Source organism: Manacus candei, unplaced genomic scaffold (assembly GCF_025592945.1).
Source record: "Manacus candei isolate 608988 ecotype Guabito, Panama unplaced genomic scaffold, ASM2559294v1 h1tg000028l, whole genome shotgun sequence".
Taxonomy (NCBI): domain Eukaryota; kingdom Metazoa; phylum Chordata; class Aves; order Passeriformes; family Pipridae; genus Manacus; species Manacus candei.
In genome coordinates, this window is record NW_026138076.1 from 4593805 (window position 1) to 4665893 (window position 72089).

The following is a 72089-nucleotide window of genomic DNA, read 5'->3' on the forward strand; positions in this document are numbered from 1 at the left end:
TTCAACATGACTGATGTTTTGACACATTTATTTTCCACTTTATTTTAATTAATTAGCCCCAAACAAACAAAACAATAGACCAGTGATATATTCATTTAGTTAATCAAAACCCTACAAAGTATCTGCCATTTTCTTATCTCTCTTGAAAAAAAACTTTCCAGAAGCTCATTAAAGTCTAAAGACAACTTCAGTAACCAGACCTTGGAACGAAACACATTTTTACTGGGCCATAAGACCACATCTGCCTCTTCTGCACTACAACAGCAGAATGGTATAGTTTTAATGATGCTGCCTTTGCACTGAAGAGGTTAAGAGACAAATAGTGAAACATATGCTGAAATTAGGGTTCGTATTATTAGATCTGACATATATTCCCTCCTAAAACACATGCGAATGGTTGTTATGAACACCAGAAGATATTCACTACTGCGTGGAAAGAGATTATCTAACTAATTTGACTAATTACTTCCTGGCAGACTATTTGACATACACCTTCTGGTAGCAACCAAATTAGGTTAACAGGGAGCAGATTGACCGTAACAGCACATACAGATATGACATTACCTCTTCAGAATAAAGTTAATTTTTTTTTGTCAGAAAGTCCACAGAACTCATGAAGTTAACTTAAAACAACAGAATGACATGAATACATCCACTCAGCTTCCCTGAGTTGACATGGTTTGGATTCAGGGAAAGTATTCCCCGTCAGAGTTCAGTACTCTCTGACCAGGTCCTTCAAATATTCCACACGGAGAAGGTTTAATGCTTAATACCAAATTTACTCATTTGTAGACCTTGATGCCTGAAGGGATTTTGATTTAGCGGAGCAATACAGCAGCGTACTAAAATTAAAATACAACTACTCTTAACAGAATATAGAAGTTATTAATATATTCTATTGTATAAATTATATAAAAAGAATGTAGAAATTATGTAAATATAACTCTTTACAGATTTCCTCTCTCTTGTCAAACAGCAATGTCACTTTAGCAGGTTGGATGTCAAAGAACTCTATTTTCTTGTCTACCAATATAGCTGCTTCATTTAAAAGTTTGCTGGGCTGTATCATACCATCTGCTTTGGAGATAACCTCTTTCATCCAGGCAGTGTAAGGCTAGGGCTGCATAGCACAGAGAATGAACACTGGAAATCAGAAAGGGATTGCAGGCTGGCCACTACGACACAGCACACTGACATAGACAAACCCTATTTCAGTGTTTCTTGTATGCTCCTCTTTGACACTGCATATTTGAGGTAGAGAAGTTTCCCAGGGATCTACAGGGCCTATCATTAGACCATATTAATACAGCACAAATACATATGCATATGAATTTACTGTTATTTATAGGTAGAAAATATTCTATCCACACTACCTTTTGAAGGTGAGATGGACAATAAGTCAACATGCGCTACAGTTTTGATGAGCATTTGTTCGTAAAGTATGTGCCATATGAAATTCTGACCATTCAGAGCGATAGAAATGCATATGGACACACAGCAAATAAGATGGCTTAAAGTGCTAAGTGAAATTGAAAATAGTTATAGAACTCTGCAAGTACTCAGGATTTCACATTTTAGACTTCTTTTCTCCCATCTTCTGATGACATCCCTAAGGTTGAGTTCTATCTCTCTCTCTCTCAGGTGGAAGTACTCTAGAGCCAAAATAATATTTAAGAATCCTAAGGTTTTATAAAATTATTGTTGTGATTAAGGACATTCTTCAACACATGACCATGTTTGGGTTTTTTTTTTGATTTGATGTCATAAGCTGAAACTTCAGTATGGGCAGACACCCATTCTCCAGTGTCCTTCACAGCCTTGTCTCTAGCCTGCACCTTTTCTCTGCCCTCTTTCCAGAAGAAGGAACAGAGGGGTATGTCCCTTACTTCAAATTCTGAACCTACAGCACAGATATACACTTTGAGCTACAAATACATTACTTAAAAAACATGAAACACGGAGAACAAAAGGAACTAGGAAAGTCCATCAACATTTCAATGACAAAATTATTACAGTGTTGGGTACCTACTATAAAAAAGACAGCTACAGAAAACATATGCTACAGGGAACAGTTACAAGAAAGTTGCATGAGAAGGATATAGTGATTTACAATTTCCTTTCCCTCCTTCTGATTATTTAGTATCTGTTACTCCAGATATTGCACCCAAGAAGAACATAAGCTAGATCTTTCAATTACAGAATTGTAAAGTGAAGCTGTTTTGAAATAGAAGAATGGGAACAGTCATAACTTAGGTTGGCAAACACAGTTTAAGATCTTGACACCTTAAGACACTTTAAATTAAATTTGGAATAGGTCAGGGAGAAATTATTTGTTTCAGATAACTCAATGCTAAAAGGCTCACTAGCACTCAACCAATGGATGTTTCTCCTAACTTTTCTGTCGCTCCTCATTGAAGGATCATAGATGCATCCAACACATATACCAAGTTACTTCTGCATGTTTTTCCCAGAACCAAAGTGTAACAGAGGACGCTACAGAGTCCATCAAGGTGGCTAAACTTCTGCTAACTGAGATCTTGAATGACACTTAGCCCTGTTAGCCCAGGAACACATGCGAGAGCTGAATTCTGCCTGCTGATTAAGCTAGCCGATGTGATAATGTGGTACAGTTATGCTTCATTTAGACATCAGTATTGAAAACAAAGGGTGCTCTTTTCTGTTGATAAACCTAACTGGGGTTTCTCACTCAGATGTCTCTATAGCATATTTCAGTAGTTGGTTTGTTTCTGAAATAAGAAACCTTTAGGTTGTTCTATTATAAGTCCCTTTTATAATTTTAGTTAAGGTAGAAATGCAAAGAAATCTTCAAATTTGATAAACTCAGGCTGAAATATATAATACTGAAGAAAACTGTCTGAGTGAAGCCCTAACCTCCATTTTGTTTCAGAATGGAAGTGGAATAGTGGCTGGCTGGCTACCCCATCCCATCCTGTCCTTTCCCATCCTTGTTGCACCTGATGCATTGCAAGTACATCTAACGCAGCATGGCAGCACTGTAATCTGTACTGCTCTCCTTGTGGCATATGTTCCTTACTTCCCTTTCAAAGAAGTACATCAGTGTCATGGTTTCACTCACTACATGGCATCTTGTCAGAGCTCTGCTCAAACACAGCATGGATCTAATACCACTCCAGGAAGGAACTGGAAAGAGCTTTCCTTTGAGCAGTGAAATTCTTTCACTGTCCTTAAGCACAAAAGTAAATGAAATGTGTTACATGTTTGGGAAGGTTGCAAACTATTTCTTTCAGTGTGATTTTTCAGTTTACTCTCTGTTTTCAAATGCATGGTACTTTATCATTTTCTTCCTGAAAACATTTCACATTTTCACATCCTAGCCATCACAGGATCTAAAAAGAGATTCATGCCTTTCTTTTTTTTTTTTTTCTTTTGGTCTCTAAGGATTTTTAAGAGGTACACATGTGAATAAGAAAGCAAATATTGCTTCAGAATTTGGTTTATTTGTAATAAAATATTACTAGTTAAAAGAGAACAGTCTTGTAAACAATAAAAATTTTATTACAGTGGCTCCATATATCCTAGACATTGTTGTCATTTACTTTATTAATTAAATAATATAGCTTTAACCTTAGAAACCATGACAAGGAAGTTAATTTTCTGAGATTAGAAAGTTTTACTAAAAAAAATTTAAATGTTTGACCACATCACTCTTGTGAATGACTGAATTTTACCTTCATAGTATAAGTTTTCCTCTGTGCAAGGGGAATTTATTGAACACCACTAGCTTTACTTCAAAAGCACTGGTAACTCAAATAAACCTCAATGTTAACTGACAATGTCTTATTAAACTCAAACAGTGTTAATGCAAAGCTAAATTTCACTTATCAGCAAATCCTATCACCTTACTTTTTCACCTTCTGAACAATACTCCTCAAAGAATGTCAGTCTTTTTGCAGGCATCCTATACTAGAACTTTCTGTTCACAGCCAGAGGACACACCACAATCACTTGTACTAATTATAAGCCATAGAGAATCCAAAAAATCTGTTCAGTTAATCTGTCCTGGGCAGGGAGGAAGGTGGAGGAGAAATGTATGATTTAAAAAAAAATTGTTCATTTAAACCAAATTATTTTTAATATTGTAATTTCTGTCAAGATAAAATTACATATCTCCAAATAAATTTTCCTTTATAGAGGATTGTCATTATTTTTCTGCTTGCTCTTAATAAGGACAAAAGTAGATTGTGACATTTCCAGCCTAGTTGAGCCAGATATCTTCACTTTAATTTTCACTAAATTTAGCTCTAAAATCCCCTTAGTTGAACCTTTGGATACATGCTATCAAAAACATTGTCCAAAACATCTTTATCCAGCTATTGGAAAGCTATGTAAAGTATATTGTAAAGTCTAGAATACAAGTGGCAGAGATAGTCAGAGATTTGAAGAAATGTGGCTTGACAGAATCAGAAGCAACTCAGGACCAGATCCACCAAGACAAAGCCAACAGTATAATTTTCAGTGATAAAAAAGATTCAGGGTAGCAAGCAACATGGAAACAGAAAACAAAGCATTTTTCCCATGAAGAGGTAAAGTGGTAAAGCCACAGTACCAAGAGAAAAACAATGACTCCCAAGAAGTAAATGGGCATGTATATGCAAAGTGGAAGTTAGGTGCAAAAAAGATCTATTAAGAATATTACCTTTCAATTCTTGCACTAAATCACCTACAACTCTAGAAGGACTTGACCTTCTCTTTTACCTTTAAGTACTTCACATTATATGAGGGTCTCAGTTGCCTGTAGTTAAACTACTTGGTTAGATGCAGGGTAATGATGAAAACACAAACCATTAAAGGAAAAATCTTAAACTGTGCTACAGCACTCATTTTTAAAGTACACAAAATGTAAAATACGCAGAGAAAAGAACTGGTATTTCTTCAGTGACACCTCATACCTGCAGCTGATCAAAAGACAGAATATCCTCACAAAGATTTTTTCATCTCCTCAGTTATGTACAACTATGACCTGAGTATCCTGTCGTATTTTATTGCATTTAATTACTCACTGCTCTTTAGTAAATTAAACAGGCAGATTTCAGAAGTACTCAAAACTATCAAATTATTTTCAAGGGAGAATATCTAATTTTCTCAAAAATGTGTTATCAGGGATAGTAATTGGAAATTTCTGATATTCTTTCAACCCTCTTTTTTCCCTGTCAGAGTTCCTCGTTTAGTTTTGTCAAACACTGCTTAGCTGTTTTGGAAAGTGAAGTATTACCAAAAATGTTCAAAATTTATTTCTTTAGCAAATGAAAGAATTGCATAATATTTAAAGGCAAAATAACCAGTGGCACTCACTGTTAAAATATCCATAACTTACTTCTGAAAAAAAATACAAACTAATTAAGAAATTAATTAACTTACACATGGAAACAGAATTACATATATATATATATATATATATAATAATTTATATTATATACTTTATAGTGTATATATATGTATAATTGCTATATATTTCTGTATTGCATATTATTTTTTAAGGAAAATAACAACAAGAAAAGAAAAATATATATTATATTTTCCTGTTAAGACATGAAAATTATTATTTAATGGGGTAGTAAAGGAGAAAGGAATTTGAGAAAGAAAAAAATGTTTTCAAATTTCTGTTCAGGCAATGTTCTGTGATAATGAGTTATGGCATAAGAGCTACTTCTAATTAAACAAAAGGATATATTCAGATAAAATAAAAAGAACCTTCAAATCTGGCTAGATCATGGAATAACACAGCAAAGAGTGAAACTGTTATGGCTAATAATGTTATTGTAACAAGCTCCTGGAACAAGAATGAGCTAGAATTTGTAGCTACAGGAGAGTCTTACCCTTTGCTGCCCCTACTCTGATCTGCTTTCTCCTAGCACTGTGAATCTCTTTCTCTGAGTGCCACTGCCTGGTGTTTGCAAAGCTGCACAATGAACTGGAATAGCATAATAATACACATTGAGAAATAACCTCTTCAAAACAGTTTTAAGCCAAATCTGTTCCCAGGGTAGTGCATGGCTGAACCCGTGTCAGCACAAAGATGTTATCAGTGAAATGCATGGAGGGAACAGTGAGACATGCATTGGAAGAAATTTATGCCCATTTAGGCTACAGAACTATGATGCCATTAGTCACTAGCTCACTTAAGAGGGATGGTAAGAGCCTTATTTGATTGTCACTGAAGTCTACAAGACCTTCTACTTATCTGTCCCTGAGTAACTTATGTATTTAACACTGTGTATTCTATAAATCTGCACAAGAATTAAGATCTTGTCTATGGATATACCTATAACAAGGCTATTAAAAAACAGGTGTAGAGTGCAGATCACCTAAGTTCCCACCACACTTTTGAAAGGCTCATATTAATTATCTGTAGAACTTCGTACACCAGACAGCTGTAGTTTCAATGCAATTTTCCTAGATTAAACTGCTATTCTCTGCTCTGTTCCTCAGCTTTATTGTATTTCAGGAACTATGCCAAGTTCAGAGGAGTGTAAGTGAGTACAACTCCATTAACTCACAGGTTTCACCCCAGGTGATTGTGACCCTTGGTATTTGACTAAACTGACTGCTTTATCTTTTAAAAAATAAATTAAAAAATGATACAGCTTCTTTCAACATATAGAGAACAGTTATGATCTAGGTAGAGAAATAAATGTCTTCACAGATAAAATAGTAGAAGCATTCTCTGGGGAAAAAGAGTCCGTTTCAACTACTTGTAGCCCATTCAAAACAGCTGTCCAGATGAAAAGATTGTACAATTAAGTTACCAGCAATTGAGCACAATTTATGTACTTTCAGTAGTGCCACAATAAACTGCAGGTGTCTGGAAAAATTAAAACTATATAACTGAAAGCATCACTATTGCTTTTCTGCTGTACAAGACCTACTTTTCATATTATTCTTGATTACCTTTGTTAGACTTGGTGCACTTGACGCATGGTCATTTTAAATGCAAATATTAAGCACATTAAAAGGCACAGTCACAATCAGAATTTTGGATGCATGTCAGGAATTAAAGCATCTTGATAATAAGACAAAATCATATTAGTTACCCAAGCATAAATTTGCCTTGGCCATCCAAATATCAATATGTTTTTGGCAAAATAATATGAAACATGAAGGGGGACTTATGAGAAGAATTTTTGCTATTGTCCCTAGAGGAGGAAAGAGAATGAAAAAGAACTGACAAGTTATAAATGATAAATGGATTGATACAGCAAAACTACTAATGGCATGTGCTACTGATTACTTTTGAAAGTAAAAGGTAATAGAAATTATCCAAAAAGTTTCTCTGGTCATGAATAATGCAAATTCACTTGGCTCAATAAACCATATCACACTGCAACAGATCTGAAAGAAATGGAAAGAAAAGAAAGAAAACATGGCAAAGTTTTTTCTGTGGGATTTGATGAACCAAAAAAAAGAGTCTGACTGAATAAAAGGAAAGGTGGATGACAATAAAGAGTAACGGAACACAATTGTGGTCACTGAAATATAACTTAAAGAAAAAAAATCAGATAAAGATTAAAAATGCTAAGACTTAAAGTAAGGAAAAACAAATATGTGTGAGTGTGTGTGTGTGTGTGTGTGTGGTTTTGGTTTTTTGAGGGTTTTGTGGAGCCAGAAGGGACGATGAAATGTATGCACTTCAGACAAAGTTACAGGAGACTATGTCAGACCTCAAAGCAAAGACATCAGTCCATGAATCCCTAAAACAGCCAGACTGCTTGTTCATCTCAGATTGCCCTGGGGCTTGGGAAGAATTACCTACCTATATATGAGGTCCCGCTTCCAGCTCTGAGCTCTGAGCTTCCAGGTCCCCTACCTGGTGAGCATTCCCTGCCTGCACCCAAAGTTGATGCTGAAGTCCTTGGGGATGCATGAAGTCCCTCTCATATTAAGCCCCATTTTGTTCAGTAGCTGCCATGGGAAGAGGAGCAGTCCTTTTACCATTTAAACTGTAACAATTCTGCACAGCTAGAATTGTAGATAAAGAAGAATTTTAATTAATATCTTTCTGCACTGCTTTGTTCTACTTTTCTCTACATGTCTAAGTTTATATTTGTCTTTAAAAATAAATCTTTTCCTCTCTCATTATCATATTATACAATTATGTGTAATTGTATTACACATTTAAATATAGTTTCTGTAAATATAAAGTGACCATCAACTATAAACAAGTGAAAGGTTGATCCAGGTTTTGAAAAGCTTATGAGACTTCTTAAGTTCTGACTTTCTTAGTTTAGACTTATCTGAAAAAGTAATGTTATATAAATGAGGACATGATTACATTTTCTGCTCTGCTTTCCACACAACTTAGGTCTCATAGTCACACACATACTATAAATCAAAATAGGATTTTTAGTTATTACATTTCTGTTGAGCATTTTACTTGAATTATTTAAAATAAATTTATAGCAGATAGAAAAGCATTCCTTGAATGTAGGAAGACTGTTTCAACTCAAAATATTGTAAAACTAAACACATATTTTTTTAAAAGACATGTATTTGCATGTGTGTAAACTCATACATGAACAACATATGTATAAATAAATTAGGAAATTTAATTTGGACTCCTGAGGCATTCATGTTTCTAATATAATTACCTTTATCCTGTGCTTTCTGTGTCTTGAGCTTTTAAGATATATACAACTCATATTTTCACAGCTTTCTACCTACATAAACAGCACTTTCTATTCTTTATCAATCACAGGGGGGTTTTTTCAGGACTCTGAAACTTGAGAAAAACTTAAAACACTGACAAAATTGCTCTAGGATTTCAAGAATTAGCAGATTTTCAGAGAGAAATAGAAAAATGAGAATAAGACACATCTCACACCTTCACAAGATTTATGTACTCTGTGATAAGAAACTTGGAGACTGGGCATAGGTGGGGACTGGGTTATGCTCCAGCATCTTTTATTTTTTCTGTGACTCTAAACTTTTCTGATAGTTTCTGACATTCTCTTCCCTCTGACCTCCCCAGCCTATCAGGTTGGCTTAACTTTCTCACTCTTTGGCTGTCTTTAATGTAACAGCATAGTATGATGTAGACTAATTCTACATATTTGCTGTGATCTGAAATAGCCTGGCAATAAGCTATCCGGAATGTTTTTCAGCCTTTTGCAATGCCTGTCAATGAAGTTCAGTATGACCAGCATGCATGGACAGTTCTATCAGTTTCAGTAGTTCTGAATATATGTTTTGATTAGTACTTTTATTAGTGCATGATAAGCAGAATATGCTGTTCATTTGTAGATCCTTATTTGCCAATAGAAGTAGAATTTAAAGTCATTGAAGGGGTTCTCTTACCAGCCCATCATTAAAGGTATGTTTTTTCAGAGAGAACAATTTCAGGGGGACAAAGGAAGACACAGTGAATTTTAGAAGGGGCTCAGGAGAAGAGATAAAAGGCCACAGAGAGCAGAAAGAAGAATGGGTGAAAGCTAAGGGTTCAGGTGAAATAATACTGTTGCAGTCAAGAGTGACCAAGTGCCTGAACAAACCTAGTGGTCTCCCAGACTGCTGTGGTGAAGACATCAGCTCTTACTGGATGTTACTGGCTGTTACTCCTCACAAGGACTGAGGTGAGCTGTAATCTCTTTCTGTCACTGGTGATTCTACCACACTGACTAAGTGAGGTTGTCTGAAAGAAAGTGCAAAAGCAAACCAGAGGAATTCACCCTTCTACATCCACTACAGATATTTCATCCTCTTTCTCATTATTCTTCAAGTCCTCGTGGGTAGAGTGTCTCCTCTTGCTTTCCCAGCTTTTAAAGGTAGAGGTATTTTAAAGTATTGATCGTCTTCCCTGGAAACTGAATTAACTTGTATATTTGCATACTTCAGATAAGAATTGAGTCCAAAGTATTCAATGCTGGGAGCCAATTAAGGCTTTAATTAGGAATAAAACAGGAAAGGAATAAGGGATTCACATATTACTGGTAGTTTCAAAGCTCAAAATTACATTTGCAGGGAGGGAGGTTTTTGTTCCACATTAGAGAAAAAGAACTATGCTGAAACATTTTTCTCACAGTAGGAGCCTTTTGTCAATTTTCTGAAGAAATTATGCTAAAACTATACAAAAGCAAGTTTTTCTTACTCTTCCACTTGTCTGAAAACCAGAACTAGACAGAATTATATAAAATGAAAGGAAACTTTCACCTGAGAAAATCACTGCCTTCCATTAAGGACTTCATCAATGCACATTATAACAGATTAAAAAAATTCTGTTAGCCATGGGGACAAAGAGACTACATACTAATTATTCCTTTTGATCTTCACTTGCAGGAAGACATCTGACAACTGTCAGAGATAAAGCTTACAATTAGGCAGCTTTTTTAAATAATTAAGTACAGGAACTGGAGCTTTCCCTAGACTTACCTTCTCTTTTTTTTTTAATACTCCAGCTGTATTATTGCCAAGCCAGCTGAGAAGTCACATCCAGTTATTTTCTCCCTTTGCCTACACACAATCAAATTGAAAGTCTGTGAATGAATCTGCAGTCTACCTCAGTCACTAAGGTGACTGAGTTTCTATTCCATGCTAGGCAGTCATTTAGTAGAAATTAATAATCAGTGATCCTTCTAATAAGTCACTGAAGAAAAGTCACTTATTTTGTTTTCACTTCTAAAAGCTACACAGTCTGTCTGTTCAACCATTAAAATCTCTCCTGATGATATTTACAACTAAAAAAAATAACCAACCAGAAGAACAACAACAAAAACTGAAGGGGAAAAAAACAAAGAACTAAGATGACCTTGAGAAGGCGTTTTATTGCTCAGTTAATCCCAGCACATAGAAGCACAGTTCTGACCTACATTCAATCTGTTTTGCATACAATCTAATAAAACATTTAACTTTTATCTCGATAATAGAAATAAGTTAACAAGCACTTGAAGTTAAGTGATGCCTTTTTCAAGAGTTGTCTTAATGACATAAAGAGGACTTGGGGAGGAAAGCCTGGAGAGTGCTATGGCAGTGATTTGCTATACTGAAGAGCATATCCAACACTGACTTTGGCTTGTGTTCTCCAGATCTACTGATGTCAACAGAAATAAAAAATGGTTGGATATGTTCAAATCTCATTATCTTCCAAAATTTTTGACTTATCTGGAATAGTACTCTTACTTTAAAGGTGTAGATGTAAAGTAATGTATTATTTCTAGAAATAGATATATAAGTATACCTGCCTTAATTTTTGGTTTGGGCTATTTTCTCCTTTGGGAGAAGGAGTTGTTTGGTTGGTTGTCTGTGTTTTGAGAAGGAATCCTGACTTTTGTTAAAGTTACTTTAGCTCAGGTGCTTTATAAACCATTCTGTTGAGCGATACTTCCTCTTTGACTTTCATTGTTACAACAAAAGACTTGGAAACAAGAAATTGTTAATTGTTTCCAAGTACAAAACTACTTTTCTAGTAGTCATAATGAATTCTGAAAATGGTACAAGTCTCTTCTTCTGTAGTAAGGAAAGAGACTTGTATGTATTAGAGAAATAAGATTAAAAATGTCTAGTTAATTCCATGGTAGCAGACCCAATTGCCTACTTCAAAGGGAGCACTACTTTTCACTTACAAAGATCAGTCCTATTTGGATACCTAGTCTGTACTGTAACAAAATTATAATAACCGTTTTATGAGAAGGAGCCCCATCTGACTTCTTTCTTGAAGCTCAATTTCTCACAAAACATCCCAAAGTAGTGCTGATGTTGTACATCTCCAAAAATAATTTTTTATGACACTTTCTCTGTGCACAGGCATAAATGATACTGATCTCCTCATGACTCAGCTTTCCACTTCCCAAAACAGGAGAATAACAAGAATTAGGAATAATCCCTCGCTCACAACATATCACCCGAGAAAATGTTGTCACTGGCTGAAACCTTACTAGAAAGTAGGTCAACAGTCACACACCACTTTTCAAGTCTGTGCCATAGTCTGTAGTAAATGTATTAGTACAGACATGATCAAATCAGCTATATTTCAAGAACCGAGTTTTATAAATTGATTACATTAAATATACACAATGATTCATTACCCAATTGAATGCTCCAACCCTCTGATTCTTTCTTTTTTTGCCTTTTCTGATGATTTCAAATTTTCAGGGACCTCAAAAAATCCCAGACATCTTCTACAAGTTATTTTCTCCCAAGAAGAACCCCTAAGTGAAAAGAATCATGTGAACTGTGGTGCCTTCCCCACCGTGCCCTGTGCACTCTCCCTTGAAGGTTATATTTCAAAGTCAAATTTTTTTCAATACTCCTATTGTTCCTTGATTTATGCGAGAGAATACCAAATATATTAACACCACTACTATTCTCCTTCATGTTCTTGGAAGGTGGGAAGGAAAGAAAAGAAGTCAATCAGAGGCTTCTGTGCTTAAGCAGCTCACAGGCTTTAGTTCAATAACTTGAATCACTTGATACCTTTGAAGATCTTCCCTTTTTTTTTTGTCATGGGCTTTAAAGAGAAGATGTAGTCTCCTTGCAATTTTATCAAAAATAAAGTTTTCTTTTATAAGCTTAGCTTTATAAGTTTCATCATCCTTTGAAACAGCCACATTCTGTGCCCCAGGAACAAAACAAATTAAAAAAAAACAAAGAGACAAAGAAAAAGTTAAGTCATTCCACAACACAGGTAAAAGCTATTGGATATTGTTTAGATTGCAGTGATTTTTCTCCCAAGTACATCCTTAATTGCTTAAGAAGGATTATTAATTGCTATTACAGACTATTCAGCAATCCTAACAGCTTATTGATGAAATGTTACCTTCTTGCGGCTCTAGACTTTGTTTTCATTTACCATGTCATCTTTATGGCTCATTTATTATAATGTCAATATTAGCCCAATCTAATCAAATAATTTTTGCCTTTTTCAAATTACTCTCTTCCCCTGTACAAAAAAAAACATAGTAGAACCATCACTTTATGCTTTTTAAAACACTGCAACATCAGGTTTGTTCCTTTGTTCCTACCCCAGACTTAAAATTCATTAATACGGTGCAGTGCTTCTTTCAAGCTTTACTTTGCTTTGTACCTTTGTGCTAGGGAATGTTCAATTTGTCTACCCCTCCCCTGCCCCCAAGACTGCCCAGACTGCCTGTGTACCTTAACAACTTCACATGGTTCAGTATATGAGTGCTGGTTGTGTTCAGATATACAAAGTACTGTTGGTAGTAAAACTAGAATAGGACAAACAAAATGCTGTTCAGTTGAGCTGAAGGTAAAGCTGTATCTGTAATTGCTAAGCACAGCCACAGTACAAAAAGCTCATGCTAGAAATATTTCCACTAGCTTTAGCTCTCAGCCTTTAGAATGTTTTAATTGCAGCCAGAGGGTATGAAGTTCAGCTTGAATTACGCAAAGGACCATAAAAGAACATGACAAGAAAAGTACAGGAAATAATCAACCCCAAAATGTTTTAAGCAAAGTGAAGACTTGTCATTAAACCACAAAAATCTAAGATGCACAGATGAGTACTGTGTAAAGCAAATTTGTGACGGATTAGTATATTCACATCTCAGGGAAAAAACGAGATGATTATAATTTATATAAAGTACATATTTTAATAGTAAAAAGATGAACAGTGTGACAGTTAAAGGACAGAGTAAAACCCCTTTAGATTTAAGACAAGAAAAATTGAAGCTTGGAGACCAAAAGTTTATTTCAATTGTTTAAATTACATATATTATTAATGCTATTACTCTTGTTCAGCTCAGAGAGTTGAACAAGCTTCCTGGAAGCAGTCTGATCTAGGACCGATAAGAACAAATACTGATTTGTTAAAAGATTGGCATCAAAATTTTCATGCAAACTATTGTTTTTTCAAATTAAATCTGAATTTTTAAAAGTTGAGAGTATGAATAAAAAGGTAGGATTTAAGCCATAATGATTACTTCTGAATATTTGACACCTTGCAGTGGCACCTTCGAACCTCCAAAATTGCTAGCACATATAATTGATAAGCTTAACATAATGGGATAAACTTCTTTCCATGAAAAAATATGCACTTTTACTAGTTCCTCACTCACCACCAATCCAGTTCTTTTAGGGATGTTAAATATAAAAGAAGAATGGTAAAGGAACCTCTGAAGTTTTTAAAACTTCTTTGTATATGTTCAGCTAACAAAGGAAGTACTTGGCCAAAGACATACAAGCCAAAATAAAAACTTGAAGAATAAAGGAAATAAATATACTGTGCTATAATGTAACAGCTAAGCTATGGGGCTTTTTAACCTGTCCATCCTTTTGTCTTCACTTCTTTCAGCACATTCCACAAAAAATTTAAAATATAATGAAAGATGCATGTTTTATGCAGAAAGTTGCCAAACTTCATGGAGATTCAGAAGACACAACATATGTCTAGAAAGGATATCTACATCTTTTTTCTAAAACAAATATTTTTGCATTTGAGAGGTATTCATCCCTCATGTATTAAAAAGATAAGCATCTATTATCTGGTTAATAAAAAGCGAAGGCAAAAACATCAGGGGCTTTCAAAATAATTGTATGTGAATTTGATCAGCAGAATGTTATTAACGCTGCAAGATGAAAAACAAACAGGATGGAAACTTGCATTTGGAGACATCATTATATTCTATTTTTGAAGAACAACAGAAGCAAACAAATCTTTGTTTAAGATTCTGGTCATGCTCAGCTCACCAGTATTATATTAGAAAAATTTTAATTCTCTGCAAATACACAGGATAGCAGATGTGTCTTAGAAGAATATGAGGCTATAGAGCTCACCACACTTGAATCATCTATTTCATTTGAGTTGGATAGAATTTTATATATGGGATTCTCACCTAACACGGGGAGCATTGCTAATTGTCTGATGCCAAAAGCAAAAGATTTTGATACTTCTGTATGCATGTGTTTCAGTTAGTTCTGTTTCCTCCTCTCACAAAAATACATGCAGGAAAATTATGACTCCTTCAGGCATTCAATATTTGAAACTTTTCTAAGATTTCTCTAGTCTGAAAGCTTATGCTGAACTTTTACAGTTGCTAGGTGATATCCAAGTGGTGGTCAGTAATTGTGATTGAAGATGTATGAAATTTCCATTTCCTCATTGGTGATCAAGAAAAATAAAAGGCAGATTTTGGTAGAAGCAGTTCGAGATTTAGTCACCATCAACGAATGACAAAGATGTAGTGAATGTTCATGTTGTTATAATTCAGTTCTGATCAGTTAAATCAAGCATAAAAAGGAGAAAGGAGAGCTGCTAAAACAGATGAGTGAGTGAAATATTACATTTCAGTAAATATTTTTCAATAACTCTTTTGCAATATTTCTCAGTTTTATGCATTAATGATGGTCTGATCTATATGACCTCATTTTTATAAGGATAATAATGTTCTAAAGATAGTCTATAATCCATAAATTTGGCAGCCTTGTAAAGACCAGTGTATTCTTGCAGTCCCCTTTAAGCATGTGAACTTACTTGTTGGAGGTGCCCCAAGAGAGTCTTATGAGTGGTGGAAAAGACTTAATGAGGAGAGATCAGAGGAGGAAGAAGAAAATATCTCAGAGTGCACTTACGCCGTCATGCACAAGATATAATCATCATAAACACAAGAGTGTCTGTTTCCAGTATTTCACTTAGTTGTACAGTTGTTCTCTTGTTGGCATAACATGTTTTATTATGAGAATGTATGATTCCCTTCTCCTTACCCCTGTTACTTTTTGTCCTATTGGTTCTATGTAAACCCTTTCCTTATTCATCCAATCCTGCTGCATTGCAGTATTCCCCATATATATGTTCTCCCTTATCCATGTTTGCATAAATTCCACCCCTTGTTACCATGATTGACCACTCCTTTGAATACTCCTCCCAGTCTCCACCCTTTGTTCTAGTAAATTCCCTGCTCTCCCTTTATAAGTCGGTGTCCATGTTCAATATACGGCCATTTTGTGTCACGCTGTGACTTGCATGCAGAGTGGTCCTTCTGAGTCTTGCATAAGGGGAGTTACAGCTCTCCCCCTGTCACTTACTCATTTATACTTGCAATTAGGCTACATAGTTAGTTTTAGACTGAGACTCCTAACAAATGTAGAAAAAAGACTATATGGAAATATGTTCTTGTTGAAATTTCCTGAAACTGAATTTTTTTTACATGCATGTAACAGAAAATGAAATATGCTTGATTGCCTTCAACCTTCCCCTCCTCTTTCACAAACCACTACCCTTTTCAAGGTTTCTCTTAGGCTGAATGAATCCATGCCAAAAAGTGTTAATATTGACCTTTTGCAATTCTGCACCAAACTACATTACAGGAATGAAACAGCGTCCAGGTTATGAGACAATGAGAGATGCAATAAATTAAAATCTTTGATCCAGATTCGTCAGTTATTTGGGAGAGCTCATTTCTGTATCCAGTGATCAATTGGTAGATGGGAATTACACAATGATCAACTAAAACAAACCATTTCAGGAATGACAAACAATTATACAGAGGGCTTGAAATAGACAGAAAAAGAAGTATAAACTTGCATTGTTTTACTGGTCAGTTTTAGAAGGAAGAATAATAGGCTGTGGTCTATAATAAAAGGGAATAAGGTATAATAAGAAAAGAGGAAAGCCATAAATGATAACAGAGAGAGACACAAACCTGACAAACATAAATGAGACAATGACCAAAAACAAATGTGGTCAAGTCACACAAATTGGTGGGCTACCAAGAAACTGCAGGCAAACCAGAAGTTTGCTGCTGATAAGCATGCAAACTTGAATGTCCAGAATGTTGCCAGGGATCTTGGAGTTACACAAACTGATGGGGGAATGTGCACTGGAAGGGTAACAGGAAGGAATAAAATGGGAATAAACAAGACAGGGGTATGAAATAGGTCGGTCACTTGTAAAACAGGGCTGGTCAGTACACTTCTCTCACTGAGCCCTTCACCTCCTTGCCACAGTCTGTCCTGTCTTCATGTTATATAAATCCCTTCTTGGCTATCTCTGTGTAATCCCACATTCTATGCTTTGTGTGTGTGTCTGTGTGTGTGTGCTGCAGGGACTAGGTGCCAGCTACTGGCAGGACCAGAATGATTGGATCTGGGGTCAGCAGCTGGAGTCAGGTCGGAGGTGTTGGCTGGGAACTGATCACGGGTGTTGGCCGGACAAAAGGTCATGTTGGTACTTGAGGGATCCATTAATGTGAGTGTTTGTGTGAATCAAGAGCATGTTGAGAGTGTGCTGAATACTGAGCTTCAGCCTCTACCAGTCAAAGAAGAGGAGGGTAGTTGGCTGTCTTGGCTTGTGTTCTTGTCAGTCCTGCATGCAGGTGATGCTGAAGGCACCTCCTTTTCTGTGCCGGTCTGTGTCCCTATCATGTGTTATATCTGTGTGCATCCTTTTTAGTATCAAACACACAGTAGGTTTCCTTTTATTCTCTGGTTCACTGATTTCTTTTTATGGTTTATTCAGTGTTACCTGATTCATCACACAAAATAAAGAAACAGTAAAGACAACATATTAATAAATTTCTTAAATTATCAGAGTTCTCTCAGTACCCCATAAGAATAGGTTATCTCTGCTCATGTAATTGTTAACTTAAATCAGAGAGAGAACTGACAAAATTATCAAATACTTCCACCCACACTGAATATCCAGCTTGATTTACCCTAGCTTAAAAAGTCAGAAATTTAGAGCACACTGGTTAATCATTAGTAAGATGGTCAAGAAGGTTAGCAATTATTCAATTTGCAACTTATCAATAGTTTATTTTTCTTCTCATTACCATTCTGTTCTTTCTATTTGGATGTCACATGTGCTTTAATTTATGTTACCAAGGAACAGCATCCCATTGAAATGGAATGTGATGTATATACTTTCTGTTGGAAATTATAACAGCCTATTGGAAATTACATACTTCTAGTTACAGTTTTACAAAATATGATCTAAATTGCTCCCCATACTGTCACATTAAGAACCCAGGAGAACCTCATAGGTCTGTGTTTTATGTTGCTGCTATTCTTCAGTAAAAAATATAGCTCAGCTGTCTGACTTTTCAATCTACAGAAACTAACTGAAAATACTAATATCAAATACAATACCTCTTCCTAGTTTGAAACTTAGCAATTTACATTGAAATGTAAAGTTATAATACCCTTTTTTTTTAACATGAAACTTGTAAAGGGGGAAAGGGTAAAATAAGGGACTATTTTTTCATTAAACTTAAAAAGGCAAGTAAAAAGTGCTTCTAGTTAGGCTTGGGTTCTTTCAGTCATTGAAAAAAAACATCGGAAAACTGATGCCAAGACTGAATAAAAAACTGTATTCTGCCTGATAAATACAAGTTCTATCATCTAGTGAGAAACTGTGGGTATGGAATAGTGAGAAAAAAGGATTTTCCCTCTGTATCAAAGAAGAATCTTGATGGTGATCTATAAGCATTATATATAGCTCTAGAAACATTTCTACTGTGCTCCACAACTACTGATGACATATCTTGAATTTTTCTTCCTGAAATTTAAAACTGGCAGGAAATTTGACCAGCGGACAACATACAATCACAGAATTAAACAATCATAGAATATCCCAAGTTGGTAGGGACCCACAAGGATCATCGAGTCCAACTCCTGGCCCTGCACAGGACACTGCCAGTGTGAACACTGGAAGTTCAGAAAAGAAATTATGAAGTATGATATGATCACAGTGTTCAAAAAAGTATGCAAAACATACATATCAGGATTAAATATTTGTTTCTATTCTAAGCATAGGTGTGGAAAAAGAAAGCCAAAACCAGAGTGTGACATAGATTCCAGCTTTTAAATTAAGATACTGGTATATGATACTGCTTATACAAGCACCTCAGATACTTGGTGAAAGGAAGACTGGAGTACACATTAAAAGAAACTACACTGCAGCAAAAAAGGTGGAAAATGGAACTGTGCAGAAAAAAAATACCAACAAGAGTTGATGTTTATATAAAACTATACTAGAGAATTTCTATTGAATTAAATTTTAAACCGTAAGGAAAAATAATATGTTTTTTATTCTTGTCATTTAACATGTGAGAAATAGGGAAACAACAATTTAGTAATAGTGGAAGAAAGGCTGGAGAAGCCAAAAATAAATCATCCTATATCAAGTTTCTAGATGTCAAAAGAGAGGCAACTAGAATAATACGAGACATAGCGAATGTTAGACAATATTAAGAAAGGAATGGAAAATACCACTATCCCACTGACTCGCCCCAAACGTTCACCTTGAATGCTCTTTCATATGCAGGGATGCAAAAAGGACTTCAAATTCATATCAGATTGAGATACCTCAAAACCAGAATAAAGATGCACTTTGAATGCTCAAATTATGTGATGTAAAAACTATGTTTGTAGCTTTGAAAAGACAAATATGAAACCTATATCTTCATGGAGAGCTGTCTGATAGTTAGAAGACCACCCTGGCACCTAAAGCAATACTAGGAGCCTATATTTGTACTCAATCTCATCTATCATGCTTACATGGCTGTGAAAAAAGTAGGCAGGGAATGATTATTCAGAGCTTCTCAATTATACGATACAAACATTAGCAAGTAGCAGATTTAAAGACAGATACGAACCAATATATGGTCATACCTCGTGTGCCTGTGTGCATGCAGGTAGCTCATAGGGATGACTGGGTTGCCTCTAAGTACACTTTAGCTGTCCTCCTCTCACATCCGTTGGATGCTCACGCTTAAAATATGAGTGGCACCATTAAGGAGCTCTGGCACAGCTACTGCTGGCTATAGGTAAGAATACTGAAGGGTATTTGTCAAGGAAAAGAAGGAAAGAAAAGTGAATATCATGCTACCTTTTCATTTCCTGCTGGGGACACTTTTGGGTAGAGAAACTGAAGGGGCAATTTACAGGACTGACAACCTTTTGTAAATTAAAAAAGAAGCACAGAACACTGAAGTTCAACTCTTTCTGTCAACCAGAAATATAAATAGTCAACTTCCTCCATTTTATATCAGTGTATTAATACATGAATGAAAAGACACTGCAACTGTTCAGGCATGAGCTGTATAATTCCCAAGGTCATTAGGTGATTTAGATGTGAAGTTTCATTTTTCAAATGTAGCTCAGACATCCAATTGGACAAATCCAGAGGGAATTCACTTTTAAGTCACTCTTCTATTATCTTCAAAATGGTACTTAGGATATTTTAGAAACATCTGTTGACTTAAGAATGTGGAAATTGAAAATATTAATTCTCTCAAAAATACTGACACTTAAGGAACACTGCACCATTAATAGGGAAGGAAAAGTAATCAAATATATCAAATCTACATCATTACAAAGCATTTCCTGGAAGCCTTAAGGTGAACAGTGATCTTGGTGATGCTATTATCTTCATCTACATCTAATCCTTTATATACTATGAGAAAAAATATTATGCTGATGGACATTTTAGAGATGCAAATAAAGGACAACATCTAAAATTTTCACCATACAGGAAAGTTCATGGTGTCCAGCAGTAAAACAGTTCAGACAAACTGCAATAATAGCCTCACAAGTCAATACATCTTTTAGGCAGAGTATTTTATGATGTTGACCTATACCATCTGATGCACGGAATATGTTTTTCTTTCCTGTTACAAATGAATCATTCTGGAGTCCCATTAAGGTTATTACTGCACAGAAAGTAACTACAGCACTAAGTTTTAGGTCATCAGAATCTAAACAAATGTGATGAATTGAAACATAGATTTTGGTAAGATTTTAAGTTATATGAATTCCCCGAAAGCAATGTATACTAGATTTTTGGTATCTGTTTGTTTTGTTCTAATAAAACAAGCTTGCTCTGTCCTCACACTAAAAAGCAGTTGATGAGCAATACATTAATATTATTGTATTTTTGCTGCCAACAAATTCATAATATGTACTTAGCACCTGAAAAGCCATTACAGACCCAGAAATTAGCTCAGTTGGTTGGAGCATAGTGCGAAAAACACCAAGTTCACAGGTTTGACCCCTGTATGGGCTATTTGCTTTAAGGGTTGGACTTCATGATCCCTGTGGGTCCCTTCTAACTCAAAATATTCTATTGTTCTGTAAAAAAAGTAGGATCATGACACCCGTTGCACATATACTGAGAGTAAATACTGACTCTCAAATTCTTGTGACATTTTTTGTCTTTTCTAGTCTTTTTCCTTCTAGAACTTTATATACGTAAAGAATAATTTTTCATTTCCATCTAAAGTATATTCAGGCACAGAAGTCAATAGTGTTGACAAATCCCACCTCCTGAAATGTTTCAAGTTGTTTTGGTGGAGAATGATTTTTCAGAGAGTGTCTGACTCCTGTCGGTTGTGTAGCTCTAGCAGATAGGTACCAGACAGAATGAAAGACATATGGACCTGAATTTTCCCTATTGTATTATTCAGGGTGCTTTTCGTGGGGGCATATTTTGTTCAAGATCTTATTGATTCGTGTATTTTGAAGCATTACAAGTTCAGCCTCTAACAGCTCACTCCATCTTTGAAGTAAAGTTCTAAGCACAGGCTTGTTGAATGATACATTTAAGACCAGAGACAGACAGAAATGCCAGTGACCCAGAGACCATGTTTAGCAGACGAGTCAGAAGACCTGCAGTGTCTCTTCATACAAAAAAAAGAATTTAAACCTTTCTCATGGGAAGAGATCTTGGAAACTGCAGCATTTTTTCCCCTAAACCATAAACAAAACCTGAATTATTTGGAGGACTGACATCCTGATTAAAGATCACATGCATTTTACATTGCATTGCTATTAAAAAAACAGTAATGCCAAAAACTCAGGACTACACTTAAGCTCCCACCTTTAGGTAAGTACTGAAATGAGTAAACCTACTCTTCCTTTTTGTTTTGTTTTTATCTCCATATAACATGGACATAAAATTCTATATGGAAGCAGAACCTTGAATAAGAAGGTTACAAGAAGTCTCGGTTCACAAAGAATGCTAAAATTGATGGAAGGATACTCAGTCATGACAGAAGGTCTTAAATATGCTTCTGCTGTGAGTTTGCTATTGACTACTTTTAGGTCACTCATAGATTTTCTGAATCACCATTCTTTAGTGATAAATGCATATCTTATTCCATGTAGTTTTTAAAAATATATGACACATTCATAAACTAGAATTTGTGTGGAGGTCAATAAGCTGAGATTATCCCAGAGAGGCAAGAAACTGGAATCCTTTATTTGCACAAAACCTGGTATTTTATGGGTCTGGGATACTACATATTCATGGTGGGGTTTGCATATTCATTCTATTACAATCGGGGGTTTCACAGAGATGAGGTAAAAGGGGAAAACCCAGGTTTACAAATCTTAGAGTCTTACACTTACATCATAGGGGAAGACCCATTTTATCTTAGGGGAATTACAGGGGGGAAAAAGGTATTCAGGTTTACAGAATGCACAGGATCCAGGGAACACAAAGGGAGAGATAAAGCAGGATAGGTCTTCTGTACAGGTTTGATGAAATCAGAGTCCGGGCTCTCTGGCTTGGGTAGGGCACTCCACACTGATTATATCTCGTTTACTTCTTAAACAGGTTCTTTCCCCAACTTTTGTAGCCCACGGCTTTTTGCAGAGACCACTCAAATCCCCCTCTGCAGATATTATACTTTGGGATCCAACAAATATATGTAAAACATATATTTATCTGTTGAGTGTAGCAATTGTACAGCATAGCATATGCAACCATCTAATTTATTTTATATTTGAAATTGCTTCATAAGGTATGGGATTTTTTCAATTACTTTAAAGGCATGCACAGGTTATGAGTGTTTCTGAACGGTGCAAGTGGAAGTTTGCCATATTATATTACTTCTGTTCCCTAAATGAATGATAACAAACCCCAGATGTTTTACCTGAATGTTATTTCTCAGTATTTTACACAGAACAGCAGTACTCCATCAAATGAACACTAGTCATGGCATAGGATTATAGGTAACACAAATTATTTTCAGAGTACATATCATGAATGATTTACTTGCACAGCTCTACATCTGAATTACACTTTTATACTTTAATAATTAAGCAATGTTCTCCTTATGGCCTTTTAACATTGTGAGAAATATAGTATGAAGGTTTATATACTATACTTGTACTTTCTCTACAATGTTATCAAGGTATGAAGTAACATAGTTATTTGAATTCATTTTTGCAGAGGTAAAAATTGTATCAACCCAGGAAGACAATTTATATTTTACTTAAAAAGAATGGCAAGGAATAAAATTTATCAAGAAAGTGCTTCCCTATAACACAAAAAACTTGCTTTGAAATTAGTAAGAAAAATCTGAGCATCTTTTAAATCACTGTTATGTAGTTTAAGAAACAGATTTTACCTTCACTTTTTAAAGGTTTGAGATCACTTCTCATTTATACCAAACTCTGGTTTGAATGAGAAGTAGCCTAACAGATAATACTTTTTGCAATTAACTTAAAAAGATGGTTGAAATAATAGTGATAGATGGACATGTTACTTCAGCATAATAAAGGCACATTTGCTTAAATGAAATGCATAGCCTCTTATTTTTCTTAATAGAGCTAAAATATCATGGAAAAAAAAAGTCAAAATTCAAATTCATCTGAATGCACCTTTTGACAGCTAATGTAGTGCAAAGCTTGAGGAAGTTAATGTGTGAAGATACTGATGTGAGGAAGTTAACACTGTACTTCAACAATGCAGTTTCCAGTACAGGGAGATACTTTTCTATTTTTTGAGACTTATTATACCAATAAGGAATTTTCATCAATTTGACAGCATAGAAAAAATAAAAAATATTTCCATATTTTCCGGAATGACAAAATCCATGGACCATAAATTATTTTATAAATGAGCATTTAAAGGAGATATTTGAAAATTGCATTTGATTTTCTAACATTGATAAGAGACTTCAAAAATACACATTGAATTTCTATAACACTGCCACTGTTTCTACTGACCTCTCTTCTAACCAAGATTTTCATGGGTACTGCAGTTGTAGCTTATTCTAAATAACAAGCAAACAAACAAATGCCTAAATTAAAGGGGAACAGATATGGGAAAATGTATGAAGTCAGCTGAAGACAAAAAGATAAGACCCTAAGAATTTTTTAGTTTTAGTGACCATTTTCCCTTTCTATAAGATTTCACACAAACTTTTATTACACTGATTCCCTAAAAATCAAAGCCGATGTTTGACACCTTGGTACATCTTAGAAGGCTGAGAAAGATGCTTGCTTTTTATTTTCTGTTACTGTGGAAAAGTCCTGGACAAAGGCAGAATAAAATTAATCAACAAAGCTTTCCAGTTCAGCGAGCTATATGGAAAAATATAGGTACCATATAGCCTTACAGAAAAAAAATTATTAAAATATTTTAAAATCTTCAGTTCCTTTCAGCTAAAAACTGGCAGAGTAATCAAATAATTACTAAGGAGATTATATACTTTATATAATACTATACACTTTAACTTTTACACAGAAACAATTGTAAAGTTATTACAAGGGAAACAGAACTCTAATTACCATATTAGAAAAAAATTGGATGTACTCTAGGAAAGGAACAGCATGATTAAAAACAAAATAAGGCTACCATGTGAAACCAATACTGAACTATATATATCTTCCTGTGTGTATACTGGTTTAACAAATGTATCTATTCATACTTCTACTTCTTCTTAATAAGATTACTCTAGCTACAGTGTGTTTTGTGGTGCAGTGCAATCTTTCCAACTCAAAATCATTCTGCAATACAATCTATTCTTACTGGCATCATATAATAAAGGACAGAGCTGTTTTATTAATTTTTGGCATTGCAGGCTCAAAAGTTCATTTCTAATTTTAACATGATAGAATTTTCATGTCTTCTCAAAAAAGACTGAGGGTTGTAAAGAGGACAGGAAAAGCATAATTGAAATACAGTATTTTTGATAGATAGATAGATTAGATAATAGATACTTTTGTATTCTTTTTTCCCCTGTAATGCAAAAGAGATCTCTTTAGCTAGGAGAAGATTTAAAATTTCTTTTAAATATAATCTGCTTAAGAAGTAATGTACATTGTGAACAAACAATGTAATGCACATTGCAAACAAAAAGGTTTCAGACAAAGGGGAAAGAATCCATATTTTTTTCCTACAACTTCAAAATATAATGTAAGCAATTTACAAACTCTAATTTTTTTATTTTTTTTTTAATCCCAGGGTCAATACAGAATCAATTACGTATCAGACAGTTACTGATTTGACTTTTTCATAAAGAACAAATTCTGAACTGCACCGCAGAGCTGATGCACAGGCTATTGCCATCTGGTAATTAAACAAATTGTGATTTTTTTCAGATCCAGTAATGGGAGATTAGGAGGGGATGAGGCAGAGAATTTTCTGCCTCAGCATATCATAAGGCTTTTATGTGCACAGGCACAACAAAGACTGGAACAGAGGGGAGAGAAACACAGGAGAGCTTCAGAGACAGCAAAACATGAACCCCGTCAGTGAGGTATTCCTCCAAACTGCTTAAATATTTGGTGATGTGTGAAAACACAAGTCAGTAAGGAATAAAGGAGAAAAGAATACACTGGACAGGGATATTTACCTTTACATAAATTATATTTTTACTACAGAAAGATATAGTAGAACTGTCTACTTACTATTGTCACGCAGAACTGTTCAGTCATGCTCTCACCATGACAGTGTCCTACTGTCATGTGGGTGCTTGGTATAGATGTAAAAAGACTGGCAAATACAGGGGGTACCTGATACCTCTTCTTCTAATGCAGCAGCTGCTCATTTGGTTTTCACTTTCCCTTTGACCTCCTGTGCCCCAGACCCATTTAAGATTTCTGTTACTTCACCTATTCTAAATTTGCTCAGACCACCTTCCAAGTGGGTGGAAACTCCTACCATGTGGACAGGAATAAGCAACCCAGAGAAATTAAGTTGCCAAGTGTGTGTTGAAAATACGTCTAATAATTTTCCCTGTATTTCATACTTAGACACTGTCATATTGATTGCAAAGACTTTAAAAAAATAGAGGTCAACAGGGAACAAAATAGACCTGCTGAGTACCCTTGTTTTCATAAGTTTTAAGTCCTATTTAAGTCCTGCTTAAACTTGAGAGAAAAAAAGGGTTGGAATCAAGAGTAACAATAAGCATGGCAAGTTATCCCATTGTCCTTGAAATCTATGCTCAGAGGATTGCTTGCACAGGCCTTTCTATTATTTTCTATACTTTGTGAAGGTAGTATTTTTTGACACAGACAAACCATGCAACTTCTTTAAGCATCACCTGCCATTCATGGTAGGCACAACATCTTTTGCTGCTCATTTAGCCTCATGATTATTTTCTAATTGGTTTCCCCCTTGCTGCTCTGCTGTCAAAATATTCTAACAGCTCTTTAACTACTGTTTAATAACTAACAGCAGCTTCACATATTTTAAAGAACAGAGAAAGATTATTCATCATTTTACTTCCTTAAAGATTTAACACAGTGAATAGTCATGACTAAAGGTAATGAATATTATCAGTAGTGGGCTGCATTTCTCCATTCCCTCCCAATGCCTGAGATTATCATAAAATAATCTGTAATTTTATTGTAAAAACAGGAGCAGCGATACGTTTTATCATTCCAAAGGCAAATACATACTCTTACTATGAAATGTCACACACAACAGCAAGTCTATCAACATAATCCCAAAATTATTTAAAAGAAAATAATAAATCATCAGAAGAGTTCCAGCAATTTCACATTCACTTTAATAGCACCTAATGCCTTTTTAATTTCCATTCTCTCAAAATGCAATTATAGAATGTCATAACTGAAATTTTCTTGCAGAATTAAATCAACAACCCCATCTTTGTGTGGAAAAAGATGACACTATATAAGAATGGGAGAAAAACATCTTTGTCTCACACATCAAAAATAATTGTAGCATAGAGCATCCTTTATGTAACATTGTCTCCAAGTAGATACATTCCCTCAGCTGCCATGTTCCAGCCATAAACCCTGGTCTTTATCCTTCCAGCAATAGGAACGACTTCATATTTCAATTAAAAGTCTGAAAAAAACTCTCAAGAAATGACTTTCTTTTTAAGAAAGGTGACAAGAATCATAGCCTATGAACTGCTGAGACATCATACAACTCTGAGACTCCTCTAATGTAAAATTACAGTACCAAAGCCAGTTGGAGATGTTGACTAAGATTATTGCTTTGTCCTTATTTTTAATAACAGAACACAATAGTACCACACTTCATTTTTAATCCAGTAAAAAAAAAAAATCACATTACAGAATACCCAGAGAAACTGCACATATGTTGCATGCTGTAAGAAATGTCATCCATATAATTGCTCTGCAATTATAGATAGCTATTTCTGATGTTCTTTCCACACTTCATTTACAGTGCCACTGAAAAAATCAGGAAATGCTAAACCGTCTGAGGATTAGGGGACAGTCACAATAGGCATTTCAGGCATAACCTTGGAATAGTAAAACTGTGGTTTTATCAGTCACAGAAGTGCCAACGGAAATTGAAAAAAAAAAACAAAAACCTTTCTTATTAACCAGTTGAGTCATGAACTTTACAGATGCTGTTGCAACACCAGGACAGTGGTGATGCACCAGTGATTCTTGAGCGTTTCATTACTGAAAACTATTTGTTCACAGAATAGTACTCATGCTGTACATGCGTGTAATTGAATTTCTTTTTAAAAAATATCATAAAAATTATGTTTTCTTTAGAGTTAGGAGCCATTAAGAGATTTCAGGATGATGAACTACCTTCCAACCTTTCCATGTTCTCATTAGGATAAGCAATCACTCTTTATTGTCTTTCTCATTAAAACATCTTTGATTCATAAGTTCTTTGATTGTTGCTCCTGAGTAATTCAGAATAAAGTTATAAGCATAGCTGTCCCAAGCTTTGCAGAAGCATTTTAAAATGTAGAAAGAAAAATGAGAAACATTTTCCTTTAGATGTGAATGTGTTTCTCAAAACCACAAATATAATCAGTAGAGTATATGCGTCTTCAAGTAATCACAGATTGTAGATTAAATAGAGTCATGGAATCATAAAATGGTTTCAGTTGGAAGGGACCTTTAAAGGCCATCTAGTCCAGCCCCTCCCTGCAATAAGCAGGGACATCTCTCACTAGACCAGGTTGCTCAAGTCCAGTCTGACCTTGAATGTTTCCAGGGATAGGGAAACATGATCTAGTGCTTCTCCACCCTCATAATAAAAATTTTCTTCCTTCTATCTAGTCAGAATCTACTCTCTTTATAGAATCATAGAATCATTAAAGTTGTAAAGGACCCTCAAGATCATCTAGTCCAACCTTTGATCAAAGCCTTCTTACCCTCCAGCAGATCAACACTACTGTCCAACTTAGTGTCATCTGCAAGTTTAGTGTAAAGCCATTACCCCTTGTCCTACTGCTACAGGCCTTACTAAAAAGTCTGTCAGCATCTTTCTTACAAGTCCTTTTAAGTAGTGAAAGACTAAAATTATATCTTTCCAGAGTCTTGTAATCTCCAGGATGAACAACCTCAAGAAAAGTTATTATATGCAATTGTGGAACTCATAGTCATTAAATTAATAATGCACACCATAAGCCATAATCTTGGTATGATATATTGATATTTTGGTGAACATTCTTTAGGACAATGTGCTCTATAACCCAGAGACCTATTGGTATGCAGTGACACACACAAAATGGAATATGGGAAATTAATGGGCTTTGAGAATAAGGGAGGGTAGGAAGATTTTCACACCTTTTAGTGTTACTTATTGTAGCAGAAACTACAATGCCTTTCTCTTCACTATTGAAACTCTGCTTGCTGTCAGGAAACTCTAAGGAAAGTTGACTCAGTATAATCTCATCCCCACCACTTTTATGTGGTGTTATATAGTCTTCAAATGACAGTACATACTGTGAAGGACCAGGCACAAGCATGTTTTGTCTCAAACATTCTGGCTGTTGGGACAGGAAAGTTCTTATTGGAAGAGAGAGTCCCATGGAGGCAGGGCAGAACTGTTCTGAGCCAACTTCCTTTTCTGCGTTGAAACTGTGTCAACTCACCCTCCCTCTCCAACTTACTTCCTGGAGGGCTCAAAGGGGATTGTTGTGTATATGTGAACTAAATGACACAAAAAATGTATTTTACATAAGAGATGTGCATGAGGTTAACTAAAAAAGGAAGTGGATCGGTCCCTGTCCTGTCTTTTTTCCTTCCTCTCTCACTGTCTCTATTGACCCTACATCCGGACCATCCCTGTGGCAGGTCCAATGCAGGATCTAATGATTGGTGATCTTCCTTCTCTTTCTCCCTCTTCTGCCTTTTTTGCTCCCATCCCTTGCTTTGTCTTGGCATATTCTACCCCCTACTCTGTATTGAGATTTGTCGTGAAGTTTGTTGAAGTGTGTTGTAAAAATTAACAGGTTGTTCACCAACACTTTTTAGACTAAATAATGGACTAGTTGACATCATCATCATGGCTAGGCTTCACGAATGAAGATTTGGGAGACTAGTTGACAGAGTTTAGATAATTATACAATAGTTGTACAAGCATAAGAGTTCCCTGACACATAGACTGGTGTCTTTTTGAACCTGATGAGAATTTATAACAAACATCACGCCCCCAACCAAGTGGGTTGTGATGCATACTCTATTCATATTACACTGTCAGGACATTCAGGTTAGATGCCTAACATCATATATCCATCCCTTGTGTTCGGAGGAAACAGTTACAAGTGGAAGATTGGTGAGGAGGAGGTAGATCCACTCAAGTGATTTTCCACCTGGGAATACCAATACCTGGAGGACATCAATGTGGGAAAACATATATTTTGACTACTGCTGTTTATACTCTGCCTATTTTGAGAAGTAGAATTTCTGTGTAGAGATAACATAAGTGTTTACAGAGACCTGGAGGCACTCTCATGAACATACTTGAGTTCCCTGTTGGGAGACATCAAAGCTCAGAGGTTATAAAAGCACATGGGAGGTCACAGCATGGTGGTAAACTATGCATGTGCCGGTCTTTGATAAATGGGTGCAAACAGCAGGCCCACTGACCTCTAGGATTAGTCTAAGCCTGAATGGTGCCTGTGTTCCTGCTTGTGTGTCTCTGCTTCCCACATGTTGCTTTGGAATCCTCCAGATAGGGAGATAATGAAATAAATTTATTCTTTGCATTTCAGCCGTTTTCTGGTTATTCTGGTCACTTGCCTGTGTCAATTCACGCAACTGTCAATATCATTGTACCATACATTTTTGTGACTTCAAGAATGTTGACATGAAGCAATATTCCTCAGAAAACTCGAGCTAATAAACTACTGGTTTCTTTCCCTCCTTTAAAAAATAACTGACCTAGCAAATCTTCTTCACCCCAGAGTGTATTTTGGAAAATTACAATGCTCAGTCGCTAAGCATTCAATTAAAACCAAATTTAGAAACAACAGAGCAGAGAAACTCTGAACAATTGGACAAGAAACTAATTACTTGACTGCATTGTAAGCAGTGTTCCCATGTTCCTCTTTTGCCCATAAGAAGATTTGAGTGTAACAGGGGTCCTTTCCAGCCAGCAATCCCATGACTAAGCCTTCTCCACCCAACACTTTCATCTGTCTCACTGAAAATATAGCTTTCAGAAGGCAGAAAGCATATTCACATTGGAGTGTTGAGGACACGGACACACAATTCTTCATAAATTTCCCCATTTCCTTAAACCAAAGTCCAATCAGATGGGGAAAGAGGAATGCATTAGTCATCTCCAGTGTCTTCAAGCAGTTGCCTCCTTACTACACAAATAAAGGGCATACTATCTACAACAAGACTTTAAATCAGAGAACTGGGATTACTGCTTTCATGTAAATATTCACATTTAGAATAAAAGGGAAGACATGTAAAAGTAGGTAAAATTTAAGAGAAAAAAAATATTGTAGAGGTAATACTATTTTTGAGACCTATAAAAATAACATATGCTACTAATTTCATCATTATTAAAACAAAACTAATAATTTCTCTTTGCTTAGTATACAAAGACAGGGAGAATAGGGTTGATTTTTTTCTTTTAGTTTAATTTCAGTTTATTATTTCTTGATATATATGCTCACCTATGTATAAAGGTCCTTCCCAAGTCACATAGGTTCATGATATTTTGTTCTCAGAACCTCCTAAGTATACTTGCTTATCTGAAAGCTATTAAATGATTTTCCGCTTCCTTAAAGTTTTATTTGCTTTCTTGAAATAATAGGATTTTTCCCTACCATTTAATATATTGAACTAAAACAAACAAACTGAGGAAGCTCTTGTGAATTGGTATGCAGTTTAACACTCATTTTATTTGTGACATTTCACATACAGCTATTCAGTTACAGTACTGAGATGTCATAATAGTTGTGCTAGCCATTAATAGTTCATTCAGTTTTCATTCACCAAAATATAGTACTCAGACTATGAAATAACCAATTATAATAACCAGAATAAGCTTATTAACTCACAAGTTTATGAGTTTCATTGCAACTTAAAATATTAATGCTACTTAAAACACTCTTGAACCAGTATCTTGATAAGAATAACGTGCATGAAGCAATAAATATCCTGATTGTTTGGAAATGAACATCTTTCTTTTAGTGTATTCCTTCAGATACCACAGAAAATACACTGTTCAGTACCACTAGAAGAGTAAATAGAAAAGAGGTTGATACACAGAGGTCACTCAAGACATGAAGAGACTATATTCAAGAACGAAAGATAAACTGCAATGGTTTAACTGTAATAGGGAGCATATTGAAGTAGCTTTATTCTATAACAAATCCTTTAAACAACTCTTCAACAAACTGACTTGAAGAACGGTAATGTATGCAGACAGTAAAAGTTAAGTTTGAATACTAAAATGAACACTATATGTTTCTCCCACTGTGTTCTTGGACATATTGAGGTAATTTATAATCTAATCACCCTAATGAGATCTAAAACTTTTCTAGATGTTTTTTACTCAAAACTAAAAGGCGAACAACCCGTGAAAATAACAGATGCCATGCTACAGGTGACACAACAAACTATAGCACAGAACCTTCTTATAAGTACAAAAATTCCTTGTGCAAGTTCACAGGCTGTTGCATTTGTAGCTGAGTATTTCCAGTTTGCTTTGTATCTCTCACATGAATATGCAGTGAAAAAGTAGCATCATTTCAGCTAATAAAAAATTATGTTCAAATCATCATGTTAAATTAAGCTGGCTGTAGTACCGTAAATCCTTCAAAACAGTTTACCTATTGCTTTGAAAATTGGTAAATGTTCTATGATGAAGTCCACAGACAGTGTATTTACAACAGTTTGAAAGACCATAATTTACAGGATACATGAAAATCAACCTCAGAAAATGCAGCAACTCAACTGAAGTTCCAACTTCATTTAAAAAAAAGAAAGAATATCATTGTAAGGATTCAGCTGAACAAGTCATAGACAAATCTACCATATGAAATGTAGTCTAGTACAAACTGCAAAATACAAAAGGTGCATTGGTACTCAAATGGAAAGAGTTGTATAAATAAACAAATGTTAGGACTTGGAAAGAGTATTACAGCCTTGTCACCCTCTGTCCAAATTCATCATTACTTTCTGACCTGTAATGCCATTCCTGAATTTGTTGTCTGATGAGAACTGCAAAAATTAGATAATTACATTATTTTTTATCCTTTTTTGGAAGAGTATAAAAAGTGGAAAATTGTGTCCTTTGAATTTTTATGTTTTATTTTTCTTTCTTGCCTCTTTACCTACAATCAAATTTTTGCAATATACCATTACAGTGTGATACTGTGGAAAGAATGAGGTGTAAATAAACTGTCAGAAGAGGCTTTCTCTGCATGGCAAATATTTTATTTTAGTCCAACATACAGCACCTGCATGAGAATGACACGTCCTTAAAAATTGCATGTATTACAAGCATACTTGTAGTACAGGAAAATAGGATAAAGGAAGATTGGAATCTCCATTCATCATGCTGCTCTTCCATTTTATCTTCTTCATAAAGCTAATGGAACTACTCAGGAGAATAAAGGCTGCAGGTTCAGAAATTAAAAAGATGAGCTTTATTTCATAAAAAGTATGTGGAAGGCAAGATTTCCGCCAATACATGTAATGGCATAAAGAAGGGGGAAAAAATTAGTCAGAAGGAGTAATATATAATTTCTGAAGAAGAAAGTTGACATGAATTTAAATAAATTACTTACTGATTTATTCTTTTACTCCATGTTATCCTATCTCAAAATGTAAGACATTCTAATCAAAAGGCTTGTTTTTAAAAAATCTTAAGCTATTAAAATTGTTAAAATGTACCCCAAAGTGTGTACAGTTCATATGTAAGAACAAAACCCATGTATTCCTACACATTTCAATTTCTGGCCAGTTTTCTGTGTTTTTACATTTTGCAATGTATTCCAAATCTTTTCTTTCTGCTTTCTGTTCATCTCTCTCTTTTTTTTTTTCTTTTCCCCAGTAGCCCTCAATCCATTATATTTTGAGTTTTAATGCAGTTAATACAATTTTAGTTCTATCCTGTTGTGTCCCCTTTCTGTTTTTCATTTCATTACTCTACTGCCTTGATTATCTCCTGACTAAATCTACATCCACATTCCCCCTTTGACCTTCATTAAAAGCAGAGTTGCAAAACCTGCATAAGATTTGCTTTGATTACTTCAGTGAAACTGTTTTGCTCCCTGACAGTATGAAGCACTACAAACGAGGACTCATCTATTTAGAACAATGTTTTAAGATGGTCTATTAATTCCCCTAATGCTAAAATAAGTTCTCGGTCAGAATAAAACTGAGCTCAAATATTACTACCTGTTGCATGTCCTAGACTAAGCTTAGGTGGTAAGGCAGCAATTGCTAACTGTCCTGTGAGTTTAGCCATACGTCTTCTGTTTATAGACACAATTTAGTATAGTGAGCAGTGAGACCAGTTATTTACATGCTGCCAAAACTTTTAGAAGTAAAAATACAAAAAAATAGCATTGTCACTTAATGTTTAACAATTTATAAGGGGTAAATATATTGCTAAACTTGTTACTAGTTGGGTAAATATATTGCTAAACAGGTCGATCTCTGTTCAGGCCTCACGCTGAGACTACAACAGAAATAATAAAAATCCCATCCTTCAAAAATGACACATCTCTGCTCTCACTCTTTTGCCAATGTGTTTTTCTGCAGCAGATGCACAAAATATTTTTTCTTAATTAAGTATCACTTCCAAGAGGTGCCCTACTTTTAGGAAAAGAGAGTATTTCTTTATTACACTATTAGCAATACTATTAAATCTCAATAATGAAATCTATGTAGTACTTTCAGATGAGAGCTGAATAATCAAATATTGATTCATATAGCTGTATCTTCAGTAAAGCAGATTTCTATCACTGCTATTTTCTTATATTTGCTGTCAGACAGCCTTGTTTAAAAAGTCTCAAAAAAGCAGTGGTATTCAAGGTTGTCTTTATCTGTCCACATGTCTAAAAGGATGCTAATGTGTTTGATTGAATTCAGTGTGTGATATAAGTGACAAGTCTAATGTGTCAGCACATAAACCATCTATATCTTTCTTATGTATCACTCAATATTCTTCTCTTAACATCCTCAATAAACACACTTCCTACCAACCTATACTCTGGGATACCTTGGACTGGGTATAAGAAAGGATTCCTTGTACAAGACTCCATTTGGATCTAACTTACTTCATATGCATGCTTTGTATCAGTGAAGGAAAAGAAATACCTTAGGTAGCTGAACTGAGCTAAGCTCTACATTTCTTCTTTACATTTACATCACAAAATTGCTGTGAGATTCATTTGTAGTGACAGAGATGAATTCATATGGGATCTCCAACTCAGGGGTATAAGAGCCCGAGAGACAACAGTTGTGGACAGAAAATGGGGGACATGCAAGAAAGATTCAGATCATTATATCAACAAATTAACAAATTAACAACTAATCATGAAATAAAATACACACATCAGCTTTACTTTACTCTCTGGATTTGCCTGATGTCCTTGGTTTCTTTCCTCAGTATCCCCATCTCTACAACCTGTCCTTCTGCGCATCTTCATACCTTGTTGGTCATTTGTCTGGCATGATACATATGCTATACATGCTAAGCTAATAATCAGATTAGAAACATAAACCTGAGACAAAGATACATACTGGGGGCAAAAGAAAGTCTTTTATGTCACGTTCTTATCCCAATGGATTAACAACTGCTATTCAATTATTTTTTTTTTGTAAGCCATATGGTCACAGCACACTTCTGGAACTGCTGCTGTAAAGCAATGAGTTAACAAAGCTTTTTAGATTTTTTTAACTTTCAATATCTATTAGGTAGGCATTAGGGTTCTAGGCAAAACTTCTAAAATTCCGTTTGGGAAATTATAACAGAGTTGAATAGAAATTTCAGTATAGATTTTCAAAAATGGAGTTTCAGTTGTGATTCCAACTACCAAGAGTGTATCAGCTAAGAAAAGCTTTCTAACATGCTATAATTTCACTCTAAAATATGCAGAAAATTCCTAGGAAACATTAAATCATATTATGCCTAAAATTGAGTTTAATTTAATATTTAAGATTATTTTAAAGCAATACTTCAATAATAAATCAATGAAAATTGGGGGGAAAATTAAAAACATATGGCCTAATATAAAGAAGTAAGAACTTTGATGGCAATAACCATGGTAAAAGTTCAGACTAAGCAGATATTTAATATTTAAAATGTGAGAGGGCAAAATGCCTTCAAGCAGTTAGAAATAAGTTTAGGATTCAAACAGGAACAATTTAGTGCAAACTGCAGTTTTAATATTTATCAAATGTGTATACACATGCACACACAAATATGTACATTTGTCAATTTTTTAATCTAAAATTATTGCCCAAGAAACCCACAAATTCACATACGAAAATAACTAACTACTGGATAAGGGGCATCATTAAACTTTAATCTCCTGTCACGGGCCTTCTCATCTATCACACATAGGTGGAATGCAAATTTAATTAAAAAGACTGCAGCTCTGGGAATTATTATCATTTCTTCTATCTCATAAATGTGCTTCAGATCAGAATAAAATCTCACTGTAGACAGAAAATGTATGTAAAAATCTATTGTTTTAAAAAAATCACATAAAAGACCTTTCCTATGTGGCATGTATTTCTATTTTCTTTCTCAGATTTATTACCAAGTTATTTTTTCTTTAAATGAACAGCTCTGTAAACATAGAGTTTGACTCAATAAATTTTAGGTCAGGCTAAATTTTAGCTTGACTAAATAAGTTTTAAGCTCAGAGGCATATTTTGATATAATTTTATCTCCAGAAACTTTCACTATAATTATTATTTTCGTAACTAGGACAATGTTTTCAGTTAAGTATTCCTAAGGGGGATTTTTTTCATTTAGTCAGTGTATCTAGGCTCCATGTATTAATCACTTTCAAAGACATACAAATCAGTTTAAAATAAATGGCTGAAAATGTAAATGGGAAATCAAAATCTTCAAAATGTCTTTGAGACTTTATTAATGCTTTGAATAGTGCAGTGATATAAAATACTTTTAAAAAATAAAAACAATTTCCTTAATCTGAAGTTTCTTCATTTTGTTTTAATCTTGACCTCCAAATAAATTAGGCAAATGACTTCTCTCTTCAAATCTGGCTGTCATCTTCTGTTAAACTCGGTACCCATTAACTAATTTTAACATGCTGATTTTTTTGGCAATGATCTAGAACTCTCAGAGGTACTATATGCTAAAATAACCTTGCACAACCCACAGCTAACAGTAGATTTCTGTTTGCCATTATTTATTATAATACATGTTAAAATTGCCACTGAACACTGAATATAACATGAACTTTTATGGTAATTTTTAAATGTATCACTGCAACCCTTTAATATTATTATTCTATCAAATTTTTTGGTTAAATCTCTTTTAATCTCTGTTTTCTATTGCTGTTGTAATTTTAATATGATAGAGAAGTTGGTGGTTTAATCTCATTTATACTGTTAAACGTTTACAGCATATAAACTAGAAAATTGAATGCGAGTATCTTACCTTATTTCTTGACTGGAAGGAGGACATTAGTATACCTGTGTGTTGATGATGAACACTAGTCTATCCAAGTTTCATCTAAACTCAGATATGATTGGATATTAAAAACTTGAAACCAAAATTATCTTAATGTGAACCAAGTGTTTCTGGAAATGTCTTATCTTTGTTTCATATTGACTTCATTGTTCATTGTTCTGAAGGGCATTTCCAGTTGCAGAAGTGTAAGTAACATTGCTGAATTCTTTCAAAGCTAGAAACATTTTTTAAAAGCTAGAAATACTAATCAATTAGCAGGCTAAATATTTTCCTTTTTTAATGTTCCAGTGATTAGTCATCAATTTTTTTCTAGAACTGACTTCAAAGACGTACATATACTACATAAAAAAATTTCTGTCACTTTTGCTCTAACTTTCTTTCTAAGTAGGTACATAAAGTGAAAGCCTATGGTATGAGTCAAGCAGGCTGACTGATGTGATGAAATTCGGATGTGATCAAATTTATACCATCTGACAAGCATCTGGATTTGGGTATTAAATTTATTAAAAGAACTCATCTTCAGAAGATTTTTTGGGTTGAAGTATTGTGGGCTTGATTTTTTTTGAGGAACAGAGGGAAAAAATAAGTTTTATAGGGACATTTTTTATTCTCCCATGAAAATAGTAAAAAGAGACCATTAACAGTACAATTCTAGAATTTTTCTGAAAGAGTTTTGACTAAATGTAATAAAATAAGAAAAAGAAGCTGCAGAGGGTGGGGAAAAAAAGAGAGGTAGCCACAGAGGGATACAGAGAAATTGTTCAAGAAGCCAGAGATAAGGTAAGGATAGAATTAAACTTGGCCAGAGATGTTAAGGGCAACAACAACAAAAGCATCTATAGGTACATCAGTGATAAAAGGAAGATTAGGAAAAATGTGGGCCCTCTGCAGAAGACAATCTGAGACCTGGTCACCCAAGACTTGGGAAAGGCTGAGGTACTCAATAGTTTTTTTTACATCAGACTTCACTGGCAAATGTTCCAGCCACAGCACCAGAGTCACAGAAGGCAAATGCAGAGATTGGACGAATGAAGAACCTCACGCTGTAGAAGTAGTACAGGTTCGAAACAATTTAAGGAACCGGAAGGTGAACAAGTCCATGGGATCTGATGAGATGCATCTGTAGGTCCTGATAGAACTGGTGGAGCAAATGGATAAGCTACTATCCATCATATTTGAGAAGTCGTGGCAGTCTGGTGAAGTTCCCATTGACTGGAAAAGGGGAAATCTAATGACCACTTTTTAAAAGGGAAAAAGGAAGACTCAAGGAATTACAGTCCAGTCTCACCTGCCTGGAAAAATTATGGAGCGGATTCTCCTAGAAACTATACTAGGGCACATGGAAAATAAGGAGGTGATCTGCAATAGCCAAAATGGCTTCCCTGAGGGCAAATCATGCCTGAATACTTTGATGGCCTCCTTTGGGGTTACAGCGTTAAGATATGGGAAGAGTAACTGACGTCATCTACCTGGACTTGTGCAAAGCATTTGTCATGACATCCTTGTACAACATCCTTGTCTCTAAACTGGAGAAACATGGATTCAACAGATGGATAAGGAATTAGCAGGATGGTTGCAATCAAATAGTTGTGCTCAATTGCTCAATGTCCAAGTGTAGACCAGTGACAAATAGTGTTCCTCTGGGTTCAGTATTGGGTCTAGTGCTCTTTAATATCTTTGCCAGTGTCATGGACAATGAGACTGAGTGTACCCTCAGCAAGTTGGGTGAACACACCAAAATGTGTGGTGAAGTCAACATGCTCGAAGGAAGGGATGCTATCCAGACAACCCCTGACAAGCTTGAGAGGTGAGGCTGTGAGATCCTCATGAATTTCAACCAGGTCAAATGTAAGATCCTGTGCCTGAGTTGGGGCAATTCCAAGCAAAAATACAGGCTGGGAGGAGAGTGGATTGACAGCAGTCCTTAGGAGAAGTAGTTGGGGGTGCTGGTGGATGAGAGCTGGCAATATGCACTTGCAGCACAGAAAGTCAGTCATATTCTGGGCTGCATCAAAAGAGTGACCAGCAGATTGAGGGAGGTCATTCTGCCCTCATGATTCTCTCATGAGACCCCACCTGGAGTACTGTATCCAGCTCTGGAGCACCCAACATAAGAAGAATGTGGACCCATTGATGCAAGTCCAGAGGAGGACCACGAAGATGAGTAGAGGACTGGAGCACCTATCCTGTGAAGACAGGCTGAGAGATTTGGGATTGATCAATCTGGAGGAGACATTGCTCCAGGGAGACCTTATAGCAGCCTTTTAGTACCTAAATGGGGCCTACAAGAAAGCCAGGGAGGGACTTTTAGTAGGGTACATAGTGACAGGACAAGGGGGAGTGGCTTTAAACTGGAAGAGAGTAGGTTAAATTAGATATTAGAAAGAAATTCTTTACTGCGAGGGTGGTGAACTACTAGAAGATGTTGTCAAGAGAAGTAATGAATGTCCCATCTCTGGAGGTGTTCTAGGCCAGCTTGGATGGGGCTCTGAGCAACCTGGTCCAGTGGAAGGAGTCCTTGCCCATGGTACAGTGATGGAGTGGAGCAGAAAGGGATGACACTAGATGATCTTTAAAGTCCCTTCCAACCCAAGCCATTCTGTGATTTTATGGTTCTATGATTCTTTGTATAACACTTGAAAAGGAAGAAAAGGATTTCATTTTAAAATCCTTGAGAATGACTGGTACACACTACCTGAAAGACAGCATTTGAAGCTATGCTGAAGTTAGGGGGAAAAAAAAGAATGCAAGTTACCTAGGAAATAATGAGAATGTTCTATAAAGAAATTCAATAAATAAATAAAAATTATTTGAAGTAAAAGGAAAAATTACATTAGAGATAAAAATGTGATGAAGACATTCTTTTCACTATCCCCTCTTATTCTTCTATTGCCTTATTTTAGTTCAACACTTTCTCTGCTCAAACATCTTTTTCTTGAAATGGCTACATGAAAATTAAGAATATAGACGCTTTGTAATAAGAACAATGTCCTTGGGTATCAAATAATGGAAACCTTTTCTTCTCTTTTGCTGGTTTTAAGTCAGTGTTGCTTTAAAGTACTTTTTAATATACTTGAGTAACATTGATGTGAATTAGATGTAACTTCATGTGATCAGTGCACTCAAAATACTGTAAGATGAGTAGAGAGAGGAAAATCTAGTTTGTCCATCTAGTTAACATTTTGCTTGACATAGAATTAACTTTTATTATTAAACCAAAATATCAATTTTATTCCGATAGTCAAGAGGTGAACATATCCTGCCCTGACCACATGATCTGAGAGGCCCCTGAGAATGTTCTCTCCAAAATTTCTGACAATGGCTGATGATATTTCCAAACAGACTGATGGTCCCAGTTCTTCTTGGATGAATTATTCATAGCACTGAAACTAAAAAAGAAAACCTCAAACAACTTGGAGTTTGATCTAATTGAAATGTGTTTTTAAAAGGAACATACAGGCTCAAATGATCTCTGCCTTCAAAGACTGTTTTTATGGATATCAAGAGCTAGTCAGTGGAGACAACACCTCTTTTACAGAAAAAATCTGAAGCTTTAGAGGTCAGGACTCTTTGCAAACTCTAAAAGCCATGGATTTAAAGAAACACTGCTTTCTTTCACAACTACCATTATGAATTTTTTTCAGATGTTGGTATTGCGCTTTTTAGAATGACTCTTGTCAGAAGCTTCACTCGAATGTGTCAAATGATGAGTGTGTTTGTGCTGGCTGTTTCAAACAACACCTGAATGGAGTTTTATTTTTCTGAACAAGATATTCATAGAAAAAGTACAAGAACTCATGCTTTTTCACCACTTTTTCCTGAAGAGAAATTGAAAAAAAAAAAAAAAAGAAGGAATCACATTTGGTCAGAATGATATCAGGTGTTAGTATGCAAATTATGTAGACAGATAAGATACTTAGTTTGAACTTTTAGCTATTAAACAGAAGCAGAAATCTATGCTGGGATTACTGTTACTTATTTTGATCTTACTTATTTAAAATTTAGAAAAGGCTTTGAATCTAAAGGCTCTTAATTTAAATTTTTCAATTTAAATTTTCCCAAATATTTGTAAAAATATTCAAAAAAGTATGTAAACATCAAGCATGAAGTAGCTTCGTCTCTCAATAAGGCATTCATTTAAATTAGGTCAAAAAGCACATGAAATCACTGTCGATTCTAATGGGCCCCAGTTTGGCAAGATACTAAATTTAAGCACTATTAGACTACATGAAATGATCCAAGACAGACGAATTTCATGATTATTCAGTGGAGCAATTCAGTAGTTGTTAATTGCTATCAGGGGACATGGAGACCATGCCTCTCAAATGGGCAAGCTCTCCTGGGGAGAAATACTGCTAGCATAAGGTCTTTTCTGCTCACACTGATTAAATGAGCCAATTAATTAAGTACTCACATGTGAATTACCATGTGCCCAGAGTTAGGGGGAGCATTCAGCTAGAGTAGCAAATTGCAGAAGCAATTGCAAGTCAGGAAAAGAGCCATGGCAGGTGTCAGAGCCTTTCACCACCGGGAGAGCTAATTTCCTCCATCATATCCTTTTGCTCTGCTGACCAAAGGCAAAGCTAATGAGCCTGCTACTCCCTGTATTACATGCAAATAAGTAGCAAATAAGTACTCCTCTTTGAGTGGATTCATGGAAAAAATCATCATGTCATTGATAATTACTTAGTTACCAAGTCAGAAACAAACTCCTGAAGCTGTCTTTGAATATCTATGCTTCTCTGAAAAACTATTCTTTCACCTTAACTCATTCATTTTTTTGGTCAATATATTTAGCTTCAGAACAGCTCTTTTTTTTCCCCATTTTTCCTTCACTCATAAGAGTGTCTGAAAAAAATTAATCTTCAGTCTTTCCAAAGTCTTTTTATATGCCAAAACTGCTCTCTGAAGCACTTCTCTTTAAATGTAACTCCCAGCTTCTCTTTTTTCCTGTAAAGTTTTTGCATCCATCATAGAAACATATTAATGTCTGTTTATGAATATAAAAATATTAGCTGTCCATACTCTCGGTCAGTGAAGATCATACAGAGGTTGGGGCCAATTTTTTTTTAATGTAGTTTTCCACACAGAATTTAGGAATTAAAAAAAAAAAATCAAAACTACGCCACAGACATAGCTGAAAAGTTTTATTTCCATTACTGCACTTGATCTCACAAATAGTCAAATCCCCAAATGACCAAAATTCATAAAAATTCATTTCCTCTAGGTTATTTTTTTGATGGCTGTTTTGCTTATTTTAGAAGGCTGAACCAGAATATCACGACTCTGATAGCCTTTGGCCTTTAAATTGACATGCAATATGATTCAGAGACAGTTAATATGCACTTGTTCATATCCCAACAAAAAACTAGACTTAATGTCTAGTACTGATATTTACCTTCCTAAAGTGATTATATGGAAATATACATGGAAATCCTCTCAGATTTTATCTTAAGGGTTAAAAGACATAATATTTTAATAATACTATTCTGCACCTATTAATGATTAAATCTGTTTAGTTTGAAAATAAGAGAATACTAAAATAAGGTCTCTATATTGGTTTGTGGATTTCCTTTTCTCTTCTAGAAATATATTAGTTAACATAACCCTGGGTTGCATCATATTGGAAACCTATAGCCATCCTGTGATTGACTACTCAGCACCTCAGCTGATCAGTTCCTACCTTACTGCAAATATGCTTGTTATTAGCCCCCAGTGTATGACCTTTCATGCTGTGCTATTCAATTTCATCCCATTTCTATTACCTGAGTCTTTGGGGTCATCCAATATACCCCTTGGCTATTTCACTCAACTAATGATCCCAGACAAATACCTCCTTCATATTTTTTTCTTATTCTCATTTCTGTGACTTCTTCTTTCCTGTCCAGACTTCCTGACTTGAAGACTTAACTTTTAGCAAGGCCCAACACTCTAATTCAGGTCAATTTTTGCACTAGAAAATTCCCAGAATATATACTGATACCTTGCCTATTTTTACAGGGAGAAAAAAAGTGAAGAAAATATTCGAATATTACATGGAAATTAAGTTTTTTATTCTTCTCAAAGAAACAGGATTTGAAAAATTGAAGACAAGTTATTAGTGTGGCAATCCATGTGTCATTTATAGCTAATATTATCTTTCAATGCAACATTTTCATTTAAGAGCAAAAAAATATTACACAGTTTTACACAGGGAAGTCAATGTCATAAATACAAGACATGCACAGATCAATAGTCTCACTTAAATTTTATTATCTGGCAGGAAACTGGGACAGTAGGAAGTTATGATTATTATGTTTCTTTGCCCAACATGAACTTAGGTAGGTAAATATTTGTTCATCAAATCATACACAGCATTTTCTTGGTTTGTCTTTGTTTAAATATTCCCAATTAGAGAATACCTATGCAATTAAACACTTCATAATCATCTGTTATACTACCTAAAAAACTCCACAATCTATGATAGGTAACTATCCAACTGAGGATATTTCCTTTTTCTTTCTCCTTCTGAAGAGATAGTTTTGTGAAATTTTAATAACACTACAAACCAGATGATACTCACTGCAAGACATAAAATAAGAAAATTGTTCAGAAAACTGTGACTAGCCCATGATAAAGCAGTGAATTTATATCAGCCTTCTACATAACCACGAGGATCAGGACAGTGTCTACATTCGATGCCATACTGATGGAAGCCTTTTCAACCTAAGGCGACCGAAGGCCCTTACTAAGACCTTAAACCATCTTGTCCGGGAGCTGCTCTACGCTGACGACGACGCCCTTGTCGCTCACACAGAAGCAGCTCTGCAGCGTTTAACATCGTGCTTTGTAGAGGCTGCTGAGCTCTTTCTTAAAGAAAACAGAAGTTGTCTATCAACCGGCACCTCAGGAAGTCTTCCATCATCCCCATATCACCATTGGTGAATCAGTGCTCAAATCAGTCCAGCAGTTTAATTACCTAGGTAGCCTCATCTCCTTAGATGGTAAGATTGACGGGGAGATAGGCAACAGGTTAGCAAAGGCATATAGTGCTTTCGGAAAGCTTCATAAAAGAGTTTGGTGAAATAAACACTTGAAGAAAAGTACCAAGATCAGTGTTTACAGAGCCCTTGTGCTGTCTACTCTCTTATATGGATCTGAATCATGGGTCATCTACCACCATCAGCTGCGTCTCCTAGAACGTTTCCATCAACGCTGCCTTCGTACAATCCTAAACATCCACTGGTCAGATTATGTGAACAATACATCTGTTCTAGAATAAGCAGCAGTCACAAGTATTGAGGCCATGTTACTGAGAACACAGCTGCGCTGGGCAGGGCACGTCTCAAGGATGAAGGACCACCGCCTCCCTAAGATCTTGCTCTATGGTGAACTTGCCACCGGCTGCTGCATGAGAGGAGCCCCAAAGAGAAGATACAAGGACTCCCGGAAACAACATCTCAGCCTTGGCCACATTGATCAACATAACTGGTCTACTCTGACCTCCAATTGGGAGATCTGGAGACAGACTATCTATAACACTGCTGATGTCTTTGAGAACGCACACAGGATCACTCTCGAGGAGAAAAGCCAACCCAGAAAGAATCGTGCCCTGCAGAATTTACCACCTAAGGAGTTTTTCTGCTGTGCCTTTTACAACGGGACATGCCTGTCTCGTATTGGCCTTTTTAGCCACCAGCGCGCTTGTGACAAACGTGGGTAGAGACCTTTCCCTAATCTTCGTTCATGAAGCCCAGCAATGATGATGACATAACTGAATTTCTTACCTATTATTAGCAATGATTCGGCAGGTATGCAAAATATTCCAGCTAATGTGAAACAGTAAGAACACCTGTTTGTTGTGTAGAATGTTTAGAATCACAGAATGGAATAATTTATATTAGAAAAGACCTTTAAGATCATCAAGTCCAACCACTAACCTAACACTGCCAAGTCTATCACTAAACTATGTCCCTAAATGCCACATCTATGGATATTTTAAATACTTCCAAGGATGGTGATTCAACCACTTCCTTAGACAGCCTGTTCCAATGCTTGATAACACTTCTGGTAAAGAAATTTTCACTAATATACAACCTAAATCTTCCCTTGTACAACTTGAGGCCGTTTCCTCTTGTCCCATCACTTGTTGCTGGGGAGAAGAGACTAACCCACAGCACTCTACAATCTCCTTTCAGGTAGTTGTAGCGAACAATAAGTCTCCCCTAAGCCTTCGTTTCAACAGGCTAAACAAATTCAGCCCCATCAACCTCTCCTCACAGGACTTGTGCTACAGACCCTTTGCCAGCTTCATTGCCCTTCTCTGGACACACTTCAACACCTCAGTGTCTTTCTTGTTGGGAGGGGCCCAACACTGAACACAGGATTTGAGGTGCAGCTTCACCAATGCCAAGTACAGGTGGACAATCACTACCCTCATCCTGCTGATCACAAATAGCATATAAATATTAATTTCCTGAAGTGTTTATCACACCATTAAAACTTCACCTTAAGTGAAGTTAATGATATAGAGTGCAACAAAAAGCAATTATTAAAGCCCAGTAAAAAACAAACACAGAGGCATCAATCCCTCTCTGTGTCTAAGCACTCCCTATTTAAGATGAATTCCTTTACTGTATTAAAAAAATTAGAACAACAGTAGTGCCTAGAGGTCCTGATCTCTTGTCAAAACTTATTGTTCTATGAATAAATATAATGAGAAAACATTTGCTCTTCTAGAAAGCTTAAAGTTGCTATTGTTTTCTCTTGGGGGTAGAGATGGCTTCATGTTTTTGAGCCATCTACGTTCATAAGTCATCCTAAATTTAATATTTTTCAAACAGAGAAAGAAGGAAATAGAAAGTCTCCCTTTTCCAACAGCATGTAAGGTAAAATATTTTTTTATCTGTTTCAGTTCAGATTAAGTTTCTTTCTCAAAGCCAAGCAATCGCTGTATTTTAAAATCATTGTCATTTTAACCGTGTAAACACATCTTAAATTTTAAAGCATGACACCAGTTATTTTATGTAAACATCTCATAAATCTGGCAGAGAGTACATCTCCCAGCACTTGTTTCTATATTTTACAGGTTGCCTCAAAGTAGACTATTTACATACTAAAGTTCTATTTTGCAGACAAAAGTGGGCATACAAATGTGGTTAAGTGGGAGCTAGCTTACAAATTTGCATTTTTTTCCTCTTTGTCTCTCTACCCCACTTTATCTAATTTCTTTCTCTTTCTTTCTGTCTCAAAAATAAAAAATTTCTATGACTTCTTAATCTTCTCATTCAAGAAATTATTATTTCCCAGAAGGGTTACTTATTTTGCATCTAGTATGATAACCATTTACTGCAAAATCTCACCAAGGAAAACCACTATCCTTCATATCTGGAGAAAGACACGCAAGCTGTCTAGTTAGTCCAAGATCACATGCAGCAAGTATCTAAAAGAAATATAGTTTAACCTAATTCATAGCTAAAAATATGATATTTTAAGAGTAACAACTAAGTCAAAAAGGGAAAAAAATTGCATTATATTAGAACATCCATTCTGTTTTTCATAAACTCTTCTCACAGTTCTACATAAATTTTATTTCAAAAGAAGCGGTAAATCCTCATCTCCTATGTGCACTTGCTTTTAATCCTAGGTGGTTTTGGGGTTTTATTTAAAATAGTAAAAAATATTAATGTACTAGTACAAAGCAGTAAAGAACACTATAACCTTAATTGTAACTACTTAAGCGGTCAGACTAGATGACCTCCAGTGGTCTCTTCCAACCTTACCCATTCTATGAAGCATAAAAAGACTAGACACAGCTGGGTGACATTACTGTCCCAGAGAACAGCTTAGTCAATGAACTGAAAGGAAATGCTTCCCCTAGGTGCTTTGGAAAATGTCATGATCTCTTCAACATTGTGAAGCTAACAGGATCATGGAGATCAGGGTAAAAATCAGTTATGGAGTTAAAAGGTACAGTCATCACAGTTTGAATTTTTTATCTTGAAGAAGTTGCAATTTTTTCTCGTCATGGCTGCCACAGACACATTTGAATGCAGGCTTCATAGTATTCAAGTTAAACCAGTGAGGAAAACCTTAAGGTCACTTGATAACAAATGAAATCATTTTGCAAGCTGAGCAATCCAACATTCAATGCCTTCTGATGCTAGTCTCTGGGACTGTAAGTACTAGAGTTCTAAGCATTCCAGGAGAAAACTTTCCACCACGGTGCGGCAGGAAAATGGGCACATTGTGAACAATCCATATTTTTAAGAAGCACTAGGCCTTGCTTGACATGACTTTGGAGGTTGCAAGCTGTGTGTTTATACTTGCAGATTGTGTGAAATTATGCAATGTTTATACTTGTTAGCTATATGTTTATAGTTATAAGATATGAGAAAATCCTGTGTTTATAGCTGAAAGTTTTGGGAAACTAGAGATAAAGAGACACCTGCAAAATCTCGGGAAAATCCCTAAAGGCGGATCGATAGGAAGAACTTTGGGTGGCATGTATGATGTCAGGCCACGTGGACAGAGCACCAGAACCAATGAACTGAAGGCATGAGATGAGTGCACAGACTGAGCTATCCAATCACCTTGTTGTAATCATGTACCTGGAAAAATCTAACTGTATAAAAGCTAACTCATTTAAATAATAAATTGAACATCGTTTTGATCATTTTGATTGTCTGTGCAGTGTCTCCTGAACTCCTGCCGTCCATACCACGGAGAGAAGGGTGACTCTTGCTCAGTCTTCTGGATCACTACCAAGTGACAAATATTACAATGCTACCACACCTAACGTCAGGTACACTCAAGATATTTATCTAAGATATCACGGTAAAATTCCATATCATATGGCGTCATGCCTAGTTATATAAACAAGGAGGAAAGCTGAGTGGGAGCTACTGCTTGGGAACTGACTGGGCATTGGTCAGCAGTTGGTGAGCAATTGCATTATGCATCACTTCTATATTCTAGTTCTTTATTATATTGGAGGCGGGAAGGGAGATGAGGTGTGGGGGGGGGGAGTAGGTGGGTATCTTCACTGTAGACTGGCTCTCCAAGGAGAAAAGAGAAAAGGTAGAATACTTCCAATTAAGCTAACATTAAAGCATGTTCATAGTTAAGGACTTTTCTGGACTACTGTTCCTAATTCAGTCTCTGTTTTTACTGAGTCTTTCAATTATGCCCCAAGTCATAATTACCACAGTTTCCAAATAGCAGGAGACTATTTTTGTTTAACATTCTAACATCTAGACCTCCAGCAAGCTTTGATCAGTGCACGGACAAGATCTTCGCAGATAATGTAAGAAACTAACATCTCCTTTCTTCTTCTTCCAATCTGCATTTTAAGGAAAAGACACCTATATCAGTTTACTTCCATGTTCGCATTGACACAGTTGTTGAACTATGTCTTATAGAAACTATAGTGTATAAGGTCAGGCTTTCTTGGCAAAGAAATATGTCAAAATGACAACAGCTCTGGGAAGTCAGGTCTCACTGAACCTTTTCTGTTTGCTTTAAATGCTACTTGAAGTATCAGAAAGTATCAGTGCTTCAAGCATCAGGCACTACTAACATCATTCTGTAATTGAGTGATAGTAATCATTATCACATTCTGATGAAGGAGTATATTTTCTGGGTCAATTGTTGTGGCATTTTCTTACAATATTACATGGAGCAAATCAGTACTGAAAATGAACAAAAGATAAAATCCTATTTGATACATATGTGTTCCTTGGCTATTCTGTTAATTTACAATATGAAGCTAAAAGGCAGCTAGTAATTATCATTAGGTAAAGTATTCATAATGGCTTGCATTATGAAAGTTTCACTGAACAGTTTAGATTCATGCAATATATAGTGGCATAAAGAAGTTTATGTAAAACATAGCAGAAGCCTGGATTTGTTGTGTTTTGGAAAAGATGAATATACCTGGTATAAAGCAAGACTCTCACGCTGGTGATAAATCAAGTGTTAGAAAGATAAAGTTAGTTACAGGAAAACAGAAGGTTAGCAGTGAGTGAATTTAGCTGCTGGAAGAGTAATAAACTAGAAAAGAGTTGAATTAAAAACAAATACATACAGTCTGACAACTGTGGAGCCATTTATCTTCATACTTAAAAGCTAAGAAAAGCTTATAAGTAGATATTCAGAGGTTGACACTAATTTACCAGTGTATAGCCCTGTGCAAATCTGTTAAATGCTGTTAGTTCTCCAAAAGAGAGGAGTACATGTCAGGCAACTACCTGGAATAGTACAACTCCTCAAGCATGACTCCGCTTTTCAAAGTCAAGCTGGGTATGCAAGAGGCCCACAATCAACACTGGTCTGAGTCTCCTATTCATTCTTCAAAAACATTACACCCATTCTATATAAAGATTCGTATGCTGATAGTTTCCAGACTGCTTTATTGCAACCCACAATTCTTGGAGTTGAAACAGAACAGTATCCCAGCTCTTTCATGTATCGGTGGTTTATTGCTCTGCTCTCCTCTGTTGGCATCCAGCAAATTTGCTAGCTGCACGATCCAGGGCAAGCATCATTCTTCCTTCCCAAATCTTCAGAGTATGTGATATCTTCCCACAGATTTACTGATAAAGAAATCCCGAAAGAGGCTTCCAAGATCAAAATAAACTTGTTTACTAAAGGAAATAATGCAAAGCCATGTGCAAGTCTTGATACATACAGAGATATTTATCCACTTCTCCCTCTAAATAATGAAGTCAACAATGTTTTCATAAAGTACCTAAAAAATATCACTTTTCTGAGGATGAGGCACTGGAGGCACTGGGTTTTTTGTTTCTTTTAAAACACCAAAGGATCCATCATCAAGATTTATATCAGTTTTTCATTAAATTTATTTTCACCAACCTCAAGGAACAGTCTTCATCTTTTCTCTATGCTCCTTTCTGACCTTTTTTTGAGTGACGAATCTGCAGTACACACATAAATATTTCCATTATTTGAAATTAATATTATAGATGCTTTCTTCTAAAACATATGATTTATATGACTGGTCTAATTTAATGCCCACACAAAAGAAATTAATTCAGTGAAAGATCAAAAATAGATTCCATAAAAGATAAGGAAGTCCTAGAAAAATTATAGGAAAATTGCAAACATGAAAGTATTCTGTTCTCATGCCAACCTGCTGAAACTTTATCTCAATGTTTCCTGTACTCTGCTTTTGAATTCTTCTCCTTATAAAATTTTCTACTTTTTATTCTTGCCCCCTTCTAATTTATATCAGACCTATTTTACCTTCTGCTGAAATATTCCAGGATCATATGCAACAAAAGAAACAAACAAAAATATTTATTTCAAGGATCCTTCTGCCACTCTTTTTTTGCAATTTTCCCTCTGAGAGTTATATTTCTGTATTTCCTTTAATTATTGGAAATCTGGGTAAAAATTAATCAAATGAAAACATTTTAAACTATATATTTTCCACTTTCCTTGGATTTTCCCAGCCATACTTGTCTTCCATTGCTGAATGACCACTATGAACTACAGCTGCAGTGTTTACAGTATGCCTCCAGCATTTTTAGTAGTCATTGAGACACTGGAGATAGTTGTCTCTATAGATAAACATTATGTGCATATATATATATATATACACATACACACGTGGTAGTATACAAAGTTGTTTGTTAAAGTGACAACATGTTTCCCCTACTTGATAAAATGGATATATCTTCCAGGCACAAATTACTGTATGTGAAAAAATAGCAGCGCAGTCAATTCCAAGTGACATTAGCAATCCTCAGTGGCTGCCAATATCCATATGTTTATTTTGATAAGCTTAATATGCCATGAATTTTTCTACTTCTTGTGAAAAATAACTGAATTATATTGTGTAGTATTTGAATCATTTTAGATGCATAGGGATTTATTCACAAAAATCTGAAGTCTACGTAAGCCTCTCAAACACACAGCTTTCAAGCTTTTTTGTTAAATAAATTTGAAAATAAACAAAAACACTTAACAGAAAGCAAGTTACTTGTCTCAGAAGAGATTTTTTTTCCTCTTCCAAAAACATATGAGGTGTGACTATGGCGGATCATTTGTGAAACCTGCATTCATTGCAGGGCACTGTCCTGGAATATATAACACAAAAACCCAAAGTATTTTTAAATTAAAAGCACATCTATATATAAAACTTTGATATAAAAGTATAAATATAATGTATTTTATAATACCTTTTTAAAAGTGATTTTTTTAGTTCCTTCTCAGTCTGCAACCATGTATAGCTGTTTCTGATGAATACTTTCTCTTATATTTTGGCAATTTCTGCCTCAAAGACCTTTCTGATCCCCAACTCTATGCGTGCATATCTCAAATTCCCAGGTGAAAAACGGTGCTGACCCCAGAAGTACTTTTACTTATGAAATCTAAGAAAAATTTTATTTGAAATATTAGTTATAACTGTTGAATCACAAATTACACACTGTAAGAAAGAAAATCAACAAGTAGGCAGCAGTCTTACATGCTAAACATAATTTAAAATAAAATATAAAGTGTGTTTAAGTGTTTTGCTAGGTTGATGCCTAAATACATTCCCACTGAGTTCAATAACCATGAACACTTAGATTAGGGCTGGAGGAGGAAAAATAAAAACACTAAATTTGATTTTTCTTACTTTTATATTCCCAATACTATTTGTATGTTATTTCTTAGGTAGTTCAACTTATGTGAAAGCAGTTTTGTGCCATTTTAAAGTAGAGGGTACAGAAAAATTAGGGTAGTCAATTCATTTGAGGTATTTTTTTTAATTATGTAAGCTCAGACAGAGTTTGCTTAAATTTGCCAAAATTCGAAGAACCATTGATTCTGTAGCTTCATGGTATGTGTGTCAATTTGGAAGCCAACATAAGTTTTCCCCAAAAAGCTAGAAAGAAACTAAAAATACAACCTAGAATGGAATTTATTTTCCTCTACCTAACTTAATGACTACAAAGATACCAAATAAAATAGAAAGGTAAAGTCATATATCTAGTAATTTATTATTACTTATGTTTTGTGTGGGCACACACACACACACACACACACACACACAAAATAGTTGGAAAGTTTTTTAAAAATTACTTTAAATTAAGCAATTTTTTTCCCTACCTAATCCAAACGACACAAGGAAAAATTGTTAACAATAAAGCCTATATAAACAGTTATATAAGGAATGTATTATAGTACATGTATTGAATTAATAAAATAGAATACAGGCAGTATTCTGAGTGTACCAAGCCAGAAAGCTTGGTATTTATCTCCTACACTCTACTACACACCCTCAGACACAGTGTGTGTGCAGTGGGGAAATCACTTCGCTGCCAGTGAATAAAGTCTGCTGATGCTTCCTATTTGAAAATGGTGTTACAGAAATTAAGAGATTCTTAGAGTAAGAGAGAACAGAAAATTTTCCATGAGGATAGCTACTTCTCTAAGACACTTCCAGGATGCTAGGCAATATTTTGTGAAAGCAGGAGTGGTAAAAGTGTGCTCTTCTTAGGCCAGAATATCAGCACTTCTAACTGAGAAGAACTGGATATACTTCAGATCCCTTTCACATATTATTCTTTAATTCAAAACAGACTTTTGTCAGATGTAGCTTCTTAAGACATCTTTATGTTCTGTTGAGCATGGTCAAGATACTTTTAAGCATTGTCCAGGTTCAAGTTTAAGTAACCAAACCAAAACTACAATTATCTTGCTGATTTTTAAGAGAGCATGTGTACAACTCACCAAAAACTCCAACTGAGTAACAAGTCTGCTTATCTAAAAAGTGATGACTCTGTAAATAAAGTCAGAAAAATGGAAATAAAATACTATTGATTTCAGATTTTGTTCATTTCATTTCTTTTCATTTCATTTCAGTTGTTATTATCTTCAAATAAGTATGTCTTCAGGGCCTTTCTAGAACTATCATGATGATTTAATGTGTCAAATTACACCAGAACTGCTCCTGAAATGATCTCTCAGTTTTATAGTTGGTTGTAAAATACTTTAATAATTTTACTTGCTCTATGGTACATTTTTTTTATATAAAATCTAATTTTTTCCCGTTATCATAACAACAAAGGATTTTTAGGAAAAGTTTTTCTTTGTGATTTGCATGGGGGAAAAAATTGAAAAGGAAACAAAATTACTAAAGAAAATATTTTTTATTCAATTCTTCAAATTCTATAAACTACTTCAGGTAGTTGCACTTTAATTAACACTTCAATAGCCACTGAACCTAAGATTATGAATCTCTAATTAGCAATAAAACTTTGCACAACCAGTTCTTTTTTTTCTTTCTATTTACTCCAAACAAGTTCATTCACATTTTTTCTGTTAACAATTTATTTCAGGGTTGATTTCTCCCAAGAAAAGATTTAAAGTTTCTGGAAAGTTTAAGATGCTAACAGTCCAGATGTAGAAAGCTTCTCCTCCTCCATGGATGCTGAAACAATTCCCCTGGCAATAAGTAAATCTTGTGAAACCAGAAGATTACTGCCATTAGCTTTCGTTGCAACCAAATTTTTGTAATTTTAACTCCCTCATTTCGTCGTTAACATAAGGCAACAGAAAGCTGGCCAAAAATGAATCTGCTATAGTGAAGGATACCATGAAGGGAGGGGAAAGGAAGAAGAAAAGGACTAGTTAAATGGAGGTAGGTGACATTTCTGTGTTTCAGAAAGAGGAATTTATTAAACAACTGTTTAATAAAAGATGGATAAATAAGTAATGCTTAAAAAAATTCTCACTTCCTTATCTTATGATTCAAAGCTATGCAATAGCATAACTTGAGCAAAAGAGTGGGTTGGTACTATCCTAGAAGTTCTTAAAAACAGTCTAATGCTTCTACTTTTGCGTAATTCTCTAGCCATTGGAACATTTTCTATACAAAGTGCATTTAAGAAAATGGAATGTTGTTCACAGTTATCTGCAGAAGTGGATTCTTTAATTCAAATGAAAAGAAATGTCTGCCTGGAGTCCTAAGTCAGATGAAAGACTTAAGAGAACACTTCAGAACTAACTGAGTATTGACTAGATATATGTGGCTCAGCCTTAGAGTGAAGAGTTTTTCTAATCTTATTTGAAGGCACCTAACTCTCCCCATTTCACAAGATGGGGGATCTTTAGTACCTGTGTCAGGGCTCTATTTAGAAAACTAGACAGAGAAAGCTAAATCCAGCAGCACTTCTTATTCAGCAATAATTTCTAATCTCAGTAACACGGACATGTCACAGAATCACAGAATAGATAGGGTTGCACTTTAAAGGTATTTTTCTTCCATTTCCACTCCAGCATCTGGCAGTCTGGATTATTTATTTGGTCTTTGAACAAAAGTCTGAGTTGTATGAAATGATTGCATAGTATCGACTATTCAGAACAAGAGAAAAAGCAGACATAAATAAACAGGGAGGAAAAACACTTTAACCATTTGACAAGAAAAAACAAGCATTATCCAAGGCAATGGAGTATTGGTTTTTTTGGAGACTTTGTTTTTCCATTTGAAAGAAACAAAAATACAAGTCCGCCTTTTCATCCTGTCAAAGTGAATAATTTTTCCTTCCTGGACAAAGACAGCTAAGACTAACTAGAAGACTGACTGGTCTGTTCCACCAGTGTTTAATGTTCAAGCTCAGAGTTTGTTTGAAGTGCTGTACAAATGAATTCCTAGGAGTAATTGAACCACTAACACCGGGGTGTAGTTTAGATCATCCAGTTAATTACTCTAAAAAAATAAAAGCTAGCCATTCAATCTTTCCTCCCTTGTATATCACACTGTACCTGAGAATAGAGACGATAATGAGAGTAGGATATAACCACTACTACATACTGATGAATATATTGACAGGCTGTTGTTGAAGTACACAAAGCTGTGATTCCTGCTGCTGCAAGAACAGAAATGTGGTTCTGAGTAATTGCAGTGATATTGTTTCTCTCTGTCTTTGGAGACATTTCATTCTCACATATAAAGATGAGATACTATCAATTTTTCACTCGCATGACTGAGCATTGCATTTCAACAAACCATGCTATGCTCTGTCTAGCCATGATTTTAATGAACAGCCAAGCTTTACCCCTTTCTGTTCTGGAGATCTTAAATGTGTGAAGGATTGATTTTTATATCCAGTAAAAGTCTTAGAGCTTATGCTTACAACTCAACCTAAATTCCTTCTTTAATTAATACATTCCATCTGCAAATTATTCTTCAAATTTGTGATTACATTATTTTCCTCTGATCTTGAACACATGGAGTTTACATTTGCCTTGAGGAAAAGATCTATCAGACAAATGTTCTAAGAAGAAAAGTTGACAAATACTACATGAATGAGTCACAAATTATTTCTTGCATTTTGTAGACAGTGAGACTTACTGTTGCAAACAAAGGATGGCAGTGAGCTGGAAATGGACTGATATTGCAAACTTGATGCATTTTTCCAAATGGAGACAAATTTAATAGCAGACAATGAGAACAGCTGCCTAGGCAGTAGTCAAAAGGCAAAAAGAAAGACTGGAAGGATAGCAAAGAATGATGGACACTAAGTGATTGCCAAAATCTGAAGAATGATGTTTTCAGGAGAAGCCTGAGGCAGTATGTGTCAGAAAAAATATGTTTCTGAAATAACTCACTGAAGTTATGGGGATGTTATGCAGCAGTGGCTGAACAGATGAAAGACAGAAAATGTTTATGAAAGACCTATAAGAGGGTCAATGTAAATGAATTTCAAATTCTTTTTGCTTACTCTTTTGCATTTTAATCTTACCCCTTATAGTATGGGAATATCACCGACAAGATATTTAGTTATGTATTTTTATCTCTTTCTTTGCGGAAAAAAAAAGAAAAAAAAAGAAGAAGAAAAAAAGAAAAAAAAAAGAATAAAAAAAGAAGAAGAATCTGGAAAGAAAATCATTTCAGATCAGTAGTAATGAAGTACTTCATCCCATGGTGTTCTTTTTGTTCTTGTAAATTAATCAATAGAAACCACTTGTCAGTTTTCAAGACCAATTACATACCTAGCACCATATTTTCAAAGGTTTATTCCAACAGTGCTTTTCTGAAAGAGTTAATCATTTAATAGACCTACATGAAAGAACTTTTTCAAATAAGAAAGAATAAGAAAATGCAAAGTCTTCACTGAGGAAGAGTTTTATGTATACAAGAATTTTCACTTAAGTAGTTCCTAGTAAAATGAATTTCAATTGATTTCTTCCCTACTCTCTGCCTCTATTTTTTCCTTCTTTTTTTGGTTGACTGGATTTTTAGTCACCACATTCTACAAACTAAGTGTAAAAAACTTTCTTTCTTCCACACTACAAATACCTAATCATGTCTTTAATTCCTTTTCCATAATCTACATTAAATTCTTTATTGTCATTCTAACTAATGTTAGTGTGTGTATATATATATATATATGTATATACAGTCCAGTTTTCAATCAGTCTAAATCAGTCCAGCTACATCCATCCTAGCAAAGGATCAGAGTCTTAACAGCCCACAGAACAAGCCCCACTTACTTTGCTAAATATGCACATCCATTGCTGAAAGTAAACAGATCTTTGCCTGGAAGAGAGACCTATTCAGTCACTTCCTGGCCATATAATTTCTCCAAGTATTTTTAAGCTGTTCAGTGTTCCCATCATTGCATATAGTCTGTATTACAGAAAATCTTCAGAAGATAAGTCCCTTGATGACATATTTGGGTGACTGTGTGCTTCTGATTTCTCTGGTTTTCTGTGCAGGAGTTTAAAGATTTGAAAAGGGCATAGTTGATAGCTTTATTTCCTCTTTAGTTCTTTTTTAGAAGAACTAATAAGTGATCAAGTAATAAAGAACTTCAAATACCCATCTAGTGACTTAATAATAAATCCACCTTACCTCTTTTTTGGACAGATGTTAGAATCTGGAATTTGCTACAGAATGCTTCAGGCAGATGCTCAGTCAGACTGCATGCTGTCATCCCAGAATTTCTTTCTCTGTGATATGTCTGGCTAATATTCAGCATATGTCAAAATAAAGTTATAATCTCCATTTCAAATTAATACCCTTATACCATATCAGTCTTCATGAGTGTTCTTTTTATTAACCGAGGTAATCCTAATTACCTCAGACTGTGTCCAAACTCAATTTGACATGATATATTGCTGGGTTTCTTCATTTTGTGATTTATTATTATTATTGTTGTTGTTGTTAATAATAATAATAATATTTCCACACAGCTCTTCAAATGTAAATCATGAGTAGCCTCTGGATATCATGAATAGTTTGGAAATCTTACTGTCTTTCTATATAGAGTATGTGATTACAGTAATGGCAACATAACTTAGTGATTCAAAATACAGTGGTACAACTTGCATCTCCACTAGAAATAGTCCATTCTCCACTAGCATTTTAGGAGATGGCTACAGTTACAGACACAAATAATAGCAATTCTTAATAAAGAAGACTTGAAAAATAAATCTAATTTATTTCCTGATTCGAAATTACTTATTTAGGATCAACTTTCAAATAAGTACGCATAAATAAATCTACAATGTTTGTCAGATTTTTCTCCATGTAAATAAATATATCATTTCAGATGTCAATTAGGCAATTAGGAACCTCCAAAACTCTTGCAAGAGACTCACATTAATTTTACCCCACTGTAGTCAGAGTATTGTTATCAATGTATAATGGAACCAGATTTTGCCATTTGCTAAATGCTTCAGATGTTACAAACATACATTCTGAGATATCAAACTTAAAAATCAAAATCATCAGCTATTAAAATTAACATTAAAATATATTATAGCACACAGATTTTGTATGCATATTTGTGAAGTAACAGTAAAATGCAACCCTTGGTAAGAAATCTAGGAGGCTGTTTTTAGGAGAGGTAAAGGAGTAACCAAAGAGAAAAGAAATTAAGTATTTCCTGTGTTTAATTAATAGTATTTTTGTACAATATAAAAAACCAAACCAGGATAACAGTGTGTAGAACACATCCGAAAGGAATAGTTCCTGCCAAAAGGAACTACAATTGCATAATTGCATAATCTTCCTGCATAAAAAGTTTCTCTCCAGCTTTCTTGTAAGGTTCTCTTTAGATATTGAAAGGTCCCCCTGGACTGTATTCCATCCTTCTGTTGTGTCAACTGCACCACTCAGGTATCTGTCACTGCAAACTTGCTGAGGGAGTCTCGATCGCACTGTCTATGTCATTGATAAAGATATTAAAGGTATAAGGCTCATGTAACTCTAAGCTGCACTTGAACATCTGTCCAAAATTATAAGGTGAAATTTTAAGTCCCTTCTATGTTCATTTTTCATTAATACAAACCTCATTTACTATGTGCTCTATTGCTTACAGATCATTATTTGCAAATGCTGTCACAAGACTGATGGTGGTTATGAAAGATATTCTTTGTATTTAAAACAGGACCTTAGAGCAGATCTCTACATAAAACAAATACCATCTTCACAGGATCCATTTCCCAGATCTCCAGGGTGTTTTCACACCTTACTTACTTCACTCATTAAATACCAGACTGAACTGTGAAACAAGCAGCATTAAACAGTTCTGACTTCATTAGAGTAGCATGGCATGTAAGAGATTTTATTCAAATATATTTCTCTTTGCAAGAGAAATCTACATCTACATTCCAGGTTACTTAAAGACCTTCAGATATTTAGTTGAATAACTGCCTCAAGTTCTGTGCATCCAAGAAAATGGATTTAAACATGTTTATATAGTATCTGCATATCTATCTTGCAAAGACACCAGGGGTGGTACAGTGAGGTTTGGGAGGTGGATGGAGAAGAAAATAAGTATTCATTAAGGATGGAATATGAGTTTTTAATTCAGGCATTCAACATCTGCGTCATGAACCTTCTAATTGCTACCTACATAATTTCATCCAGAAATTTTACAACTTGCTATTAGAAATGTATTGCAATCTGATAACTTTTAAAAACCTTAAATGATCCTTCTTGTCTTTCCAGTTACAATAGTGCATAGCAATATGTTACACATAGATGAAAATTGAAAACGATTCTGTGAAACCTACTGTGCCCATATGGCCTCAGAAATTTCTACATGAACAACATTAAACTAAAAGCTCTCGGGACTGATAAGAGCCTTTAGTGCTTTTTTTGAATTTCCAAATAAAAAAAGATCTTGTGTTTTTCAAACTCAAAATGGAAAGATTTATTATTCAACTCATTTTAAAGCACTGAAAAAAAAAAAAAGAAAAACAATAGAAAAGATTTGTTATTTATAGAGGACAAGAAAAATTATTTTCCAGTATTTTTCAGAAAAAATCTCACTATGGAAAAAGAATAACAAAATTATAAAGCCTGTTCCCATCCAATGTTATCCCTTAATAGTCCTGATAATCATAATTCTGTTCCATATAAGCTTTATTCTATTATTTGCAACAGAAGGAACACTGAACAAAAAAAAAAAAAAAAGCAAGTAAAGAAAATTGACTTACACTGACTGCTTCAGAAGCCTTAGTGATGCAGAGTTTTGTTATTAATCGGTCAGAACTAAACATTAAAGCACTGCTCAGAATTAAGTCAAGATATAAAATAAGGAAAAAATCTTAAAATCGTTGTAAATAACTGCATTTTTATACCTGCTCATTTTCACTTTGAAATCTTTCTTTAGAACACAAACAAAACCCCCCTATTTTCATCTGCAAGTTTCCTTAAAAGCAATTTTCAGCACCTTAGAAGCAAGTAAAACTATTATTCTACAGCAGAAAATATATAGGGGAAATGGAAACTGGAAAAAAACCTTCACAATATTTAAATACTGACTTTAAAAAAGCCTTTTAAGCTGGTTTTCAATTGCATTTTGAGACCCCTGTTGACTTCTGTGAAAGCATTCACATAATAAAGCAGCAAACTCCCTGCTCTTTTTTTAGAAAAAAATCCCATCTCTTCCTTTATGCTTTTGTTCAGATGAACACCTGGCCTATAAAATTAAGTGACAGAACATCCCCTGGGGTGCCATTTTTGTAAAAAGCTAACAAAACTTTAAAAAGTATATATTTTTGCCTCATTGGAGCTTACACAGCTTTATTTTACACTTTTTCCATCTGTTTCACTGGCTCAACTGCGGGTACTAATGTGTTTAATGCAAGTTATATCACTTGTCCAAGAGAAGCCTTAAGTCAGCAGGTTCCTGTCTACTTCTGGCTGGCAAGCCAGCCAAATTATTCTAGGGAGAGGAAGACAAGAGGGGAAGAAAAGACAGGAAGGGAAGAAAAGAAAGTTTCTCATTTCTTCTACAAAAGACTGTTCTTGTAAATATTGAATCAAAGATTCTTCAGGGATTAATGGAAGGAAGAGAGTTATTAATTTCTTGGAGGGGGTGGAGGGTGCCTGAATTAATTATCATGAAAATAACACTCAGGAATACTTATAATGACTTTTTAGTTGAGATGACAGCTGGCCTAAGATCTTGCTCTGCCTTCCACCTACAGCAAGTTCCACTTCTCTTTTCTCACAACAACCTCATACCTTGGTTATAAAATGAAGGAAAGGAGGAAGGAAATATGCAAACAAGCTACAGAATTCCTCAATCCTTTAAGGATAAATCTTTAAAAAGATTTGCATCAGTGCTGTTCAAATTTAGTTGTATTTTTTAGTATTTTATTATTGAAAATAAAGTGGAATTCAAATATTACAGAAGCTTGGAGCTATTTATATTTAAACTCAATGACTTGCATGTTGTAAGTGCTTCAGAAGGAGATATGAAGAGTGCAGATGAATATTTCCCTTGGATTTTCTCCCAGCTGTTACATTCCACATAAGCAGGTTAAAAAAAAAAATACAACATTTTGTGCCAGCTAAAGAAGAAAATGCAGGTCTTAGATGCTATCTCTTATCTACAGGCATAATACAACCACAGCAACGTGAATTTCCACACAACTGCCTGAAAGTTCAGTGATAGGTTTCATTTTGTTTGGGATTTTGATGCCACCCTTTCCACTGTCTGCCTGCACTGCATTAGACAAAACCAAACCCTAACAGCTGTCATGTGCAATTCATTCTCCCTCTCAGCCTGTCCCTGAGGGAAGAATTGTGTGCACTGGAGTGTTTTCTTTTTGATAGGTTTCTGCTTCTTTTTAAAATGTACATGTTTTTTCTCCATTTATATTAGAGAAAAGAAAGCCAAGAGAATGTGCCTCACACATGAAGAGAAGTACTGAATGTGGAAAGATTTAGAAAAGATAATCAGAGCTGGCCATGCACAGACTTGCTAGCCTGCACTAACCAACCAGTTTTAGTAAATCTGCTCCATATATCAACACAGAAATTTCTATAGCAGCACATATGGGATTCATCCTAATTGATGGAAGTCTTCTTAGAAAATACTTGAGAAAAACAGTTATATAGGATCTTTTCAGCTAAGTTGAAAGGACTGAGATTAAAGCAGTGTTTTTCTCTAGGTAACTTAGCAGTACTTGGTTCATTAAACACCTGTTGCAGTGTCAGAGGCATGTCAAGAATAAGCTTTTACATTGGTCAAAAACAAAGGAAAAAAAATATGATTTTAGGTTTTTTTATCATTAATGCATGTTCAGTGAAGAGAAAAATAATGAAGACAGTCCAGTGTTTCACCCTTGGCCTGCTCCATGGAGTATGAATGATTGTACAGTGAACTCAAGGTATCATCATTACACTAATTTGTCAGAAGGATGAGACAAGCATACAGGGAAGTTCAAGTGCCAATGGATTTTTAGAGTCCTGAAACATTTTAGGCTGGTATATTCATACACATGAGCACATATTTTGAAAAGCTTATTTTAAGAAATAAGAATACACTGTTCCCACGTAGAAGTTTAAGATAATTTCTAACTTAAAATTAAATTGTTTAATTACAAAAGAATTAGTTCAAATGCTTTGAGAATTGACTTCAGTGATTCCCTCCGTTCCTCAATACCTTGTCTGCAAAATAGAAATGCTGTGTTTTCTTCTGTATCTGCACTTCACAAAAACAGCTATTGTATATATCTGCTAGGCAGTAAGCTTCTCAAACAAATTCCACAGCTGTATGATCTTTCTTTCTGCATCAGTATCCATGAGGCATATCAGATTTATTGATATTGATATGCTTCTAGATGTTCTAATCTTTTCTCCTTTTCGTCTTTTGAACTTATTGCTTTGTTTGTCCGATCGATACTCAGAGTGCTGATGTTTTATCATACCACTTGCCAGACGGCAGAAGCTTCTTAACAGAAATGTATTCATCACTAAATATATTGAGAACAGTAGTTTAGGTAGCAAAGCAATATTCAGGAAAACCTTAAGTAGCAAAGCATATATTCAGACTGTACTAGGTGGTGTATACTATAAATAGGAGGGGATGTTTCACTGGGCTCCATTTTATAGCCAGTGCTCTTCAACATCTTCATAAACAATTTGAATGCAGGACATGAAGGTATACTAAGTAAGTTTGCTGACAACACTAAATTGGGAGGAGCTGTTGACTCCCTCAAAGGCAGAGGGGTCCTGCAGAGAGGTCTTGACAAGTTAGAGGGCTGTGAAATCACCAACCATATGAAGTTTAACAAGGGGAAGTACCAGATTCTTCAAATGAGATGGGACAGCCCTGGAAGAATGTACAGACTGGAGAATGAGAGGCTAGAAATCAGCCCCACAAAAAGAGATCTGTGTGTTTTGAACCATGGTAAGTTGAATATGAATCAGCAGTGCTCTGGCAGCCAACTGTGTCCTGCGGGCATCAGGCAAAGCATCACCAGCCAGTCAAGAGAGGGGATTGTCCAACTCTGCTCTGTACTGATGCAGCCTTACCTTGAGTGTTGTGTGCAGCTTTGGGTGCCACAGTATAAAAAAATATAAAGCTATTAGAGAGTATTCAAAGGAGGCCTACAAAGATGGTGAATGGCCTTCAGGGGAAAGCATACAAGGGACAGTTGATGTCACTTGGTTTGTTCAGCCTTCACATTTTGGATTGAAACACTTGTCAAAACAGAAAGGAAGCACAACAGGAAAAAAAAATAAGCCCCAAATGCTTGATGAGATTATCCATGTGGAATATAAGGTGCCCTGTTTCAATTTTACTGTTTTAAATTATTAAGCAAATATTTCTTCTAGTCAATCTGCAGACTTCTGAGTTTCATTCTAGTTAAAAATTGAATGAAATTTCTCTTGAATCTATCAGAGTCACGCTGCTGTTTTTCAGCTTGTCTGACTAACAGACTATCAGATTGCAATGTCTTGGAATCTGATTTGCTGAAAAAGAGCAACTGCTTAAAAAGTGCTACTTCTATGATGTGTCAGAGTATACACCTCATTCTCTCAACATGGCTTAAATGGTAAGGTATTACTGAGTTCTAGGGTGAGGAATGAACTTCTTTCATCTTCACTTCTTTATATACCATTTGATGCCTTAAGCCCCTAATGGTTTTTTACTTTTCTAATATTGGTAAGCCTTATAAGTTTTATAAGTAGATTTTAAAAGCAGCAACCCTCTCTCCTTTGTCCCTTCCTCCCTTATCCCTTTCCTCTGTAGCACCCTTGTTTACACATTCCTTAACCCTCTTACCCCATTCTATGCTCCCTATATCAATCCTACTCCTGAAACCAGTAGAAATGTTTAGTCTTTTGTCAAGGCAAGGCCTAGATTGTTGGTAGAACAGCTTATCAGGGCCTAAACCACAGAACATGGTCAAAAACTGAGTAACTATGTACCCTTTGTGCTCTGAGGGAGATGAAGATGGGGTGAACAGGTGGTCCCAAAATGCACCCAGCCCATTTTCAGGGGGTGGACCCAGGGTGGACCAGAGTAAAGGCCACAGGGTGGACACATTTGGGATTGGATGGAGAGTATTATAAAAATGTAACCTCTCGGGCACAGGCATACGAGTCTTGTAACATCTTAGCCTTGGCATAATAAACCCTTCCTTATCTCACCTCTAATTAACTGCTCTGGAGATTTTTTCCGCACTTAAATTGCATGGCAACACATTCCACATACTACTTTTCATAAAACAGGAACAATAAGGCTCCTGGCAGTTCAGAACACATTTTTACCTTTGCTCGTATCTCAACTACGGATTTACAGCTTTTATGAAAGCACAGTACCTCCCACACCTAGTACTTATATCTCCTACAAGGCTAATATTTACCACATCTGTCCAAGACCCTCAGCTTATGATTTATTTCAATCACTCAAAGAGCCTTAGGTCAAATGCGTATACAAGCATTAATATTATTTCCTAAGCCTGAGTCACAGATCTCAACAAGATGATGTGTGGAAGCAACAAACATAAGAGCATCCCTAAAATGTTAAGGACTGCCTTTTATGATTTTGCATTTAGTGTCCCTTACTAAGGATTGTCATTCCAGAGGAAAATGTAGCTCTTCCTAAGCATGGCGAAACAAAGCTTTCCGTGAACAACCTAAAGCACTTCAGCGCTGTTAGCACAAGGAGCATGACATCATCCTTGAAGATCTGTTTTTCTTCCCTGCTGCCCCAATAGTGCCTAGATAAGTTTCTATACTGCAGTTCTATCCTTTAAATATCCATTTTTACTCTGTAAAATGAGAGTAATGTTTTTAATTTTTACCGCATTCTCAAAAATTCACATTTTTTAACTTTATATTTAAAATTACTTTTTTTTACATACTATATTTTTAGTCCTTTAAATTGTGAAATACTTTACAAAGAACACATTTTGTCTTTATTAATATAGGAAAATAAAAAGAAAACATTCTTCATTTTTATAATCCAAACCAGATACAAATCAGTCCAGAGACTGAATTCACATGAATTGTCAGAACCTCTTGCCTGCGTTTTGCTCTTTGTTAACAATAGTGATGCCTTTTGTCAATATGTTTATTGTAATAATATAATTATTTCTGGTTTTAAGTATTGATACAGATTATTTACTTCCATTTTCCACAAAACTAGTCAGTATTATTGGGGGAAGAGTGGTGGCTGTCGGGAAATAGAATTCATTCAATCCAGAACTGACAAACAGTTTGCTGAGACTGTAATATCTTAGACAAACATACTGTCATAACATTGTGTCCATGCATGTTAGGGGTTTGCATAAAAGTGATGTTAAAATTTTATTCCACACCTCAGTTTTTAGAATTCCTCATAATATTGAAGGGGGAAAAACTTAATAAAAAAAACCTAGTAAAAAAAGTTTTTTGTCTTTCATGAGTTTTAACTCATTATCTGTGTCACTTCACAGACAATCTATATTTGCATTGACTCAGAAGTGCTTTTGTAAATATCGACTGCTCTATTAAAGACATATAGGAATTATTGACATATTTAATCAAATAAAATATCACAGCAGCAAAGTAAAACATCTTCGTAATATTCATTGTGATGGTACACTTGAGGAAATTACATTAGTTGCTATATGTAATTCTTAACATTCTGAAGGGTGCATTGTAAAGTCTCGTATGAATTAACTACACATTACTAATTTCACTATAAACTCTTTCTGTAAGCACAGGGAATTATAGAGGAATATTTTTCCCCTTAGTCTGACTTCAAATTAACTAGTCATATATCACAGAAAAAATGTGAATAAATAGCACTAAAAAAAGAAAAAATATATAAACAAAACACAAAAGCAGTGTAACCCTAAGCTGCTCATCTAACCAGAAAAACAGGCTGAGCCATACCCCTAATGAACATAAATGCTGGCCCACAGGCACCATCTTCAAATTCCTTTTGCAGAGGGAGGTCTGTTTTAGGTGACAAGTAAGTTTGGCAAAATCTGAATACATACTAGGAATTTAAGTAACACATAACTTACTCTGTTCCTTTGTAAGTAGTATAATGGGATATTACAAAAAAATGAATGAATGGAATTTAGACATGAGGAAAAAAACAGATGAAACAGAAAATTGCATGTATTTATCCAAGCTAGCTCTCATTGGCAAACTTCTAATTGAGGAGGACCCCATAAAATAACAACTCCTGCAATATCTGTATGAAATTGTCTATAGTTGCAGAGGACTATCCAGGTGGCTAATGTAACAGGCTGTATAGATGCCTCCCAGCAGATGCTTCAAAGGAAGATGAAAAAAACCTTTCAATGGCAGTTGTGTCTAAGAATAAACTGTATTGACTGCTATACTTCAACAATATCTACCTTCCACATTTTGCCTCCTTCCACTCTATTTATCACAGCTACATTAGTTTAATGTATTTCATTGAATACAGGTATATCTAAATCTTGTTAACATGTATTTAGAATGATCACATTCTAAATAATAAATAATACAAGATTTAATGCTGGAGGGCTGTATTCCCTATGTTGTTTAAGGTATTACTGCAACTGAGACTGGAAGGGCCAGAGCTGGATGTTCAAGGACTGAATCACTGAGGAAAAGGTTAATCTAATGAAAGGCACACACAGGTTGGAGGTCAACGAGTCCACACCCCTGCTAAAGCAGGGTCACCTACATCTGGCTTTCCAGGACCATGTACAGATATCTTTTGAATATATTCAGGGTTGTGGACTCTAAAAATTCCCTGGGCAACCTGTGACAGTGCTCAGTCACCCTCGCAGTGAAAAAGTCTCTCCTGATGTTGATAGAGAATCTCCTGTGTGTTTGTGCCCATTGCCTTTGGTACTGTCACTGGGCATGAGTGGAAGTAGCCTGATTCCATCTTCTGTGCATGCTCCATTCAGGTATTCATATATATTGATATCCCTGAGCTTTTTCTTTTCCAAGAGCAACAGTCCCAGCTCTCTCAACCTTTCCTCATATTAGAGATGCTCAAGTCACCTCATCATCTTAGTGGCCCTTCATTGGACTCTCAGCAGTAGCTCCAAGTTTCTCTTGTACCAGGGAGCAGAAGGGGACACGGTTGTAAGGACTTAAAGAGCTCAGTTGCCTGTCTCAAACACTGTTAGGGCACAAGGACTTTGTCATGATGTAAGCACAGAAGGGAGCAACAGGATGGTGCTAACTCCAGGCCTGGGGAGGCAAGATCTGGCTAGTATATCCTGAGTAATGCATCCCGACAAAAATTCCCAGGGTGGCAAACTGTGTAAAGAAGCAACTGCTCATACGTATATCACAGGTTGAACAAACATCACCCCAAGCTACAGGGCAGGTGGCATCTGTGACCACCGAAGCCCTCCCAACAACCCCCCCCCCCTGCCCCCATCCCATGAATAAACCTCCATGGATACCTGGAACTTGGACTATAAATTAACCCACCTGACAAGAACTTGAGATAAGATAAAGGTGGTACTATTGTCCCAGTGTTATCTCAGGCCTAGGGAGAAGTAAACAAAGCTGGGAGAGAATAATGTATCACTGATAATGGACAAGGAAAGTCAACTCAGCAACTGTGCTGAAATCAGCTCAGACTGGGAAAAAGGTAATTCTAGTATGGGGAGATCATGACCACCAACTCACAACCCACCGATTTAAGAGACCCATTGACTCAAAAGAAGAGAAATATTGAGCATGGGACTAATTAGAAGTGAGAGAATCTTTTAACCAATAGAATAAGAGAACTGTGTAGCCAATCAGAATTAATTACTTTGTTTGTTAAGATGTATATGTAGTGAAAAATTTTGAATTCACTTGGGACCCCCACCACCAAGAAGCCTAGGGTGAAGAGGGACCAATGGGACACTGCTAGATCCACAGGTGGTGAATGTCTTCTGCTTAATCTATCTCAGTCTAACTCTCTCACTTTCTCTTTCTTCTCTTTCCTGTTTCCTTTTATCTCTCTACCTCATATTTTGTTGTTAAATAAAATTCGTACTGCTGACTTCGGCATATGATCTCATTTGCACCTTAATTCAGGCAGAGGCATCTCTCCATAATTGGATCTTAACAACAGTATTCCAGACAGTTATAATAGTTAACTGCAGATACAATAGGCCTGTATGCCTCTTTACAGATACATATGATGTGCTGGATGATTAAAACTCTAGAAACTCAGAACTGAAAAGTTCCATAGCATGTGTATTTGCTCAGTAAGCCCCATTTTGAGGCAGGGCTTACTAATAAGAACATAATTGTGTTGTCATGACCATATCTTTTGCATTTTAATAGTCTTCTGCCCATCCCTCTGGAGAACAAAGGGATCAAACCACATATGCCTACATGAGAACTATGATGCCCATCTGTTTCCAATTATGTCTGTATATGGCTTCTTTTATGCATTACATAACAGATTAATTTAATATCCAGACATGTTATGAAGCCTACAAATATCTCTAGCAGAAGTGCGTCCTCAGTACTTGTTATATTTAAGATAATTTTCCTACCTAGTTTTTATTAAAGTTTTTAGAATAGATATTCTAATAATCTGAGACAAAAATATGCAGTTCCCATGCAGTCAATATTTAGGTCCCAGTAGAACACAACTTTCATTAGAATTCATGAAGTTTTGGCACATAAAGTATGTGCCCAATATTATATTCTCAGAGGAGAACTGTACCCAGCACTTCTGTTTACAGATGAGATTCCACACTTCACAACTTACAAATTAATTAAAAAACAAACAAACAAACAAAAACCCCACACCACAAACACACAAACAAAATGTAATTAAGAAAAACAAAACAAAATGAACATGCCTAGGGAATGAGTAGAGAGCTTAAAGTGACCACAAAAAGAATTAGCCATATGCTCTTCCCTTGCTATATAACACTGGGGAAATCTTTCAAGGAATTTTTTGCCTTGGTACCATATTTTTACCTTTGTTTTGTTCTCTGCATGGGTGTATGCCAGCCAAATTTTAGAAGCAAAAAAGAATGTTTTCCAAACCTTTCTGTCTTTTCTCCACTATCCTACCCCAAATATCAAGGTACAGTTAAGAAATACAGATTGCAGGTTGAGGAATGAGCTATTCTAACCTTGTCACAGAGATCTATCAACAATTGGACAATGTCTGACTTGGAGGGTGATTTACATAGCTGAATTTGCCAGAGATTAGATTGGATATAAAATTTGTTTATATTTACCGCTGTGGAATTTTTATGAATTTCAAATTGTACAAAAAAAAGGCATTTTTTTAGGAGCTATTTATCTAAAAATTTGTCATATTCTGAATCATATTCTGCTTCTTGTAATGTTTTATTTGGACACAGGAACCTTAATTTCCTTGTAGAGTTCCTCACATTTTTAATTGCCTATCATAATCCTTTTTCTGGGGAAGAATTTTTTCTGTGTTCCACAGAGGATTCTATATACAAAAGAAAACTGATCTAAATGCTTATAATTTACTCATTACCACAAAAGTATCTGTGAAAAGAATTACGTTAAATACAAAAGAAATATTTTAAAATATATTTACTTTATGATTTTTCCTAAGATATTGGTCTTCAGTGTAAAACTGTAGCTTTAAACACGTATCTACTAATTAAATTGTGTTTTACAGGCATTGAGTATCAAAATGTGAACATGTAATAGCTTATATGAAAAGCAACTGATTGAGACTGAAACTGTGTACAAGGTCTATATTATTTTATACTTCTTTGGGGTTTTTTCACTCAAATTCCTATTTAATTGACTTGGTTAAGGATTAATAAATCCAGATACAGATCTGTGGTGAGTTCACCTTGGCTGGATGCCAGCTGCCCACCAAGTCGCTCTATCATTCCCCTCTTCAGCAGGATTAGAGTGGATAAAATAAGATGAAAAAACCCTCATAGGTCAAGATAAAGCCAGTTTACTAAAACAAAGGTTGTGCTCATACAAGGAAAATAATAAAAAAAAAATATTTAATCTCCACTTTTCATCAGCAAATGATGTCCAGACATTACCTGGAAAGCAGAGCTTCAGCACTATAGTGGTTGCTCTGGAAGGCAAATGCTGTAAATAACATATGCCCCACCATTTTCTCCTCCTTTCCTTAGGTTTTATGTCTGAGTTGACATTATATGTTATGTAATATACCTTAGGTCAGCTTGGGTCAGCTATCCTGGTTGTACTCCCTCCCAAGATTTTGTCCACCCTCCTCTACTAGTGGGAGGGTGGAATGCTGGGGAGGTAGCACTGATGCTTTGCCAGCGCTGGTCAGCAGCAGCCAAAACACTGGTATGATACCAAACCTTTCTAGCTATCAATGTACAGCACAGTGCTATGAGGGCTTCTATGGGGAAAATTAACCCCATCTCAGCCAGACCCAATACAAGGTCATAATACAAGACTGAAAAGAATAATGCTTGAATCAGCTGAAATTATCTAACTCAGTGCTTGATATTGCAAGAGAAAAAAAACCTACAGAAGTACATGAAACCTAACCTACATTATGCAAAATTATGTAAATAAAGCAAAGAAGTAAAGAGAAATCAATCTGCAAATACAGATCACAAGTTATTACAAAGCAATTAAATTGCTATATAACCCTCAGTAAAAATAGGGCATTAGATAATTAGAAATGTTAATGTTAACAAAGCTTGGACTTCATTCATATTTTTAACTGCTAATTGCAGCAATTAAAAATGAGGAATTTGCTTTAATTTTTGTAACAGAGTTCAGAATTTAAACATATTTTGAAGCTGTCACTGCCGCAAATGAGTGCTGAACCATAAATTTGGATGTGCAAAATACTTTCTTAGATTCATTAGTTTGCTTTTCAAGGAGAAATCATCCCCCTGGATAAAAAAAAACCAAACAACAACAAACAAACAAAAAACCAGCCCAAACCCAAAACCCTGTACATCTTCTATTTAAAGAAATAAAATTTTAAGTGACTAAGTAATTAATTAAAATTCACTATTACAATATTACACAGTTCATAGTGTTATTGTACAACCAAGTCAAAGGCAAAATGAAAGTTAATCTCTACTGAAAGGCAAATGAGATGGAGAAAGGTATGTATTACAAAAAACTTCCCAAAACTCTAGACCGTGACTACTTCAATAGCACAATACAGGTAGACTTTCTACAGATTTTATAAGAGACCTTGGGTGTCTGATTAGTAGGAATTAAGGGAACACAAATAGGTCTAGAAGAGAATCCAAGTAGCACACACTACATAGCATACATACCTAAAAAAAACAATAATAGAAGTCACAGATTATCAAGAGTTAGAGTATGGTTGCTTACCAATTCATGTAAAAAGGTGTGTTGAAGTTGTTACCTCCAAAGCCACTTCCATGTTAAACTAGTTTAGTAACATCCTATCAATGAATTTTTGAAAAGACATTAAGAAACAAACACAGTTTTCTACGTCTTCTACTATACAGCTTAAAATTTGTCAGTTAGAGTATATTATTTTAAAAGATATCTACCACAAATTTTTCCTTCCTTTTAACAGGGTTTGACACAAGGCATTATGTCACAGTACAATTATTATCTGGCACTATTTCAAGGAAAAAAAACCCAATCATATGGAACCTTATTGAAATGTAAGTAAAATGAGTTATAATTTTGTGGGACATCTGATTTAAAAAATAATTTTGAAATGTTACTTTGGTTTGTGGTATAATGAAGGAGAAAGAAAGAGGAAAAATAATCAGGTTGTTTCATTTAAAAGTGTAAGTTTGTTTTAATTTTACAGTACTTAGTCATCTACAAAATAAAAGCTTCAAAAACAGTAATTGAAAATTAAAATGTACAAAATTAACATACACGTTTTCAAAGTCAATAAATACTTTTAGGATAAGCATCAGTAAAAATAAAAAGCTGCTTTTAAAATAAATTGAAAGTGATTGAAAAATAATTTTGAATTCTTTCGTGTAAGTTTCTACTTCTGCATATGTATAAACTTTGTTAATGAATTATCAGAGTACTCAAATTTAATTTTGGAACTGAGTCTGACTGTTATTAGCTACATACTTTTGTAGCTCAAGTGAAATCAGGCTATCTGCAATTTAATTTGTGACAGAAAGTGATGCTTTCAAAAAATATAATAGTAGCAATAGGTACATTATTTACAGTGTTGTAAAGCAGATTAATTAAAGTTAAAGGTGTCATTCTAATAAAAAAAATCTAGGTTTCAAACTATCTAGGAAGATAATTATACTATTAACAGAGGAATATCATAAATGTTTTAAAATACTGATTTATTTG